Source organism: Ursus americanus, chromosome 22 (genome assembly GCF_024610735.1).
Source record: "Ursus americanus isolate L20-20 chromosome 22, mUrsAme1.1.p, whole genome shotgun sequence".
Lineage (NCBI taxonomy): Eukaryota > Metazoa > Chordata > Mammalia > Carnivora > Ursidae > Ursus > Ursus americanus.
The window spans coordinates 48,340,348-48,397,067 of record NC_142148.1 but is presented as its reverse complement, the minus strand read 5'-3'; the positions used below and the strand labels follow the sequence as shown (position 1 = coordinate 48,397,067).

The following is a 56,720-nucleotide window of genomic DNA, read 5'->3' as shown; positions in this document are numbered from 1 at the left end:
CCCAGTCCCACCTGCCAGAAATAACCACTGGCATTAGGTGAACATCATTTCGGGGGACTTACATGCAAATACACAAACAGAAGGATGGGTGAGGAACAGATAGGTAGAAAGACTTACAAAACCAGAAGAATCATATATTGGTACTATATTTATGTAATTGTACTTGAATTTAACAAAGGAAAAAGAAAGGGAAGCTAATGGAATTGCTGGATTCATATGAATAGTTCTTCTAGACAAGAGAGGTTTTCAATAAAACATCCCTTCAAGTTTAAGAGAAGAGACCGTGGGGACATTAAAAGGTTGACATCATTATGATTTTTCACAAAGACATATGATCATTGTTGTTGTAGAGACTGACTTCTTGCTGTGAAACATGAGCTCCCTGGCCCAGCCACACTGGCACCAGCATGCGGTTTTGAGGATACAGAAGTCCTTTCATACCAGCTGGTAAATATCGGCTGCTGGACTCTGTCCACAGTGCTCTGCTCCCCAGCTACCCCGATCCACAGCCAGGAGCAGCTCCAACCCCATCTCCCCAGGATCCAGGGCTACAGGGAAAATGGGACCCTGGACCTTTCCCCAGGACCGCCTTCCACACCCCCTCTTCAAGCAGAGCGGCCCAGTTTTTATCCGTTGTATAGACTGGGCACCCACACAAGGCGTTGCTGGCAAAACATATTCAGCACCCAAGGGGACTGAACACCACTGCTCAGGGTCAGTCCTCAGAGTCTTGCAGCTTTACAGTCCCCGGCCTCAGAGAATAGAGACCTTTCTGCCCAAGCATGCCTCGCTCATGAAGTCATCAGAGAACACGTCTGCAACCTGCGTGTAATTCCCTTGCACCCTAACTGGCAGCAGACACAGCCCTTCCGCGTGGAAACTCCCCCATGATCCTGCTCCAAATAGGGTGAGGCAGGTGTGGAGCCCGGGCGCACCTGCAGGCAGCGGGAAGGGAGTGAGCTTTGCTCAGGCTCGGCTCCGCACCTGGCCCCGCGCCCAGGTCCTTGTGCTGAAGCTCTTCCCCCATCCCCTGAGGGATGCTTTCTCTCCCCACCCTCCACCCCTGCTTACAGGTGAGGACACTAAGCTTGGAGGAGCACGTGCTTGCCTGAGACCCTCCTGTCCCCTCCAGGTACAGCCTGGACGTGAACTCGGGTCTGTCTCATGCCAAAGTCTGCTCTTTCAGGGTAGCCTCCGAGGACACCCCATGCTGTGTGGAGAGGGAAAGGAAGTCAGGAGCTGCCCCTGGAAGGGGCTGGGAGTGGGAGCTCGGAGGACAGCTTCATGCTCCCTTCTGGAGACAAAGCGCCTGAAACATGACTTGGTACCTTTGTGTCCCTGAGCGCAGCAGGGCCAGACCCTGGAAGCCCCTGAGCACATGAGCAAAGGGAGCACGAGGCCCCAGCCCACGCTGACAGACAGCAGGGGTGGTCTTGGGGTCAGAGTGACCTGGGTTGGAGGCCGGCTCTGCCCCTTATCCCTGGGGCCTCAGGCAGATCACTGTCCTCCCAAGCCTTTAGCTGGATCCTGTCACTCTCACATTTGCAATGACCCCAGCTACAGCAGTGGACACCAACCCCGGGAGTTGGTCAGAACCAGCTGGGAACTTCCCACCGTGGCCTGTGGGTCAGAATCCAGAGCCCAGGGGCGCCTGGGTGGCCCAGCCGGCTAAACGTCTGCCTTCGGCTCAGGTCACGATCCCAAAGTCCTGGGATCGAGTCCCACAGCAGGCTCCTTGCTCCACAGGGAGCCTGCCTCTCCCTCTGCCTCTGCCTGCTGCTCCCCCTGCTTGTGCTCTCTTTCCCTCCGACAAATAAATAAATAAATCTTAGAAAAAAAAATAAATAACCCAAAACCCAAAGCTGTGTCCTTGGTGAGCAAGTTCACAGTCATTGGCCCAAAGGAAAATCTGCAAGCCCCTTGCCCGGCATCTAGGCATTTTGTGATTTTGGTTTCCACACCCATCCAGCCTGATCTCTTGCTAACCACCCTGCCCCACACTCGTGTCCCTTTTGCCCCAGACTCCTCCTGGCACCTCGATCACATCCACATTGGAGCTCACACTCTCCTTGCTGCCTGGAACGTCCTTCCCCTACCCGCTTTCCTTCTGACAAACTCTTACTCGCTCTTCAAGGCCCCATTCAAAGGTCACCTCCTCTGTGAAGCCCTCCTTGACTACTCCCACAGCTATACTTCTACACCACATTCTTCGGTGGCATGGTGGGTATGTGGTCCTCGTACCTGTCTCCCTGTTAGACTGGCAGCTTTCAGGGGACATGGGCCTGACACAGAGTAGTGAAGGAATGAAGAAGCAAATTGATAAAAAATGCATGGCCACCTTTGGGTGAGGGGTCTAGCCCATAGGACATGTTCCCCAGGTGGGTTGAGGGCCAGGGAAGACAGATCTTCTGGGGCTTTGTCACAACTGCCCAGCAGTGTAGAAGTTTCCAGGGAAGGCAGAGGCCTTGGGGTCATCAGATATTTATTTTCTTTTCTTCAACAAATATGTATATAATCTATGCTCTTGGTAAAAATTCAGATAATCATGGAAGTGTGCAAAGCAAGCCATTCACACAGCCAGCCCTCCTCCCTACCCACAGAGGCCTGCTGGGGTATTTATTTTCAGTGGAAAGTTGGACTGGTTTCTCCCCACCTTGGGCCTGGAGCCCAGCGTGCAGGACTCGCCCTCAAGGGGACCGCTCGGGGCCCTCCGCCGCGTGCCCGCCTGCTGTCAGCCAGCCCCCCAGGTGAGGGCTTCTGAGCATAACCTGCTCCTGGTGGCTGGTGCCGGTCAGTCTGCCTGCGGCCGGCAGCCGTGCCCCCTGACCGTGTGCCCTCATCTCTAGCCCCTCAACCTAGCTGCCCGCGTCGTTGTGGGGGCTGCCGAGACCTGGACGAATGTTCATCCTTCCTGCCACCTCCTGCTTACCCTGAGGCTGGCTCAGAGTCAGGGCTGCCGGAGCTCCTGGTCCTGGACGGGTTGGGTGAGACTCCTGAACCCGACCAGAACCTGGGGTCCCTTCCTCCCGCCCGCCTGCCTCCCTTCCTTCCTCCTTCTCCTTCCAGCCCTCCCTTCCTCCCTCTCTTCCTTCCTCCCTCCCTCCCTTCCTTCCTTCCTCCCTCCTACCCTCCCTCCCTTCCTCCCTCTCTTCCTCCCTCCCTCCCTCCTTTCCTTCCTTCCTTCCTTCCTCCCTCCCTCCCTCCCTCTCTTCCTTCCTTCCTCCCTCCCTCCCTTCCTTCCTTCCTTCCTTCCTTCCTTCCTTCCTTCCTTCCTTCCTTCTCTCCTTCCTCCCTCCTTCTCTCCCTCTCTCCCTCCCTCTCTCTCTCCCTCCCTCCTTCCCTCCTTCCTTCCTTCCCACACATTCTCTGAGCACCCACTCTTCTGTGGTGTGGAGAGAGCACCCACTCCCCCAGGAAGGAGACTCTCATAGGCCAGGAAGCTGACAGACCACAAAGGGTGGAGATCTGTGCTGGGAAGCACGAGGACAGCCGGACCCACGTGCTGGGTCCAGTGCGAATGGGGGAGGATAACCAGGGGGACTGACATCTCATCAGCTCCCTCCTTCCTTCCCTTCTTCATCTGGAAGGGGACATTGCAACAATGAAGCAACATCTACTCATTTACTGAGCAGCAGCCTATCCCGGCCCTGGGAACACCGGGTGGAAAGGAGACCTCAGAGCCCCATGAAGACGCAGGGATGGAGGCAGGTGCAGAATGCAGGGGGACGTTTCCCAGTGGGGCTGGACGTGAGGGGTGAGGAAGGGCTGCCCACATGGAGGGAACTGCATAGCCGAAGGCACAGAGGCAAGAGAGCAGCGGCTAATAGGAGAGCTGCTGGAGGCCCTTCCCTGTGGGAAGGAGGGTCTGGAGCCCTCACTCTAGGAAGTCTTGGCCAGGCTGGGGTCCCCTGACTCATTTCCTGGCCCCTTGGGCTCTCTGACCTCCTTTGCTCCCGGCCATGGCCGTAGGGGAGGAAGTGGCACGGGCCTCTGGCTACACAAAGGGCCACTTTGACGTCAGAGAAAGGGAGTGAGGAAGGAGGGGCGGGGGGGGGGGGGCGAGCCTGTCTTTCTGGATGCAGCTCAGGAATCCTCTCCTCTTTCTTCTCCTCCGAAGCCATGGCAACCAGGCCCACAGCTGGGGGGAACTGCCTGCCCCAGAGCTGCTTAGCGGAGGGGGTAGGCTGGGGTGCAGGCCAGGAGAGGCCGCTCTGCTCTAGCCTCGGTTTTGGCGTCTGCAGTGTGGGGAGAGCGATGCAGTGTTGGCAGCACTGAACAGGGCCCCCCAGGGAGCAGATGCCCAGGCAGGATTGTGGGGCAAGTCTGTGCGGTAAGGGAGGGAGCCCGTAAGCATTCCGTGGTCCCTTTCCATTATGCAAGGCCATCGGGGAGTCCTGCAGCCCAGTGGCCCATCAGAGGTGGCCTGCACCTCTCCCGGAGCTCGTGGCCCTCCCCAGCCTCAGTCTCTGCCCTGGAGCACCCAGGGGACACCGGGGCTGCGCCACGAGTGGGAAGCCGGGGTGGTGGCGGCCACCTGTAGCTGGGGGTCTGAGTGGGGGTCTGGGGCCGCCCCACTGCACAAACCCTCCTCTGCCGAGGTACTGGGGCTTTGCTCTTTCCAGAACTCGGTGGAAGTGAGGAGGCGACAGGGAAGGAGGGGGCAGCCCTGTGTCTGGGTCCTGGGGCTGCACCACAAATGACCACCAAGTGGCTTAGAAAACAGGAAATACCCTCCCAGGGTCTGGAGGCTCTGAAGTCAAGGTGTCCCCGAGGCGGGTCCCTGTGAGGCTCTGGGGGAGCATGCTTCCTGCTTCGTCCAGCTTTGGGGCCCCCAGGCCTCCCTGGCTTGTGGCCGCACCCCTCCGTCTCTGCCTCAGTCTCCATGTGGCCTCCTCCCGTGTCTCTGTGAGTCCCCCTTCCTCCTACAAGGACACCAGTCCCTAGAAGTAGGGACCGCCCTGCTCCCACATGACCTCGTGTTAACTAATGCCATCTGCAAACATGCTTTTCCCGAATAAGGCCACATTCCGAGGTTCTGGGGGATCATGAATTTTGGGGGGACACTTCAACCCCCTCCAACCTGTTGGGCAGCCGGGGTGGGGGAGCTGGCAGGGGTGAAGCCAAGGTCCTGGGGAGGAGCACTCCCACGGGGATCCCAGAGGGTAGGGTGGGGCGGGGTTTCAGGGGATGGTGGGTCAGTGCTGGGGGAGAACCAGCAAAAGGAAGATGGGACTGAGCCAGGAGATGAGGGTCCCTGTTCCCCACTCTCCCCCCCAGCCACACTTACACACACACACGTGCATGCATGCAGGACAAGGTCATGTCCCTGTGTTTGCCTGCCATGGCCGAGGGTCCTGCTATCCCTCCAGGCTCCTCCTAGGACCCAGTGCCTGCAGAAAGTCCTGCCCAGCGACCCTGGGCCTTCCTGGGCTTGCTGCGGCCCGGCCCCGTGGCTCCCTCACTGCCACCGGGCAGGAGGTGGGCGATGGGGTGAACCTCCCGTCTCAGCCGCACCCTGCCAGGGCCTCAGTCGCCCTCGTCAGTGAAACGGGTGATGCTCTGCAGGGGGCTGCAGGGGGTGACTTCAGCATTGGGCCCGTGGGGGTGTCCCCTCCAAGGTGGGACAGGCCCTCTCTGTCCCAGGGGAATGGGGATGACGCAGGAGTGGGGGGCCCAGCTCCTGGGCTGAGGGCAGAGCCTTGGGAAAGTCCTGCACAGGGTGGGGGGGGCCTTCCTGGTCCCTGGGCCTCCTGGGCTCTGTTGGCTGTCACCACAGCACCCCTCACACCTGCGCACACACTCACACAGACCCTCGCTTGCTCTCACTCACAAGCACACACTTATTCTTCCACCCTCCTGCTCACATGCTCTGCTCCACACACCCACACTGACCCCTCCTGGCCGCCATTCACGCCAGACACTCCCCCTAGCGAGTGTGCAAACAGCATCTTCCAGGATGCCAGGTCTCCCTTCCCCCTCTCTGGGCTCCTCTCCCCTCCCTTCCACCCCTCTTTCTCCTCCCTCTCCTCCCCTTCTCCTGGCCTTCTCTCCCCTCTCCCCCCTCCCTCTCCCTCCCTTTTGCTCCCCCTCTCCTCTCCTCTCCCCTCCCACTCTCCCCTCCCTTCCTCCTCTCCTTCTCCCCTGCTTTCCCTCCCCTCCCTTCCCCTCCCCTCTTTTTCCTTTCTGTCTGGGCCTCCCTGCCCCAGTTTCTGGGTTGTCCCAGTGGAACTCAGAGAACAGGCAGTTCCCGGCCCATCCCACCACTTCCCTCCTCCTGCCCTTTCCTGGAAGCTTTGGAAACCAGAAGGAGGCCAGGACAGAAGCAGGATGGAAGCCCAATGGAGCTGAGCATGGAGCTGAGCATGGAGCTGGGCAGAGACACAGCCCAGCACACAGTGGGGCCTCAAGGGTCCAGCTTCTGTCCTCCAGACCCTTTCTGGGCCTAGTTCATTTAGGGAGGAGGGGAGCACCCCAGCTTCTAAGCAGGTGTCCCCACCCTCCCCACACACAGCTCCTCCTGCACAGATGGCCCTCCCCTGGTCCAGGCTTACCTTTCAGGGATGATGTGACAACAGCTCCCCCACCATCCATGTCTGCTGTTCAGCCTCTAGGCCCACAGCTGTCCTGTGGTTGGTGGGACAGCTTCCGGGTCCCTGAGACACTCTCTTTTGCTCCTGTGCAGGGATGGGGTGGCCTGGGTGAGGACGGCCTGTGGAAGCCCAGACCCAGGGCCCACTCCCGCACCCACCTCTGAGCCCCACTTTCCTGGCACACGGGGGCTGTGTCTGGATCGCACAAAATAGATGCTTGGCCCCCGGGGGCATTGTTCCTGAGCATACAACTTCATCTGACCGTGGAACCCGGCCCCAAGTCACAGGCAGGGAAGGGTCAGCTGCAAGACCCCATCTCGGCCCCTCCTTCCAGGACCGCGCTGCCCCTGCCACCCCACTGCCTGTCTACACTGTTTTGTTTTGTTTAAGATTTTACTTATTTATTTGTCAGAGGGAGAGAGGGAGAGAGCACAAACAGGGAGAGCAGCAGGCAGAGGGAGAAGCAGGCTCCCCGCTGAGCAGAGAGCCCCATGTGGGGCTGGATCCCAGGACGCTGAGATCATGACCTGAGCCAAAGGCAGACGCTTAACTGACTGAGCCTCCCGGGTGCCCCTGCACTGTCGTTAATACTAGCGCTAGTCACGGAGCACACAGACGTTCCACCCTCGTCATCCTCAGTTCCCAGGACTAGGTTTATTATCTCTCTTTTCCTACACAGGCTGGGGTCAGAGAGGCGAGGTCGGGGCGGGGGTGCCTACCTGGTTGGCCTCTCCCAGTCCCTCCACTGTGCCAAGTGTTCCAACCTCAGGGCCTTTGCACTGCTGTCTCCTCGCTAGAGCTCTGTTCCCCTTGCTATGTGCCTCAGCGACTCCTTGGTGTTCTTCCTATCTCAGCCTGAATGTCACCTCCTTGGAAAGCCCCTCCCCCACCCCCGCCCCCGCAGCCCCCTTACAGAATCCAGTGACCAGCCAGGAGGCACTTATAACAAGGAGCCCAATGTATCCAGGCATTCGCTGGTTTTCTGCCTGTCCCCTCTGCTGCCCGTAACTTCCCTGAGAGCAGGCACGAGGCGTCGCTTGTCACAGGGCCCAGCGCAGCATCTGACACACAGTAGGTGCACACGGAATAGATAGGACCTGCTGGGAGCAGTGCTGAGGGCTTCCAGACCGTGGGTCTCTGGCCCTAGTGGGGCCAAAGGCAGTCTCCAGACTCCATCCCCTGGAGGGGACTGACTGGGTCAGGCCAAATGGCCTGGGCTGGGCTGCAGTGTCTGGGAAGGACAAAGCAGGTCACAGCATGTGGGGCAGAGCCAAGCTGCAAGGCCCAGGAGCTCATGAGCCAGTGGCCGGGGGGGGGGGCGGGAAGGGCCCCAAAAGGGCTTGGTGGTGGGAGGCTGGGGCATGGGGCCCTATGGCACACGAACACTTGGGGTGGGACCCAGGGTCAACCCTATTTGCAGATTGTCCCCTCCCCTGGGCAGCGTATGGCTGGGCTCTGGCCAGCCTAGTCCAAATCCCCACCCCACCTCTTACTGACCATGTGCCTGAACGTCACGCCTCTTTGCTCAGCCTCCCCCAGCCCAGGGCCTGGAGACCGGGGGCTTTGGGGGGACCAAGGGACCCTCTCATGGGCCCAGCGAACACCAGGCCAGTCCTAGATGCTCTCCGTCCTTGCCCAGACGTGTCAACCGAGAAGCAGCAGATCGGGGGCGAAGGAAGGAGCTCGCAGGGACTTAGTTCTGGTGTTTATACGGGGAAATGTAACATTGTGTCCAAATCAGCTGGTTCGGTTCAGACACCCGGGTCACAGAGCTTTTACTCTTATGCAGGGGCAGCCAGCCTCCACGCTGACCTCCAGTGAGCCCGCTCCCTGGGACTCACATCGTGAAGTGGCCTCCCGTCGGGGGCGGGCTGACCCATGTGACCCATGGGGGCGGCGGAAGCCAGCGGCGTGGCCTCCGTCTTGGCCCCGGACCTCTGCTGCAGGGGAGGCGCGCCGGGCCGTGGGGACGCTCGGGCGCGTGTGGAGAGACCCGCGTGGGGAGGACAGCCACGTGAGTGCGACAGCGTGGCCGAGGGCACGTCAGCCCGGTCCAGACTCCAGGTGAGAGACCTGGGGCAGAAGCAGCCGGCGGCTCAGTCCCGGATCCCAGGCCCTCGGAGGGAGGATGGGTGTTCACTGTGGGGGACTCTGTTCCCCAGCAGAGCCGGCTGGCACACACGTTTGGTGGCCTTTTCCTTCCAGGGTCCCCCCGTTCTGAGAAAGCCGTCCCTGAGCCGCTGTCCGGCAGGAGGCCCCCCTCGTGCCCCTGCTCTGAACAGGAGACTGCCGTCCTCCTTCCTTCTGATTGCAAGTGGATCAGAAGGGTGGCTCTGAACCCAGGAGCCAGGAGTAACCGGTTCAGGGGTGGCCACTCTGCAGAGCCCGCAGTCTGACCTCAGGGAGCAGGGTCAGAGGAGGAACTGAGGCGCAGGTGTCATGTTGGGCTCGGCCGGGGCACCCGGGGTCCATCCTGTGTCAGCTCCCGGGGAGCCTGTGGAGGGATCTCAGAACTGTCTTTGGGGCAGCATTTACCCACTGGCTTCTCCCCTGGCTGAGTGGTTAGGGGTGGCTGCACGGGCATGACTGCTCAAGCGTGGAGCTGCCCCCAAGGGCCTCCCACCTGGGGAGAAGCCTTGGGGAGGACGCAGGTGGGATGTATCCCGGGCCCAGGCGAGGGGCCGGCAGGTGACACCCTGAGTGGGCGCCTGCCCGGAGCTGTTCACCCACCCCAGTGTGGCTGGCGTGGGGTGGGGCATAGGAGATGTGGGTTGGCATCAGGACTGGTTCGATCCAGGGACCTGCAGGCCCCGCCCCCACCCTGCTGTGGAACACATCCTGGCAAATGACCCCGCACAAACCGCACAGTTTCTGTGGCACTGGGCAGGTGCACATTCCCTGATCCTCCACGGAAGCGGGCCGTGGCTCCTTGGGCTTCCCCAGTGCTCCCTGCGGTCCCACCGAAGTCCCACACACAGTGGGCCCACCAGCGCTTACGCGGGGCCACGAGCAGCGGGACCGGCACAGGGTCGTTGAGCAGAGAGATGGGCCCCAAGGCTCCGATGTTGTGTCTCACATGTTCCTTTCCTCCCAAACCACAAGGAAGCAGACCAGTCAGTACCGTGAGTCAAGCTCCTTGAGTTTGGGCTTTGAGGGAGAAGAGCAAAGGCCCAGCTGTGCTCCAGGCCAGCCCCGGGCCTGCTGGAGAGTGGATGCAGGAGAAGGGCGGGCAGCAGAGACAGGCTGGCGGCTGAGCCAGGGTTGCACAGGAGGGTGGGGACAGAGGGTCTTCTGGGCACGGGGGGGGGGTACCCACCGGAAGAGCGAGCCATCTCAAGAGCCCTGACAGGTGGGCCCCGCCGTGCCCCCTTCACAGAGGGGTGCTGTGCCCACTGCTGAGTGGCCGAGCTGAGACCCAGCCCTGGGCTGTGGGCTCAGCCCCGCTCCTTGCCCAGGACCCTCCTGTCCTCCTTCTCCCCGGGCCAGCCTCAGTGATGCGGGAATGGGCCCTTCTCCCGCGCCTCTGCCACCGGCAGTAACGTGTATGGGCAACGTCTTGCTTAACCCTGGGAACAGCAGGGCAGGAAAAGGGAAGGAAATGAAGCGCGCCTGATGACACGGTGGGGGCCAAGCCCTGGGACGGCAGCAGTCACTTCTCACACTGGCCGAGGGCTCTGTCGTCAGCCCATTTCACGGGTGGGAAAACCGAGGCCCCTGGAGTGAAGTGAGAGGCTCTGGAGCCGTGTCCCTCGTGCCCCGCAGTCCTGTGTCCCTTCCTGGAATAGACCCATTACCCCAGCAGTGTGATAAGCAGGGGGCATGAGCGAGGGAAGAAAAGCCCCCCAGCTCCCATGGCTTGGTTCCTTCCAGACCCTCTGTGCGTCTCAGCCACATGCAGATGTCACGTTGGCCGTTGTGACCCTTGGGGCCTCACAGAGCTGCTGTTGCCCCAAAGCCCCTTCACTTCCTTGTGGCCACACCAGATGTGCAGTGACGAGGTTTTGAAATCTCTGCGGTTCTTTTTTTCTCACATTAAAAATTCTATGTAATTATTGCCAAAAAAATGTAAAAATAGGCAAAAAGAAAGAAAAACCACCTGTCATCCCACGACCATTCAGCAGCGCCCGTCCTTTGTTGATCTGTTCATTGAGCAGAGATTTACTGAGCACCTACTATGTGCCCAGGGTACAAAAATGAACGAAACAGAGACGTGCATTTACAGAGAGGGCCGCCTCAGTACCTCAGTACCTCTCATCTGTGCCCCGCCCCCAGCATGTCACGGCTGGGGCGCCGGGCAGCTCAGTCTGCGGAGCAACTGACTCTTGGTTTCCTCTCAGGTCTCATGACCTCAGGGTCGTGGGATGGAGCATCGCCTCGGGCCCGTCGCTGAGCAGGGAGTCTGCTCGAGATTCTCTCCCTCCCTCTGCCCCTCCCCTTGCCGGGCGCTCTCACACTCTCTCTCTCTCAAACAGATAAATCAAAATCTTTTTTAAAATAGAAGAATATCTTCTCTTTTTAAAATTATTTATTTATTTATTTTTAAAGATTTATTTATTTATTTTATGGGGGAGGGGCCGTGGAAGAGGGAGAGAGGGAGAATCCCAAGCAGACTCCCTGCTGAGCCTAACACAGGGCTCCCTCTCATGACCCTGGGATCAGAGCCTGAGCCAAAATCAGGAGTTGAATGTTTAACTGACTGAGCCACCCAGGAGCCCTAATAAATCAGTCTTTAAAGAAAACAAAGCGTGTCATGGCGTGGCTGTCTACACCGCGGTATCTCAAACAGTGTGCCTCCAGGCCGCTCCCACACGTGCCATTTAGACGGGTATGCAGGGCATTCCACATCACAGATTTCCCTGCCAAGCCCTTCCAGGTGCAACCCTGTGTCGCCGGAGCGATGGCCCAGCTGCTGGGGTGAGTCTGCGGCGTGGAGGTGACGGGGCCCTGGCTCCCCACCCTGGGGTCTTCCCCGCCGTGCCCTCCTGTGGGGCACACTCTCGCGGCTGGGCTCGCTCTGGAGGAGCCCCTCGTCCTCCCACGGGGCAGACTGCTGGCCCCTCAGACCAGAGCTCCCCTGCGACACTGAGGGCAGGAGGGGAGGGGCATCTCAGGAGGCAGCCTGTGCACTTGGCAGGACGCCAGCCCTGATCTCGCCACGAGGGAGGTGTTAGGACCCTCACTTCTCGGATGCAGAAGCAGAGCTGGAGCGGAGCGTGTCTCCTGCCTCTGGGTTAGCCAGTCCTCGGGGCTCACGGTGCACCGCTGGCCACCTTGTCATGGAGAATGAATGATGGGTGAATGAATGAATGCTCCATCTCTGGGCCCATCTGCCTGGGCTGCAGCAGAAAGGAGACTGGCTTCCAGGCCCGTATGCCCTTGGGCGAGCCACCTCCAGGTCTGGTGGCAGGGGACTCCGGTGTGGGGAGCCTGTTCTCTGGGACCCTGGGCATGAAATGCTACTTCTGCTGGCCTTGGAATCCTCAGCCCTCACGTGGGCATGATGAGGTTTCCCGGTTCGGGAGGGTTCAGGGCGATGCCGCTAAGGCCCCGGCACGGTGCCCAGCGGGCAGCAGGTGCTCCACGGAGGCTCAGTGCTGCTGGCCTCGTCCTCACCACTTCCCTCGCTGCCGGGGCCAAGCTGCCCCCCCTCCAGCCCCAGGCTGATGGAGAGCGGGCGAGGTCTGCGTGGGTCAGCCCCCAGCCAGGCCCGGGTGCAGAGAGGGAGTAAAGACAGGAGACAGAGCTGCCCCACGTGCCTGGGACAGACCCCAGGAACAAGCAAGGTCAAGTGGGAGCTTCCACCGCAGGGCAGGTTTCAGCCATGAGAAGACCGGCCCACCTCCCCCAGCATGCCCGGGTATGCACACGCACACACTCATGCAGACGCGTGTGTACACATATGCACAGTGACACACGTGCCTGCACACCTAGATACAGACGTGCACACACATGCATGCACACAGACACACTCATGCAGATGCGTGCGTGCACATATGCACAGTGACAAACGTGCTGCACACTCAGGTACAGATGTGCACACACACAGGCAGACACGTGTGTGTACATGCACACACGCAGCGATACGCACATCTATACACGGAGACGGGAACAAGCACGCACACACACACACACTCCACCCCTGCTGCTTTACTTTGCTGCCTGCATGTATCCTCACCTAACATACTATTTATTTCACGTGTTTGTCATGAACTTGGGGTTCAGGTTTCCTGGACTCACAGCCGGGCTCGGCCCCCGCTCGGTCAGCTCGGGCTACTGTAACGGGCACCACAGACACTTATCCTCAGTCTGGAGGCAGGGGCCTGAGAGCAGGGAGCCGGCTGGGGGGAGCTCCTGGGGGGCTCCTCCTGGTTCAGTCTTCTCACTGTGTCCCCACATGGTGGAGCGAGGCCGGCTCCGCCCTCACGACCTAACCATCTCCTAACGCCCCACCTCCTAATACTGCCCCAGTGCGGGTTAGGGTGTCACCACGAATTTGGGGTGACACAAGCACGTAGTCCAGGGCAGCGGTGTGCTGGCTGGGGGGCCCTGGGAAGATACCGTCCTGTCCGGCACCTGAGACTCTCCTCCGCAGACAATAACGCGTCTCCGCGCGGAGCCCCGTGGCCTCTGACTCCCAGGCGGCCCCTCAGCTTTGCTCTGGCTGCACCCACCCCACCCAGACTGGCACCCGCCACGCAGGGCGCATGCAGTCCATGCTCGAGGATGCGGGCGCAGCCCCGGGCAGCCTGCCAGGGCTCGGATGTAGAGGGCGCGGGGCCCAGGTAGCCCCCGGCCCAGCTCCTGTCCATCAGGAAGTCAGAGCTGACTCAGGAGGGTGGACAGCTGGGGCCCAGGGCCAGGCCAGACCCTGGGGAACTGGTTTGAGACACTCTTCCTCTTCCCAGCACAGCTCGGCATGTGGAGGGGCTGGGCAGGAGGGAAGGCCTGTAGTGCTGCAGGGGGCAGGCGGTGTCCTTCCCTCCCGAAAACTCTGGGTTGCCGAGCCAGGCCGCACTCACCCAGGCCTCAATTCCACCGCAGCAAGGGCCTGGGACTCCCCGGCCGGACAGGTACCCTCCCTGGCAGCACCTGGCACTTTCTCTTGGCCTCAGGGCCCCTGTGGCCTGTCCAGACCATGTTGCCACATGTGGACCAGCTGGGAGCCAGGGCTCTGGGCTCAGAGAACCCCAGGTCAGACCCTAGCTTTGCCAGTCTTGCTGGGTCACCCGTGCAAGTCCCTCAGCTTCTTCATCTGTGAGACAGAGTACCCTTCTGTTTGTGTTCGTGGGATTTCCAGCTTTGCAAACACTGATCAGCTCCTACCATGTGCCAAATGTGGCACGTGGCTCTGGGGCGGGCTCAGTGCCACATGGGTTTGTGGCCAGCTGGCTCCCAGCTGTGGGCATATTCTTGGTCCCCTAGCGCTGCCCCTCTGTCCTGGGCTCCCGGGGGTGGGGGCCTGGATGTGGGGTCTCTGACCCTCTGAGTCCTCACCTACCTGCCCTGACGTGGCTGAAGTGGCCCCATTTCTGTCACCTTTGGGTGTTGGTCTACGCAGAGAATGGCCGCGTGCTCTGTGCTCAACAGCAAGGCCTCTGTGGGGCGCCCACTGCCGCGCCCATGGGGACCCACACTCTGTCACACTCTGAGGTGCAGAGATGTCCGTGAGGCTGCCTCAGCCCAGTGTGAAGGTGCAGGCCAGGGCTCCAATCCCCTCTGTCCTCAGTTTCCCCGCATTCTCCGGGGTTTCCTCATCCCCACCTCACTGTCACAGGGGACTCAGCCGGGGACGGAAGCTGGCTGGCCTGCACTGTGGGAGGCAGGCCGGGCCGGGGGCAGGCAGGTGCCTCTCACCCATGTGTTTCTGCGGAGCGTGGAGCGCGGAGGTGCGCGGCGGCCTGCAGCCGGCTCTCTCGTTCTCTGTGAACTGCTCCGTCAGCCCTTCCCCGGGCCGGGAGCTTGGAACTCTCCTCCAGGCCGCGGCCAGATCCGGGAAGTGCTGCAGGTGGCAGGAAGTCTAGGGGAAACCCTGAGCGGTTAGCAGCTCATGAGTATCAGCCCGCACACAGCCCTGCTCAGATGTGGCCAGAGAGACAGACATGAGGAAGGCCAAGATGGTCCAGAACGCCCCACCAGGGGGCTGGTCCGGGTCCTTCGGGAGCAGGGAGCCCCAGAGGGCTCTGGCTGTATGGACACTGAACGGGTATGGGGTGAAGGTAGAGACCACACAATATTCTGTCGTCCAGGGAGCAGCGGTGAGGTCCCGCTAGGGGCAGTGGCTGGTCGGCGAGGTGTCTGGGTGGAGAATCAGCAGGTGGTGGGGGCCACAGTCTGGGCTGCCCAGTGGTGAGTTGCCCTCCCCACCCCCATCCTCACGCGGGGTGTGGCACATGGTAGGTGCTCAGCAAGTGAGGGATGCCGGGTGGCTCGCTAGCTGTCAGGTGCGGTGCCAGGTGCTGTCACGGCCCACGATGTCATCTCCCGAGACAAATCCCAGCTGGCCACAGGTCAGGTGAGGGCCCTTGGCCAGGTTGCTTCCCCCTCGGGGCCGGTCACATGGCATGCTGCTCCGGGTTACCGGGAGGAGCAAATGGAACAGGCATAGGAATGGAAGGGCTTGTGAAGCCTCCAGGTGATGGCAGTTTGGAGGGCAGCCTAGCTGTAAATACCCCCGAATCCCCATGTTAAAAAAAAAAAAAAAAGAACAATTGGAGAGCAAAATCAAAGAACAGCATTTATGACAAGACTCAGATAAAGATGTCCCCATGACCCCCAAAATAGAATTAAGTGGAGATAAGCTGACAGTGTTCAGGTTCTCCCCAGAAAAGGGAGCTCAGGTCCCTCTGATCTCAGTTTCCCTAAACCCATCTGGAGTTCCGTCACTCCACCCGTCAGAGGATGGGCCTCAGAGTAGGGGCTTGGCCCCCAAAGGACCCTACATCCATATGGGTGGAAAAGAAGGATGCAGCTGGGCGGCCTGACAACAGGACAGCCCTCAAGCGGCCCCAGGACCCTGCCAGCAGCGTGCACAGCCTCAGAGGACAGCCGCTGGCTGCAGGAGTCTCACTGTCCCAAAGCAGGTGAGCACAAGGGCTGCAGGAGGTGTGGGGGCCGAGCCTCGTGAACCCTCAGAATGACCAGGGAGCCCCGAATGTGAGACACCGAGCCATGTGTCTTGCCCGATGCAGGCAGACGCAGGCTCAGAGAGTTAGAGAAGCAGTCCCAGACCATAGCACCTAAAAGCTCAGAAACCAACTAATCTCACCCAAATGTGAGCAACAGAAAAGCACTGAGATTAAAATTCCATAATGATGTTCTTATGTAAAAAGAGAGAATAAAAGGCAGAATACTACCCCAGGTAGACAAGGAAAGCAGTCCAGAAAGACACACCACAAACCAGACCAAAGTTGTGACCTACCGTTTTCAGGACCAAAAATGATCCACGTGAAATGAAAAAGGAGAAAAGTAACCTGCTCTTCATTCCAAGGTGAGCTGACAGATGTTAAGGACACAGTAAAAGCCAGGAAAAGAGCAGTGTAGACCGGAGATAGAAAACCCAGGATAGGAGGCACCAAAATTCAGGAAAGATTCAAAACAAAGGAATAAACAACTGTGGAAATAAAGACTAAAATAGAAAGAGCACGGTAGATAAAGCCTTGCGAGAAACAAAACAGTGACTAGGAGGAACGCTCTTAAAATCCAAAAAGAAACAAAGGCGCAGGTAAAAAGCATTCCAGAGAAAGCTGACCCTCGCCTACCAGAGGTCCGTTGGCAAAGAAGACCCAACACAGAGGTAGCAGGAGCCCCTGCACGAGGCGGTCACGGACGAGGAATGGACAAACGCTAGCACTGCAATTCCAGACAACTTCCCTGAAATCGGAGCTGGAACTACGTATCAAGAGCACACCGTGTATTTGAGAATACAAACACATTCTAGTAAAATCCTTTAAAGAAAAAGGAGGAAAATCCCTCAGGAATTTAGGTAAACAGAGTGAGGGACTTACAGGGATGAAAATTCGATTGTTTTCAGACTTTCCAATGGCAATGCTTCCTGCCAGAGGAAAGTGGAGAAGCATGTGTAAGATACCCAGCAAAGTAAATGTGAGCCCAGTACCGAGCCTCCAGCAAACCGGACCTTCCGGCAGGAGAGGTGCGCGGGCACGGGCTGCGGGGAGTCAGGGACTGCTCCCGCCAGGGTCTGAGGGTCCCAAACAACCATCTGGAGAATGAGCAACCAGGGAAAGTCTGGAAGGAAGATTGGCTCTAGGACCAAAGCTAAGAGACGTCTGTGAGGATCTAGGACTGCACAGGATCGCACAGGATCGCACAGGATCGCACAGGATCGCGGATCCTACCAACGGCATAGGCACAGGAGAGACATAGAAACCAGAGTGAGACTGGGGAGAGCCTGCGAGACGGTGGGTTGTCTCGGGAATCAGCCCTGTGGCAGTAACGCTGGTATTGTTACTCCAAGCCGGTGGAGTGTGGGATGAGGGAGAGAGCAAATGAGTAATTATGAGATACTGTGATGTGATTATCAGGTTCTTTGAGCCTGAATTCTAAACGTGCAAGGAAAGGGGTAGCAGGTGTGCGACAGACTTTAAGTCAAAATGCTGGAGGCCTGGAGTTTGAGTTGGAAGTATCAGTTTGAACTCATGAAGCACTTTATAGTTAAAAGAAATATTGGTATATTTCCTAGCTCTGTCCACCAAAAAAGCTTCTAATTTTTTAAATTTTCATTATTATTATTTTTAAGATTTTATTTATTTATTTGACATAGACAGCCAGTGAGAGAGGGAACACAAGCAGGGGGAGTGGGAGAAGAAGAAGCAGGCTCCTAGTGGAGAAGCCCGATGTGGGGCTCGATCCCAGAACGCCAGGATCACGCCCTCAGCCGAAGGCAGACGCTTAACGACTGCGCCACCCAGGTGTCCCCAAAAAAGCCTTTTTTAAAAAAAAAGGACTAACTCAGTATAAATGAGCGTCCCTGGAGTCCACACTGTGCTCTTGAAATGCAGTTTCTTACAGAAATAAACCAAGGCTTTTTGGAGAAATGGCTGATTCCGGGTTTGCAGCAGGAAATAGACAAGATGAGCCTGGAGCATCTGGACACACCAGAGAGCAAGAAAGCCGCCACAGACCAGGGTCATATTGAAAGATCTCTGGGTCCAAACTTGCAGACGTGTCCACTGGCCAAAGATGGTCAAGTTCAGCTGGAAAAAGCATCGTACTTGCAACTGATTGAGACTTTCAACTACGTCCACATCCATGTGTCCACGCTGAGTAAACAAAGACCCTGACTGGTCACCTGCATGGGGTGAAAGCAGGTCAGTTCATTACTCCCACACTGGCAACGAAAAGGAAAGACTCTAGTATTTCCAAAGGGCGCAGTTGAACCACCTTGTCTAGCGACGGCAATGGGAGATGACAAGGGGAGACAGAGCCTGCAGGAAAGCCATTTCTGTACGGGGCGGCGTTTGCTTCAGGGCAGGTAAGGCTATGACGTCACGTGGCCCGTCGAGCAGCTGAGGCGGGGCGACAGTTTCCTTTCCTGGCCTGGACGGCAGTTAAAAGGGATCCCGTTGATGACACTTCACTAAGTTGTACATAGGTTATGTGTGTTTCTCTGTAGATGTTTTATCTTACGATACAAACGTGAACAAATAAAGGTGATTTTTAAGGTGGTAGACGCTGTTCCCCTCGTGGGGGAGGCTGGTTACTATTGCTGGAAAACCTGATTAAAGGCCAGTAGGAATAATCAGGGACAGCAGACCAAGGATGGCTTCCTGGAGGAGGTGAAGCTTGGAGAGTGGATGGGATTTGGTTTAGACCAGGGCTTCTCAACCTTGACACTGTTGAAATTTGGGGTGGAGAATTCTTTGTTGTCGGGCTGCCCTATGCATTGCAGGATTTCAGCAGCACCCCGGTCTCTATCCACGAGACACCAGCAACCCCTCCTCCCCCAGTTGGAACATTAAATGTTTCCAGATATTACCAAATGCCCCCTGGGGACAGAATTCCCCAGTTGAGAATCACTGGTTTAGAGAAGCATAAGCAAAGAAGAAATGAACAAGAAACCCAGAACTTTTGGGTGTGTCTGCTTGTAGGTCCTCCTCTCCTTTCTTTGGATTTTGGGCCTGTGAGAGACCAGAGTGGCTGCTGGTCCAGGCCCCATGGGAGTCTGTTTCCCACCCGAACTCCTGCAGGCCTGCCGGGAGTCATGGCTGGGGGCCCCATGACTCCAGCTGTGGCCAGAGTCAGGAGGCAGGATGGTCACAGACACCCCCTGGTGCTAGAACACGTGCTTCCACCCTCGCCAGCCTAGGAAGAACCCGGAGCCGGAGAGGGAAGTGCCAGGCTGTGGCGGAGCAGGGGCCCGCAGGGACAGCGTCCCTGACCCCAACAAGTCCTGTCTGTGCGGCCCGGAGCCATAGCCTGGTGCCATATGGGCTCTTCAGGCACTGAGCTCAGGCCCCTCATTTCACTGGTGGGGAAACTGAGGCACACCAGGGGGATGGAGCCGCCAGAGCAGCACTCAGGTGTTCTGATTCCCGAGGAAGCTGAGACCCCTGAATCATTGTGAAGCACCTATGATGTCGTACGAACGTCCCCTGGTCGGTCATTTCTGAGCAGCTCCCGCACGCTTCGCCCTGGGCTGACTTCTCTCTATACCCCTTCATGGAATTACGTAAAGCCCCCTGAGGCCAATTCCTTGCAGGGGCGGAGGACTGGAGGGGCGGGTGACATGGCCACTCTGTGTCCTGGGGCGTCGAGGACAGACTGCGAACCAGAGGCTGGGTGTGACGCGTGCAGCGAGCCGTCGGCCAGCAAGGCGGCTGCCGCTGCGGTAACGCCCCCTGTTGCTGATCACGTTCTAGTTCCGGACAGACAGAGAGACCCTCCTGTCCACACCAGGGAGGACTGCGCTCCCGGGGCCCCGAGTGCCCAGACCGCCCAGGGGCCGCCGTGCCAGGGGGTGGGGGGCGGCGGCGGGGGAGGGTCACTCAGGCCTCACCACCCCAGTTCCACTTGGATTTGCCTGAGATTTCATTTGAAGCCAAGAATCCTGCCATTTTAAAAACAAGTTCTTGGGGCGCCTGGGTGGCTCAGTCGGTTAAGCGTCTAACTCGTGGTTTCGGCTCAGGTCGTGATCTCAGGGTCGTGGGATCGAGGCCCGAGTCGGGCTCCCTGCTCAGCAGACAGTCTGCTTGTCCCTCTCCCTCCGCCCCGCCCCCGATCCGTGCTCTCTTGCGAGCTCTCTCTCTCTCAAACAAATTAATTAATTAATTAAATCTCTAAAAAACAAGTTCTCAAACCACAAGTTTAGATTATCTATGGTTAGAGACCACAGTGAGGGCTAGAGAAGACAAGACAGGCAGATGTCCTGAGGAGTGAGGACAACGTGGGCCAGGCGGGCGTGGCTGATGTCACGTCAGGGGCGGACTCTCCCCATCCTCTGTGGCTGTGTCCCAGCCCTCAGAACTCGTCACTGTGCTGCTGGGCTCACGGATTCTGGGGGCATGAGTTTGGACGGGGCTCAGGGGAACAGCTTGTCTCTGCTCCATGACACCCAGGGCCCCAGCTGTGACGGAGCTCATTCAGCAGCTGGAGGCTGCAGCCACCTGCAGGCTTCTTCACTCCCATGCCAGGGTGACGGGGCTCAGCTGGGACAGGCCGCGGGAGCCCGCCGTGCGGCCTCACCGTGGGGCCTTGCTTCCTCACCACGTGGCGGCCATGTCTGAGCATCCCAAGGGGAAACATCTGGAGACGAGTTGTCCGAGGAAACCAGACAGACGGTCCAAGGGCTTTCGTGACCCAGCCTCGGGAGGCCGTGCTGCGTGACCTCGGGTGCACAGTGCTAGAGCGCTCACCAAACCGTAGACTCGAGGGGACAGGACACACAGCCCTGCTCTCAGCGGGATGAGTGCCCAAGATTTTGCAGTCATTGTTTTAAAAACCACCACACTGACAGTTACTGAGCACGTCCTCCGTGCTAGGTACCGTGTAAAGGCACGAATAGCCAAAACCATCTGAAGTTGTTGGCAGTGTGGGTGCCATTCTACAGAAGGGGAAACTGAGGCACAGACAGGGTAAGGAGAGCCTGGTGCAGAGCTAGTAAGTGGCAGAGGCCATGTCAGACCCACGTCCCTCCCCTGGTTGAAAACCACCTATTTCTGCCAAGTGCACTTAGAATAAACTCAGCCTCCCCACCCTGACTAGGAAGACCTTGGCTCATCTGGCCCTGCCTCGTCACTGCCTCCTCTCCTGTCCCATTCTTCCCGCTCAGCACACTCTCCAGCCACACCGGACATGACATGTGGGCCCGTTGGGGGCTCTGCCCCAGTCTGCCTCTCTCATCATTAGATTCCAGCTCCCTCGGTCTCTTCTCCCGCATCCTGGCTTCTGATACAGACTGAAAGGCTTTCATTGTTGTATTTGTTTTATGTCCCCCACCTGCTGGAGTGTAAGATCCAAGAGAGGACACTATGCCCTTCTCGTGGGTGGTGGCACCTTCAGCCCCTGCCACGGCCTGGCACATAGTAGGCACTCAGTGGACACAGTGGGGGGTGGTTGGTGAGTGTGTGCGTGTCTGACCCGGCGCCTGCTTCTCCACCACTGTGTAATCGCACACAGTTGTCCGGCACGCTCATTCACTGGTGCCTGCTGCGTGCACAGAGTGGAGGCGTATGTGATCATGGTGGGCTCAGCGAGAGCCTGCTCCGTTGTGGGGGGCCTTTCAAGTCCGTGCTGCCCAGTTTTCTTTCTGGCCTGAACTGCTTCGAGCTGCATTTGACAGATGAAGAGATCAAGGTCTTGACCTGCCCAGGGCTGCGTAGCTGGCCGGCGGTGCCGGGATCCACACGGGGCCCTTGGGGTCATCCGGTTTCCACCTTCCTGGGGAGAAGCGCTGTTACTAGATGCAAGCGACTTGCCCGGGGTCACCTGGCTCCTACATGCAAAGCTGGGGCTGGAACCTGTCCCGTCTGTGGTTCCTGGGCCCTCCGAGGCCTGCCAGACTCACCTGCAGGACCCTCCAGCTGGCCTCCTCCCCTGCACTGAGGGCCACCCCCGTGGGATGTGCTGGTGAACAGGACCTGACTGACCTCAAGGAGCCGTCCTCCCCTAAGGAGACCAGAAAACCCTCTGAACGGATCTCCAGCCCCACACCAGCATTTCCTGTTTCCAGGAGAGCCGGCCCAGGGCTGTGTATGTGCCCTTCCGGAACAGCAACTGAGTGAGGTGCTCCCAGGGGACGGGCGGGCCGCAGACCTGTAGGTTCTGCACAAAGCAAGGAAGCATGATGTCACCAGAGGGAGGTAAACACAAGGACACTTCCTCTTTCGCTTCCACAGGGCTCCTGCCTGATTCAGAAGGTTCTCGAACCACAGAAAAGTTTCCCTCCCAGCCTGGGCAGGGGCTCAGTGAGCTTCTCTGGGGCTGCCCCCTTTGTGGGACAGGGAGGGTTAGAAACAGACAAAGCAGGCAGAAGTCTTCGAGCGCACAGCACCAGAATCCCAGAGCCGGGAGGGGTTTCCATGGCTGACAGCAGCCCCACCCATCCCGCCCCCTTCAAGGGTGGGGAGACTCAGTCCCCAAGGGTTCAAGCCACCACTGCACAGATGACTTGTTACCGCCATGAACAGACAAGGCCTCAATCCTGTGGTTTGGGGCTCAGGATACTCGACTTACCCAAGTCGCTTTCTCGCTGTGTGTCCAGAAGCCCACATCTCCGGCATCACGTGTTTACTCCCTGGGGTGTCTCGGCTGGAGCAGGAGGGACACCCCGATTAGGGGGACTTCAGTTCTGCCGTGGCAAGTCCTCTGTTCTCTCTGGTCTCAGTCTCCTCCCCGATATCAGGGGCCCTGGCAGCTGCCTCACAGAGCCACAGTGAGGACTACTGAGGCAGAGTGTGTGCAGATCTCAGCTTGGGGACCAGCCCAGAGTGGGTGCATGATGCTGCTTTCTGTACAACGGAGATCAGGATTATACCTTCTGTAGCCGTTAAGACTAGGCAACAAGTGACAGAAAACCTCTAATAGTGGCAGTTTATGCAAGATAGAAGTTTGTTTTTTCTCATGTTAGAAAAATCTGGAACTACAGTCGCCAGAGACCCAGGTGCCTCCGATCTTTCTGCACTGCCATCCTATCATCTTGTGGTACAAAATGGCTGCTAGAGATCCAGCCATCACATCCTACCTCTGGGGAACAGGAAGGAGGAATGAGGAAGAGGGTCATGCATTTAAACGTTCCTAGAAGCCTCACATAATGGCTCCTCACTCCTATTTTGAAGAAAGGATGGGAAATGTCATTTTTCAGTTGGGCACATTGCCATCTCCAGCAATATAAAAGTTCTGTTAGAAAGGGAGAAGGGGATAATGGATATTGGGAGACCAACAGTCTCCTACACACCCTCCTCAACCTCATGGTTAAGGAGCTCTATTAACTGTAATCGTTAACCAAATATAAGGAACTGAATGTCAGAAAAAAAAGAACTAAAATAGATTTTTTTAAAATGACCCTCTTTTCACAAGGATGGCACCAAAAGCAAAGAAGGAAGGCCCTGGGGCCCCTGGGTGGCTCAGTTGGTTCAGTGACTGCCTTCAGCTCAGGTCATGATCCTGGAGTCCCGGGATCAAGTCCTACATCAGGCTTGCTCAGCAGGGAGTCTGCTTCTCCCTCTGACCCTGCCCCCATTCATGCTCTCTCTCTCTCATTCTCTCTCTCAAATAATAAATAAAATCTTTAAAAAAAAATGAAAGAAAGAAAGAAAGAGAGAGAGAGAGAGAAAGAAAGAAAGAAAGCAAGCAAGCCCCTGCTCACACTGGACCCTAAGCCAAAGCGAACATGGAGGAGGCCAGAAGGCAGTGCAGAGGGGACATGGGGGAGAGGAGGGGCTGCATGTCACCACCTTCGGCAGCCCAGATGCCCTGAGAGGGAGCCCCCAGGAGCAGCGAGCTAGAGCCCTACTCCCAGGCCACGGAGTGGGCCATGAAGAGAGAAGAGTACCCCATGTCCTTTCTGGGTGTCCGGGCTGGGAAGGTGCTCCGTGGCATCGTGTGGCCAAGGCCAGCTCCCTGTGGTCAGCTGGCTCCAGGCTATGACGCTTTGGAGATTCTGAGCCCAGAACGGCTCTCATCCCATGTCCTCCGTGACCTCTGCCCTGGCTGCTCGCCCCTGGCTGCTCGCCCCTCGCTCCCCTGCATCAGCCACCCTGGCTTTGCCACAATTTATCCCAGGCCACCCGCCGCACTTCCGGTAGGGCCTTTCTTCTTCATGGTGAAAAATAGATACGTGTAGAATTAACCAGCTGGATGCGGTTTCGATGACACCAATGTTGGGAACACTGGGAGTTCTGGGCCAGAGCGCTGCCTTAGGCTTCCCAGAGCGGCTCTGGCTGCTGTCCCGAGAGGGGAGGCAGGGCAAGGACAGGGTCCGATTAAGGGCTGCTTCTGTCAGGGGAGGGGCGGGGGCGAGGCAGGAGCGACCTGGGCTCAGTCCTTGATTTGCAAAGCAGCTTTAAAGAGAAGGGGAGGCCACATACTCACTCGTTCATGTAAGACCACCACCCAGGCCCAAACCTGCTGTCTCACGTGACTCACACCGAAGCCCACCCAGTGGGGCTCTCACTGTCCGATGGGGCCCACGTGTACAGGGTCTGGGAGGGTGTGTAGAATTGTGTGGGGAGCACCCAGCTCTGAGCTCACTGGGAGTTTTCAGTGACCTGGTCAATAACAAGGGCCCATGGCAAGGTCCCCAGCCTGTTCGCCTGATGGTCCTGCCTCTGAGCCACGAAGGGGCCTCCACGAGGACCTTTTGGATGGAGGGGATCCTGGGGAGTGGGGCTCTCAGTGCAGGAACAATCCTGGGCAAGCCAGGCGGCAGGCAGCCCAGCTTCTGCTCACATGCCCCCCCACCCCGCCCACTCCAGGGGGCCCCTCCCTGCCTGGCAACACGCTGGCGACCTCACTTAGCATCTTGTTTTGGGTGAACTGCTTCTGCGTCCGTTTGGTGGGCCAGCAGTTAAGCTGTCTCCCCTTGGTGCCTCCGTGATCTGGCTCCGTCCGTGTCTGAGTGCCTGCCATCCCTAGACCCCGACTTAGCACCCTGTTCTCAGAGTCACTCCTTCTAATTACAAAGTGAGATAGGACACGGGCCGGGGTGCACCTGCTGGGTAAGCCAGGGCACTTCCAAGGAGGAGGCTTGCTGCCTGGGGACGTGGGGAAGGCAAAATGGCATGGACGGGTCTGGAAGGGCCTGGAGAATTAGACGCTGCCGAGCCTCTTCTAGTTGGGAGGCAGTTGGGTGTGTGGGGAGCAGGAGTTGAGACCGCACAGGCCAGCCTTGCATGGGCCACGCCGAGGGCTGCAGGTCATCTTCAGGGCACCAGGGAGCCATGGAGCACCCTAGGCGGGGAGGTATAGGACAATCCGATCATGGGCAGAGCAGCTGGACAGCCTTGCCAGACTCTGGGTGCCACCCCCCAGCCTTCTGCTCAGCTCGGCCTGCACCAAGGGCCACGTCCCATGGCAGGCAGCAGTGAGGACTGGACCCCTCTGCCAGCAAGCAGCTGTCCAGCAGGGCAACTGCTATTAGGGGGCCTGGCGGGCTCCCTATGGCCATAGCGTCTGCTCAGGAGGGCAGTCAAGGTCAAGCCAAGGCCCCAGCTGGGGGCAAAGGGGGCTCCACCAGGCCAGGCTGGGGACCTGAGTGCCAGGCTGGACAAGGAGGGCAGCCCTGTGGCCACCAGTAGCCCTGGCTAGGACGCAGGTGGGGGACGTGCCGGAAGTCCAGGATAACAAAGATGCCCTGAGTTAAGGTGCTGGTGCGTGATGGGGATCAGATTTGGTGGCAAAGGATCGATGCTCCACTCCGCTGTGCCCCGAGGGCTCACCGGGCCTCTGGGGATGGACAGACACGTGGGCCTGGCTCCCATCTCCAGAGCTGCCTCGGGACGCCTCCACGCCTGACTTTTCTGAAGTAGGTCCAACGGGAGTCCTGGCCCAGAGCGTGCTGTGGGGTGGGGGTCAGTGGGAGAGGCTTGACCAGAGACCCTCGAAGAGAGCAGGCATCCAGGAACCCTCGGCTCCAATAATCACCAGCTGCAAGACGCTGGGCAGCTCTAGCCCCCAACGTTCTGTGGTGTGAAATGGGATACTCGTTCTTATCTCAAGAAATGTGGTGAAGATCCGATAATAAAGTCTGTAGATAACGCTACGATTTGACAGATGGCACTATCGTCACCCTGCGGGTCTCTCTGCAAATGCCGAGATTTTAGGAAGAGCTCTGCTAAGGTTTGCAAGCGTAAAGGATCTGAGAGCGTCGCGGCACGTGTCTTTCATGTGTTTCTCTGGGTGGATTTTTTCCCACAGAATCATCAGCTGAGCATTCGTCCAACACGTCAAACACAGATAAACCAGGAAGTTAAGCCAGGGCGCCAATGCGGTGAGGGCAGGTGCTTAGCCTTCGTGCTACGCTGGCAAAACTCAGGGTGAGAACAAACTGCTTTCGGGAAGACTGGACCCCGGAGCCGGCTGCCGCCAGCACGGGGAAGGGGTGAGGCGGCCTCCTGACCCGTCTGGGGGTTGGGAAGACGGATGCAGAGATCAGGGCAGCACTTGGTCTGTTGGAGGAGAGGTTATTTTACATCGATGCACTTTTGACTAAAGAAAGGTTTCACAGTAAGGGAAAGAGCAGAATTACGGGTCGACTCGGCACTTCCATTTATGATTCTTTAAAAAGCATTTCATTAGAACCGGTTCCAAATGGTTGTAGGAAAACCCCCACAGTACCCACGAATCCAGAGTCCTCTTTCTGTTTGGGGCAGGGTGCCATGGCATTGGGGAGGGTCGCCCCGTTTGACTTAGATCCCTGCAGTGGCACGAGACGGTCACTCGGTCACTCAGCTGGGGAGCAGTGCAGGGGGGCCACGCCCTGCTGCTTCCAAGCTCTGTGCTTCTCTGTGCCTGGCACGGGCTGAATGGCTGTCTCTGAGAAGGAAGGACTGACACCAGGCTTAGCAAGCCTCCTAGCACCCCTGGGGGCAAGCATGCAGAGCAGGGGCCCTAGACCCGGGCCTGAGGCCTGCCTCCCCACCGCCTTGGAGCGTGGCCTGGAGCAGGGCCCTGGCACTGTGGGGAGGTCTGGGGGTGCGGGCACCTGCTGACTTGTCTCTGCATCCCTGACACACACAGTGGACGCTCAGTGAACACCATTGTAGGTGCATTGGGGAATCTGTCTCTAGATCCCCTTTCAGAGACTCATTAAATACGGGCCAACACTGTGCACGAAAAACAGAAGGGCAGCTGTCCTCAGGTCGGGTTTAGGGCCTGCCCTAATCCAGGATGACCTCGTCCGACCGTGGCTTCACATCTGCAAAGATGCTATTTCCGAGTAAGGTCACGTTCCGAGGCTCAGGGGATGTGGATTCCGAGGGACCCTTTTCCCTCCGGCCGAGGGTCTGATGGGCGCTCCTGCTTCTTCCCTGTATTATCTCACAGTTGTCCCCTGATACAGTCCCATGTGAGGTCTGCTTCTCAGGGGCACAGGGCTGACACACAGAGCTGTGGGGCGAGAGGCTGGGGCTTGTCCAGGGGTGGGGCGGGTGAGTGGCATCCAGAGTGGCTCCCACAGGCCCAAGACTGGCTGCCAGCTCGACAGGCGTCGGGGGGGGGGCTCTGTGGGGGCAGGTTTGGAGGAAGGAGAGACACCGGGTGGTACTGAGAATGCTCAAGGACAAGTCCTGGGGCCCAGAGGTCATTGCAGGAGGCTGGCCTGGCCCCTGACCTCCTCAGTCCCCAATCTGGTTGCTAGGGTGAGGGACACAGAGGGGCCCTGAGGGTGTGCCATGCCCCCACATGCAGGGGCTGCCTCGGAGGGCAGACCTGGTTCCGTTGTCCAGGGAACCCAGGTCATGGTGCTGACCTGAGGCTGGGCATTGAGGCCCAGGTCAGAACCAAGAATGGCCAGTCCAGGAGGGGATGCGGCCAGAGAGGAGCAGAGGAGGGGTGGGGGTCAGTGTGGGATGCTGCAGGTGAAGGCTGCGGGCAAGTTCTGGGTGGGGGGGCGAGGTGCAAGATGCCCCTAGGTTCCTGTGCCCCCTCTCCTGGGTTTCCAGTCCCTGATTGAAAGGGGAGCAGGTGGACACCATCCTGCCTGCAGCCCCCTGTCTGGCGGGGGAGGAGCTGTCTCCTTCTCCAGAGTCTGATCCCCAGTAGGAGTGGGAACGAGCTCTTAAACCCACTCGCAGGTCAAGGGCTGTGTTTCAGGTAATGAAAATGCCTGGGACCCAAAGCCTGTGTTGCTTTTAACAAAATGCACCTTGGCTGACTCTCCCGGCCAGGCCCTTCCAGACCATTTGATGTCAGCGTCCCCAGTCCTCCCATGCAGGGTGGGGTGTCTCTCCCATGGAGCCCCTGCTCAGTGCCTGCGGCCTCCACCCTCTTAGCAGGAATGTTCCTAGATGCGTGGGGGAAAGTGGAAGGGGCACCTTCCTTCCGTAAAGCCCTGAGCTGAGCTGAGCGTAGGCCTTGGAAGGGCTCCAGTGCTTGATAAGGACTAAGGACGTCTCTGGGTCAGGGGTGAACGGAGGAGGGGGTGACCCGGGTCCCAGGGATAGCTGTCCACCAGCTAGCTCTCGGTCTCCCTCCTCCCAGGTGTGCACGTGCAGAGGCAAACACACAGGTGTAAGTGCACACCTGGAAAGGAGGGTTGGGGCTAGGCAGCAGGGGGGCCTCCAGGCCTCTGCCCCTCCCTGACCCTGGGGTCAGCCTGGCTTTGGCTTTGGAGGTGAAGAGGGACAGAGATGGGACAAGAGAGCCCCACTGCCACTCTGACCTGAGCTGGCCCAAGGGACCCAGCTCCTGGCCGGGGCCCAGGCAAGCCCAGCACTTCCGAGCCTTCTCTGTGGGTAGGAGAAGGACCACCCTCCTGGGCTGGTGAGAGAGAGTGTGACCTGCATGGACTGGCCTCCACAGGCTCCCTCAAGAGCCCTGAGAGAATGAATCCCCTCTCTTTTGGGAAGGTGGTATTTCCAGTCTGGCCTTGGAGGCCCTGCTCTGGGTTCCTGAGGCCCTGTTCTGTCCTCTCTGAGCTTCGTTCAGGACCCAGCTGAAAACACTGCCCTGGGTCGTGGGGAGACAGGGAAGCCACCAGGCCACCCCAGTGTCTATGCCAACATGCACTGTGTGTGCGGAGACAGGTCCCAGTGGATTTACGGAGCACTGTGAGGTGATGGCCTTGAACTCTCACGGTCCTGGAGCTATAGATTTGATCGACTTTGGCCAAATGGTCTGAAAATCCCTACTAATACAGTATTCCAGTGAGGGAGCTATTGTTAACTGCCAAGCGAATGCTAGAACCCCCTGAAGAGGAGCCGAAGGGCCCACGGGGTGAGCCTGTCCAGCCGGGGAAGGCTCCAACCACGCACAGAGAAGCAGGTCGGCCTCAGGCAGGGGCCTGGGCTTTGGGGGCAGACTGACCCAGGTGCGTATCCTCACACTGCCCACCGTTCGCTCCTGGGTCAACAGCTAACCAGATGAGCCTCGGTCCTGATCTACCAGATGGGGTGGCACATTTTCGTCGCGTTGCAGGGACAATCGATAAGAGAAGGCCTGTGTATGCATCAGGCACTGAACAGCGATTGGGCGAGCAGTCCGCAGACTTTGCCGTCATTACCACGCCTGCCCCTCACCTCCGTCGAACCCGGACAGGCTGGGTAGCACTGCAGACGGTCCCAAGGAGGGGTGAGTCCAGGGCAGGGTGGAGCAGGAGCGTCTGACTTTTCCTGAGGGTCCACCTATCACTCATGCCAGCCTCGTGGGGTCTGCCTGGCTCTCCCCCCTTGCAGCTGGTGAAGGGTTGAGGGTGGGCTTGTAGGGGTCATTCTGCCTCTAATGCCCATGCTCTTTGCACCGGACGGGATGTAGGGCAGCACCCTGTCTTCTGAAAAGTGCCGTGTGAGAGGGGCTGAACCGAGGCTCCGGAGCCAGGAGCCAGTGAGGGGGAGGCTGGCCAGTAGGTCGGAAGCCCAGGGGCAGGCACAGAGGACATGAGCCTCATGGTCAGAGGGACGTGATGAGGGACTGAGGGGTGTGTTGGGGTGCAGAGGGTCGCCCTAACTTGGGAATCAGGGAGGCAGGTTCAGGGGGCTTCCTGGAGGAGGTGGTATCTGAACGAATGAAAGGTAGGTCAGAGTTATCAGGGAGGGAAGGGGAAAGAGCGTTCTAGGGCAACAGGAACAGCAGGTGCAGAGGAAAATTACCTTGAGTCACCTTGGGCCTCTCTCAAGGGCAGATTAGCGCCTGACTTCCTCTTTTCTCCCCATTTACTGTTAGCTGTCTATTTTTACTTGTCTTAGTTCCTGGTCTGGATGGGTTAAGATAGTTCTCGCATCTGTCCTCTCCTCCCGCCTGAGCACCCGGCAGCAGCCGACCACAGTGGCAGCCAACGACCCGTTGGGCAGGGCTGGCTTCCCTGTTTCCTGTGGAAGTCACCTTTTGTCCCCATTCTCTCAGCCTGCTCGCTGTCTCGGGGCGTCTGGGACAGGTGCACGGTGTCTGAAGTGGGGAAGTACCCTCCATGCAACTGCATCGTTTCAAACACAATGGTGCTCCAGAAATAGACGAGACCGTTGGCTTTCTCTTTCTTCATATATACAAAGTATTTTTTATTTACAAAGAATATGTCTAATTGTCACTTTTCCAATGAAAACATACAAATGGCTAACAGACACATGGAAAAATGTTCAAAATCATTAGCCATCAAAGAAATTCAAATCAAAACCACACTGAGATACCACCTTACGCCAGTTAGAATGGCAAAAATTGACAAGGCAAGAGACAACAATTGTTGGAGAGGATGTGGAGAAAGGGGATCCCTCCTACATTATTGGTGGGAATGCAAGTTGGTACAGCCACTCTGGAAAACAGTGTGGAGGTCCCTTAAAAAGTTAAAAATTGAGCTACCCTATGATCCAGCCATTGCACTACTGGGTGTTTACCCCAAAGATACAGACGTAGTGAAGAGAAGGGCCATATGCACCCCAATGTTCATAGCAGCATTGTCCACAATAGCTAAATCGTGGAAGGAGCCGAGATGCCCTTCAACAGAGGACTGGATTAAGAAGTTGTGGTCCATAAATACAATGGAATATTACTCAGCTATCAGAAAGAACGAATTCTCAACATTTGCTGCAACATGGATGGCACTGGAGGAGATAATGCTAAGTGAAATAAGTCAAGCAGTGAAAGACAACTATCATATGATTTCTCTCATCTATGGAACATAAGAACTAGGATGATCAGTAGGGGAAGAAAGGGATAAAGAAAGGGGGGTAATCAGAAGGGGGAATGAAACATGAGAGACTATGGACTATGAGAAACAAACTGAGGGCCTCAGAGGGGAGGGGGTGGGGGAATGGGATAGACTGGTGATGGGTAGTAAGGAGGGCACGTATTGCATGGTGCACTGGGTGTTATACGCAACTAATGAATCATCGAGCCTTACATCGGAAACCGGGGATGTACTGTATGGTGACTAACATAATAAAATAAAAAATCATTAAAAAAAAAAAAGAATATGTCTAATTGTAACACGGGCACCGCTGGCCCACCCGCTGAACCCTCAGACGGCCACTGCGCCCGGCCCGCACTCAGCGTCAGCACCCCACTCTGCCTCATACTCTTACCAAGGTGTGTCCTGTCCACGCTTGGACTTTGTTAAATGGTGCCATAGCGGGTGTTCTCCTGTGACTTTATCCTTTTACTCAGTATTAGGCCGGGGAAAATCCCTGCTGAATGGCAGGCACCCTGCAGCCCAGCTGGACCCTAACCAGTGGACAGGGGGACTTTGATCTTCTTTTCATCAAATACTCCTTGAACCCCTATTACTCTGTGCCCGACGCAGAGCCAGGACCCGGGAACTAACGTGCCCGGAGCACAGAGAGCCTGCCTGGGGGCCCCTAGCCTGCTGGAGCCGGGCTGGGTCCATGTCGGGACAGGTCCGATTTCAACCCCACTACGCCCCAGAACAGCCAGGCACAACGGCGGCCCGCACACAGTAGACACTCAATAAATGTTTGTTGTGCAGACCGAATGTTGCTCTTTAGGGGAGGGAAGTACTCTCACTTCATTTCACCACTGACGACATAGAGCATTGACCCTGTGCTCGTGAGGCCTGGCTGGACCCAGGCATGGCCTCGATCCCTGCAGGACCACAGGGCCCGGCCCGACACATGGCCCTCCGCCGCTCGCGGGGGTGCCTGGCGGAGGGCTTGTTGGACCTGAGGCCAGGGTGAAGGGCCGCCCTTTGGACCCGTGCAAACCCTGTGAGATGCTGAGCTCAGAGATTACGCAGTCTCCGAGTGAACCGGCGGTAAGCATTTACCAACACATGGCTTCCTCTCATTTACGAATATTTGAAAGAGAAAACTACTTTCGACAGCGGGGCTCTAGCTGCTTAGGGTGGGCTGTCTGGGCAGGTCGGAGGCATTTGGCAAGGCGGCCCCCCTGAGGCGTGGCGGCCCCGTGGCTTTGCTGCGACCCCATCTCTCCGGAGGGCGCTCGGGCTTCATCGGCTGTGCAGCCGTTCCGCGTCCCCTCTGCTGGAGCTGCGCCCTGGCTCTCTCGCAATCCCCGTCCTTCTGCACCGTGGGAGCGGACGAAAGAGGCCCAGCCCGAGGCACAGGAGTACACGAGTTGCTCACCACGCGTGCACACACATGCACACACACACCCAGCCCCCAGGATGCCCCATTTAGATGCTCACAAGTCCGTCAAGGTCATCGGTCCCTCTGAGGCTCCTCTGCCCCGCTCACCCGCCTGGTCCCGACAAGAGAGATCTTCCTGTGCGATCACTGTGCTGGGCTCCAAGGGAGCGGGCATCTCAGCCACAGTCCCTGCCCTGGGAGCGGACGGACCAGCACGAGGGCAGAACATCAGGCCTCTAGAGGACGGTGTTGTCCACGCTGGGGAGGTGGCACGGGGGCCCGTCATCTGTGGGGCCACAGAGGAGAAGCCTGGACTCACACCTCCCCCCCTCAGCCCCGTCCCTGTCCTGCCATCCTGCCTCCCAAGGGTTCCTCACTCTGGGCCCTCCCCACTCTGCACCCACTGCTCACTCGGACCCCTCGCTCACCAGCCTGATGACTGTAGAGCTCAGATCCCACTTCCGGCCTCTGCCCTGCAGCCTGGGTCAGTCTCCTCAAATACCTCACTGGCCCCATGTTTTTCCTGGGCCGAGTCCTCAGCCTCTTGCCACCATCCCCAGGACAGATGCCAGCCTCCCGAGCATGGCGCCTGAGCCTTCCCAACCTGGCCCCCGCCCCCTCTCCCGCTGTCTTCATCCCTCCCCAATGTGCGCTGGAGCCCATGCACTGGACGCTGTTCCGGGGCCAGGGCAGAGCCAACGGCAGGACAGACCTCCCCACCAGCTCCTCAGCTGCGGGACCCAAGGACTTGCTTGTGGGGCTCTGCACACGTCACACCGTCCCCACTGCCTTGCCTGCCGTGCTCTCCAGGCCTTTTCTCCCTGGAAAATGCCTCTTCACCTTCCTGGCTGGTCTCAGGGCTTTCTCCTCTTGCCCGAGCCCCCCGCCGGAGCCCTGCTCTGATTCCTTAGCGCCTCTGCCCCCCTCTCTTCCCTGGGTATGCACTTGCTGCCCAGGGAGCTCCGGGGGGAGGCCCGGGGAGGGCTTGTATTTTATTCTTTGCGGGCCCAGCTATTATCACAGAACCAGACGTATAGTAGGTGCTCAGTAAACATCCCAATAGAACCGAGCACGCGAAGGCTCAGGAGGGGAAGCGGCTTCCCAGCGAGCGCCTTCGGACAGCTTGGGTCTGGGAGCGGTCACGTCTGACTTCTTCATAGCCAACATTTTCTCCTGATGTGCTGGTCCTCTCGTTCCCCGGAGAAAACTCTTTATTCAGACTCATGTTTTTCTTTGTTTATGGATATGTAAACTTTACCAAGAAAAGTCAAAGCCTGGCTTATATTTTCACGTGGAAAACCAGCTAGCCCTCAGCTCAGGACTTTTGTGAGGAATAAATAATTTAACTGTTTTAGCTGTAGTGCAGTTCCGTGTTGCTGGAGAAGGAAAGAAGTGCCCCGGATCCTTCCAGAACGCTTGTTCTCCTGGGCCCTGGGGGAGGAAAATGCTCTGGATCCCTGCAGGATTAATTTATTCCAAAGAAATAGAAGAATGCTCGGTAGGCGAACATCGGATGAAGTGCCAAAGGCCAAGACAGCCTGTCCTCCGGAAGCTATGCCCTGGGAGCAGAAGGAGGTCACACAGGAAACCTCCGGGGAGGGCGGACCCAGCCTGGCCACGGGTGGAAAGAGGACACGCCCCTGGGGCATTTGGACCCTGGAGAAAGGACAAGAGGAGTAGCTGAGCCCGAAAGGCTTAGGGAAGAGAGAAGAAGAGTCAGAAACAAGTTTGTGTTGGTGCCTCGTAGGCCAAGACACTCCCTCAGCTGTCCTCACCGTGTGTGCTCTAGGCCTTGAGTTCCTGCTTTGCCTCATGTGAAAATCTGGCCCCTGATTTCTTTCTGTTAGCGTTTCTGGGGTACCCCTGACCTTTGTTTTACTTTTAATCATCTGGTGGAATTTCGTGTTAGGTCCTTTCCTTGTTACCAGCATCACACTGGATTTTGTATTTTGACCTGTTCTCCAGGTCTGTTTTTCAACTGGAAGATTTCACACATCTGCGCGAAAGTATATTCATTCTAGACTGTAAAGCAAAACACAACAGATTACACAGCAGTCTGTTTAGTATCAGCTCACAAATGTAGGACTAAATCCCAAACTGTGTGGGCGGAGCATGTGTGTGTATGGACGTACATCAAAAACTTAACTGCTTATCCTGGGTGGTGTGAGCTTTTTCTTTTTGCTTAAATGTATTTTCTCATGAACACGTGTCACACACACACAAAGGATTAAAGTTTCATAGGTTAAGAGTCAAATAATTTGCAACCAGGTTTAAGGGCAATGGGGCACCTCAACTCTTGATGGAAGAAACTCACATTACCTCTGGAGCTCTCGGCCAGAGGTGTAAAAAGGGCAATGATTTGAGGACAATAAACACCGGCTGGAACATGGTGACGAGCACCCGAACGCTGCAGTGGGCATTTCGGCTCTGTCGTGTGTGGATGCTTACGGTTATACATGTCAACATGACCCAGTGTCCACTTACCATTAAGTCAGAGGACGGGCCCTGTAGATGATTCCTATAAACCATGAGAGCAGAAGGTCATGCCGATCGCACCTGACCATCGACCGTGGTGTATGTGACGCTGGACCCTCAGAACAACCCTGCAAAGTAGGTAGTACTATTCCATCTTACAGACAAGAAACCGAGGCCCAGAGAGAGAAAGTCACTTGCCCAAGGTCAAAGACAGCACATATTGGAATCAGGATTTGCAGCAGGGGTATGAGAATGAGGAGGCCGGAACCCTGAGTTCAGGGTTGTAGCTTGGAGGGAAATAGCCCCTCCCACTGGGGGAGGAGGTAGGAGAACACAGGTGCAGCCCTCGGCCGAGGTGTGCTCTGGGCAGCCCTGCAGGGAGGCGGAAAGCACCATGCATTTGGTGGGGGGGCCCTGACCAAGTCTGGGTAGTGCAGGACAGGCTCAGGGAGGGGTGGGGCTGGCAACATGGGGGCCCAGACTTCGAAAGGCCCATATGCCTCCCGGGTCGGACTTGTAAATATTCAAATGTCCCCGCTCTCTGCACGAGGCTCTTCCACAGTCACCGGTAGGTTCAATTTTTCCAACAGCCGGTGAGGTGGGGGTCATCCCTGTTTTACAGATAAGGGAACAGGCAAATATTTGTCCCCTTCGGTGGACTGCCTTTTCATGCTCTTAATAGAATCCTTTGATGCACAAAAAGGTTTTAATTTTGATGAAGTCAGTTTCTCTCTCTTTCATTGGCTGTGTTTTTCTGTCATATGCAAGAAATCATTGCCAAATCCAACGTCATGAAGCTTCCCTCTATTCCCTATATTTCAAAGAATTTTAACACCTAAACCACCGCTAAAACGCACAAGGCGTGCTGCTATATAGCACAGTTTGAGACCGGGTCCTCCTAAACTCCGTTAGAGGGATGCCTGGGTGGTGCAGTCGGTCGGGCGTCAGACTCTTGGTTTTGGCTCAGGTGGGGGTCTTGGGGTTGTGCGATCCAGCCCTACCGGAAATCTGCTGGAGATTCTCTCCTTCTTTTTGCCCCTCCCCCACACTGCACACGCTAAATAATAAACCTTTTAAAAAAATAAACTCCATTAAAAAAAATTTATTGAGATGAAACTCCATAGCGTAAAAGTAACCTTTTCGAAGTCGACAGTTCGGTGTTGTTCAGCATTACTCACAACGGTGTGCCCATCCCCCTATTTTTGCCTCTGTCCTTTACGGTTTACAAACAATTTTCATATCTATTTTCTCCTTTGCTCTTCACAGTAATCCTGAGAGTGAGACAGAGCAGCAAGGCTGCTCCTAGGGATGGGGGTGCCCGCAGCAAGAGCCCCTGTAACAGCGAGCTCTGCAGCCTGTCCGACCTGTCCCTTCCCCGGCTCCAGCGTGGGGCGGTGTTACGCCCTTGCAGGTGGCCCCGTTAGCCAGGCTCTGCGTGCTCCCACTTCTCCCTTGCCTGCATCTTCTGCCTCTAGATGGCCGTTATGTGGCTTTTCCACCTGTGCCTTTGGTGGCTGGTTATCTGCACTTCTGTGTCCAATCCCATCAGCACTCAAGGACAGGGCAGGCGTCTGCAGCACGAGCACTGGGGACTCACCGAAAAGCACAGGGTAAAGAAGGAGCCCTGTGGAGGACCTGTGGCCTTCTCGGGTGTTAAGGGTGAAGCCCAGAGAAGCAGAACCTCACAGGCCCCGTGCACGGCGGGAGCCAGGCCCGGACCCGTTCACACCAGAAGCTCCCTTCCTCAAACCCACCCTTGCAGCTCTTGAAGGAAAAGGGACACTGCTCTCGCCCGAGCCTCACTTAGGTCTTCTTGACAGCCGCCAAGTGTTTACCTCCCCGAGTCCTGACCACACCCAGCAGCATTTGAACAAACAGGAAGCCGCCGAGGCTTAGGGCCAGTGAAGAGCTTGGCTGTCCCACAGCTCGCACAAGAGCCAGGCTCCAGCCCAGGTCCCTAGAGCCCAGGGCTTTGCTGCCTTCCTGGAGTGGCTCATGCCTCCAAGCCGCATCAGTGAGCCTTTCCTGGGCACTGGGGGTTCATGGGTATCTCCACTCTGCCCTGTGCTGAGGCCACCAACAACGAAAACACCACGGAGAGAGCCAGACAAGTATGAGCAAAATCTGTCCTGCTTTGGAAGTCAGCGACTGTAACTACTTGTCTCATTGGTAACTACCAATGAGATCGCGGATGCCAGACCTAAGTGAGAACCAGCAGTGACCCACAGCCAATAAATAGGTGACTTAGTGAGTGAAACTCGGAACCCACGAGTCAGGCTGCGGGCAGTGAGGGCCTCACCAGGCTGGGAAGGTTGGAGGAATACTGCACTCCCAGGTCCAGGCCCACCCATCCCCGTTGTGATTCTGACATTGCTTTGTTCCTTTTCATCTTAGGCTGATGACAGATGTTTGACATTATTATTAAACATTTGTGGTTTTTAAAAAATGAATCATGGATTATTAGAACTAGAAAAGTTCCTTTCATATCATTTCCCGCTTTTTTTTTTTAATATTTTATTTATTTATGTATTTGAGAGAGCTAGAGTGAGAGAGCACAAGCAGGGGGAGCAGTAGAGGGAGAAGCAGGCTCACCTATGAGCAGAGCTCTCAATGTGGGGCTCAATCCCAGGACCCCAGGATCATGACCTGAGCCCAAGGCACACACTTAACCCACTGAGCCACCGAAGTGCCCTACCCGCTCGGTTTTATAGATGCTTATGCTGGCCTGCAGAGAGGGATAGGGATGTGCCAAGGTTGGCGGGCAGGCAGAGCTGGGACTGGGATCAGCCACGAAAGCCAGCCTCCTGGGCCCAGTCTGTGGCTGGGGGAGGCCCACGGTCCCCCGGGATCAGGCCAGTCTGGAGCTGGCCAGGTACGGGCCCTGTCTCCTCTCAGACCCTCCTCATCTCTGTGCTCCCAGGCTCCATCCATTCCAGCCGTGCCCACCCCGCGGGGTTTCCTGCCGAATGTTGCTCAACCTCTCACTAGACAGAGCCAGCAAGGTTAACCGGGTTAACCAGGAATGGATCTTTCTACCCCTTCCCCACCAGCCTTTTCTGCCGTCCACGCCCGACCAACTCCGCAGTCCAGGGCACAGGAGGGCTTCCAGGAGGCAGCGAGAGCCGGGGTCGCGCCAGGCCTAGGTCTCTCCTCGCCCTGTAGAGCCGGCCCGGGGCTCCCCAGAGCAGGTGACTTTCACGCCCTGGGCCCCGGGGGCTGGGCGCCCTCGCCTGCCACTTGGGGACACCGCCCACTTCCCTCCGTTCCCCGGGAAGGGGGCTGCCGGTGGGGCGGGGCCAATGGGGCGAATGCGCGCGAACAGACACGGCGCACGCGCCAGGATCCGCGAGCAGGTAAGGAAATGACGACCTGGCGCGGGGCCCCGCGGCCGCCCCCACCGGACCCCGCGTGCCGCAGCCGGCCACGCCCCCATGGAGGCCCCGCCCCCACCGGACCCCGCGCGCCGCAGCCGGCCACGCCCCCATGGAGGCCCCGACCCCAGGAGGCCCCTCCCCCGGGGAGGTTCCGCTCCACCGACCGCTCATTGCGGGGGCCCGGCGGCTGGCTGTGGGGCGCCTGGGTGCTGTGCAGGCGGCGCTGCGTGGGGCGCGGGGCTGGGGTCGGGGTCGGCGGCCCCAGGCGCCCGAGTGGGGTGCGCCCAGCGGGCCGCAGCAGCCAAGCAGCTATGGCGGAGGCCGCACCGCAGCATCTGGCGCTGTCCTCAGGGCTGTTGGAGTTGTGCCCGCTGCTGGGGCCCTCCCGGGACAGCCTCCGCGGCCCCGAGCAGGTAGGGGCCGGTGGGGAAACGGAGGCGGGGCGCGGCCGGGCGGCGGCTACGATCGGAGCGCGGGTCTGGCCCCGGCATCCCGGGCGTCTGCGGGGTGGGGGCGGTGCTCGGGGCTCCGGCCAGACCCCCCCTCCACCGCAGCCCGCCCGGTGCGGGGACCTTGGCTGTCCTGGCCGCGGAGGAGTCGCGGGGGTCTGCGGACTGGGGAGCCCTCGCCGGAGAAGAGCGCGGGCTCGGAGGACGCGCCTCCAGGTGCTCCGCCTTCGGCCGCTCCGGCTTCGGGAAGCACACCTGGGCAGGGTGAAGGCGGCTGATGGGGGGAGGCGGGGGTGCGCCGGGGCGCCTGGGGTTACGTCGTCGCGGAAGAAAGGATTTCATTCATTATCCCGGACTTACTGTCTCCTCGGTGGTGGGTGCTGTGCCAGGCACAGCATCGTGAGGTTTGGGGTTTTAGATGTAAGGGGCACTTTCAAATGTTCTGCATTTAGTCATTTTGCGATGAAACCTAACTGTTTTTCTCGCTTGCAGAAAAGGCTGCCTACTCCCCCCCCCCCCCCGCCCGGGGCCCTTTTCTCTTTCTCTGTGTGCTAGCAGCCAGAGTGACAAACCCTTTTCCCGGAAAGCAGCAGTTTTGGACACTCATTCTCTGTGTTTCTTTACTGTGCCCCTGCTTTTTCTTGGTTGTGTAACCCAGGCTTTCTTTTGAATTGGTTTGTGGCCCTCTTTTTCTCTTGGTCCAGGATGTCCATATGACTCTATCTGTGGATTTTTCTCTGGTTAGTGGTGATGCCCAGAGTACTCCGAGATTCCGGCTCTACCGCCCAGTTACCTGGGCAAGTCCTCATCTCATTCTGGACAACAGCAGTGAGAGGCACAGGAAGGCACCCGAGTATTTAGGGGTGCAGCGGAAAGGGTTGAGGTCATCAGGAGAAGCTAGATATTGCTCAAATTAACTGGATAAATGTCTCTTAATGTCTTGGTAGTCTCCTTAGCTTTTTTTTTTTTTTTTTTTTAAGATTTATTGAGTGAGGGAGAGAGAGATAGAGCAGGAGAGGGGCTGGGGCAGAGGGAGAAGGAGAAGCAGACTCCCCGCTGAGCAGGGACCCAGGACCCCGGGATCATGACCTGAGCAGAAGGCAGATGCTTAACTGACTGAGCCACCCAGGCGACCTGTCTCCCTTAACCTCATACAGAGCCAACTTCGATGGTTTCTGCATTTCCCTCCTCCTTTCTTACTCCCCAAATCCCAGTGATGTCTGCATCCCCTTTGACCTCTGTCTCCTCTGACCCTCATCGACTGAGTTATCTCCCTGCCTCTAATTTGCCAATGGCATTGCCTCCTTTTTCTTCTGATAGGAAATGACCTGGTTTCAGTTGCTTCTTGGGTGATTTCGGCATGCATGTTGGTTGCCCCAGGGTGAGACGTGTCTCGAGAGCAGGGTGAATGGCACGGTGGTGCTTTCCTGCCCCAAACAGGCCACGGCTTTCCCAGGCAAGTGGCAGTTTGCTACTCTGCATTTTAGCTATTACCCTTTTTATCCTACACGCTGATTCTGTTAGGGGTTCAACAAGAGGTGGAGCGCAAATATTTGGAGTAGGAAAAAGGCAGCCTTTCGGGACGGATCCAACTTCCTGGGCTGAGCCTCCTTTAAGGCCGATGTTGACGTTACAGTTACCTAAACAGGTGACTTCACTTGGCCACTCTGCTGTTATAGCAGTTCTAACGTCTGAGGGTTTTTTTATAACTCTGAAAATCACCATTTCTCTGTCGTTGACGCATTCCTGCTCGGTGACAGATGAAAACAAGCCTGGAGGTATGAGAAACATTCCACTTCCTGGTAGGGTAGTAAGGAGTCCTAACTTTCCATTTCATTTCTTAGATGGGTGGTGTTTTGTGAGGGTAGTGACAAAGACTTGGAGAATACGTCCACCCCATGGGAGGTTCTGGCTTGGTTACATCTCTCTCTACTCCGTGGTTGCCGTGGAGACGAGGCGTGGGGTGTGGAAGGATCTACCACTAACCCTCCGAGTGGGCCGAGAGCTCCGTGCCTCGAGTAGCTCACTGGCGTAATTCTTGGTGTGAAGGCAACATTGTAGCAGTTCTTGGTGGAGAGCGTCCAGGCTTTCGGCTTCTAGAGCAGCACTGTCCACCAGAACTTTCTGAGTGATGACGCCAGTGTTCTTCATCTGTGCCATCCGTGTGTCGGCCACTAGCCACACATGGCTACCAGGTGCTTGAGGCATGGCTAGTGCCACTGAGGAACTGGATTTTACACTTCATTGAATTTTAATTTCAATTTCAATAGCCACGTGGCTATTAACGGTGGTGGACAGCAAGTTCTAGAGCGCTAAACAAATCTGTTTTCTGTTTTATTTCACAGATTATGGCCCATCCTGTGTGAAGATCAGTGCCACTCTATAATCTAACAGAAATAAATCTGTGGGGGCGCCTGGGTGGCTCAGTCATTAAGCGTGTGCCTTCGGCTCAGGGCGTGATCCCGGCGTTCTGGGATCGAGCCCCACATCAGGCTCCTCCGCTGGGAGCCTGCTTACTTCCTCTCCCACTCCCCCTGCCTGTGTTCCCTCTCTCACGGGCTGTCTCTCTCTCTTTCAAATGAATAAATGAAATCTTAAAAAAAAAGAATAAGAAATAAATCTGTGATGCTATCAGTTAGGGTGTGTGTGTCTCACTTTTTAATTAGCTCTGGTTTTTTGGACTGAAATGGTTGTTCCCGGGGAGGGGTTAGTAAATCAGTGTGGGCGAGAGAAGAGCAGGAGTGACTGTCCCCAGGCTGTGAGAACAGACCTTGTCTCGCCCGTAGGGGAGGGGCCGTTGCAATGCTCTGGGATCCAGGACTGTGCGTTCAGGAACTTACTCTGATGACCCAGTCGGACACGTGCACGTATGTATGGCAGACACTGTTCACCGCTGCCTTTGCTCAGGTTGTGTGTGTGACGAAGAAGAGAGCACGCCAGCTGTCCCTCGGTAGGGCTGTTACTGCGTCGTCCCCGTGTGGCACCATACAGCTGTGACAGGGAATCAGCCACCCCATATGCTGAAGTGGAGAAAAAAGCTAGTGGAACCAGTAAAAGGAGATGATTGTATGTAGGGGGACAGATCATATTGATATATACGCACATAAGAAACGGGAAGGCTGTAATCTCCGCTGTGCATAGTATTACCCACCCTTTCGTGGAATTAGGGGGAAGGCCTTTCCTTTCTATTCTTATGTATTTTATTCTTCCTGTATTGTCGTTAGCTTTTAACATGAGACTGTATTGCTTATCCAACCAGAAAAGACGCAAGGACATACGTTCAGTGGAAAAACAGATGTGTGATGTATGGCCAAATGCCAAGTTGGCTGAATTTAGGCCATCTTACTTTAAGGGACTAGATAAATGGCGGGGCAAGAGGTAGTCTCCTGCCGTTAGCATGATGACCGCATTCCCTTCAGCATCCGGACTGCTGCGCTCTAAGAGGTCGCGGAGCGCGAGGATGTGAATGGATGAGCAACCTCCGCTGAGAGCCGTCGGCTGGCTGAATGTGGGGACACAGAGAGACCACACAGTCCCCGGCCCAGCCCACCAACAGCTCTGAAGGTGATAGAGTACAACGTGGAAGGCATCAGTGCTCTAGGTGCTGAGCCAGGGCAGGGGGAGGCGGAAGGAGGTGCTCTAGGAGGTGAGGAGGGAGGAGGTGCAGGGGAGGTGGAAGGAGGTGCTGTAGGAGGTGAGGAGGGGAGGTGGAGGTGATGGAAGGAGGTGCTGTAGGAGGTGAGGAGGGGAGGTGGAGGTGATGGAAGGAGGTGCTGTAGGAGGTGAGGAGGGGAGGTGGAGGTGATGGAAGGAGGTGCTGTAGGAGGTGAGGAGGGAGGAGGTGAAGGGGAGGTGGAAGGAGGTGCTGAAGGAGGTGAGGAGGGGAGGTGGAGGTGGTGGAACGAGGTCCTGTAGGAGGTGACGAGGGAGGAGGTGCAGGGGAGGTGGAAGGAGGTGCTGTAGGTGGTGAGGAGGGGAGGTGGAGGTGATGGAAGGAGGTGCTGGAGGAGGTGAGGAGGTGAGGTGGAGGTGATGGAAGGAGGTGCTGTAGGAGGTGAGGACGAGAGGTGAAGGTGATGGAAGGAGGTGCTGTAGGAGGTGAGGAGGGGAGGTGGAGGTGGTGGAAGAAGGTGAGGAGCCAGGGGCTTGATGGTCTAGAAGAGGCGCCTTGTCCTGGCTGCAGGTGAGGAAAGTCTCCCTCCAGTGGGGGTGGAGGGGGCATCCCTGGTGAAGAGGAGGAGCGGGGAGGGGGTGAGCACGAGTCCAGCGGAGTGGAGAGCAGGGAAAAAGCACAGCGTTGGACCATGGGCGCTTGTGTCTGGAGACCGAGAGGTTCAGCGGGGCACGGCTTTGGGGGCACCCTGGCTTTGGAAGCAGGCTGGCCTGCTGCTCAGGCGTACGATGCAGGTCGTCGTCCTGCCCTGTGACGTAGCACACGTGTGCCACATACATGGAATACGTGGTAATAACGGTAATGTATGGAAACAGATTCCATTTTCATGCTGGTGGAGGGACAGGGATGGTGTGTGAGGCTGGTTTGGATCCATCGAAGGGTCTGCAGGGGTAAAAAGCTGGTGCCAGTGGCAGGAGCCACCGCCCGTTGGGGCAGGTGATGAGGTCACATGTGTTCTGTTTTTTAAGATTTTTATTTATTTATTTATTTATTTATTTATTTATTTATTTATTTATTTATTTGAGAGAGAGTGAACACAGCGGGGAGGGGAGAGGCACAGAGGGAGAGGGAGAAGCAGGCTCCCCGCTGAGCAGGGAGCCGGACCTGGGGCTCCATCCCAGGACCCTGAGATCATGACCTGAGCCGAAGGCAGACGCTTCACCGACTGAGCCACCCAGGTGCCCCCCCTTTGTGAGAGTGGACAGTGCGGGTGGGGCGTCCTGGGCCGGGCGGGAGGAGGCGATGCCATTCTCATGGCAGAACCCTTGAAGGATTAGTTTGTGGAGTCTGTAGCTGCTCTAAGTCCCGGGGTGGGTGGCTGCTTGGTCTGCAGGTGCGCAGCTGGGCTGGCACTGGGGCTGCTTTCAGAGACCTTTCTGCGGTTGGTGGCTCCGAAGACCCGAGGGTCACTGTCTTTATCACAGGCAAGCATATGGGCGGAAGCTTGGGTTTTAGGGAAATCAGCAGGAGCTTAATTTTTGAAGCTGTGAGTTTAAGGGACCCGCCTTATGTCTGGAGGCAGCTGGGTGCGGTCTGGGACTGGCAAGAGGCCTGAGCTGGCAGTGGGACTCTGGGCGCCGTCCCTAGGTGAGGACACCATGTGAGTGTGGAGACTGCCAGCCAGGCGGGGCACTTGAGGAGGGGCAAGGAGTCAGCCCTGGGGGGGTCACAGCCTGGAAGGAGGGGTCTGCCGGGGCCCTACCCAGGAGCGTCAGGGCAGAGGGGAAGAGCAGAGGGGGGTTTGCAGGCAAGGGGCCGGCTCCACGCTGTGACCACCTGTGCCCAGTGCTCACCGATGTGATGTTTGACGTGAGGAAGGAGCGGACGTGCATACTTTCATAGTTAAGTAGGTCCGAACTGCTGGATGGTGATAAGGAAAGTTTTAGAAAGGTTTTATAGAACTCAAGACGTGGTTTCCTTTCATGCCTGATACACAAAGATGTAAACATTATCCAGTACTATGGATTTCCCATGTTTGGTCTTTGTTCCCACTGGTACTAAACTTTTTTCCAAATATAAAGAAATTATTGCCTGAATTTAAATTATACAGAATAAAAATAAGCTTTTTGAGTTTAGAGAGTGTATTTACTGATGGGAGTTCCTTGTATGAATCCTCTCAAGGGTAAGAGTTCCCCTTTGGCTCCACGATTCTTACTGAAACGGTGATGCTGGCTGTCCCTTCCCTGCCGGTGACAATTCCATTTCTCCTGGTGACAACGATGTCCTTCCTCATGCCCTCTCTGAGTCCCTCAGAGATCTTTGATTCCGCGCGGCCCACCCCACCCCGGCGTCCTCCCACCTTCCCACATGCTTGCCACCCAGCGAATCCTGCCCCTGACTTCTGTTTCTCCACTAGCTTGGAGCTGACCTGCCCGTTTCTCTGTCACGGCCTGTTGACCTCTTCTGGGAGCTCGGGGAGCAGTCCGGCAACTGCCTCTGCGGAGTGGCCCGTCTCAGGCATCGTAGCTAGACAGAACGGAGGTCGGAGGCAGAGCCCGTGCTCTTCATATTATCTGGGGGAAGACTGAAAAGACAAAAGGTTTTGTAAAAATCGGGTACCAAGTTAAAGTTCGAAAGTGTTCAGGCTGAATGACCCTGTTGTGTAGACCTGGGGTGACCGTTTGGTTGCTGGAGGAAGGGTGTGTCTCTTCTCTCTGAGGCCGGCAGTCCTTCTTCTCACCCCTCGGTCCGTGTCCCCAGGTCAGTGGCAACAGGACCACTGGCATGGGGCATGACGCCGGCACCCCATCTGTACTGGGCTGGACAGTATGCGGCCCCCCCAACCTGGGAGGGAACTGGGGCCTCTGGTGTGGGGGCTGGGGTTGAGCCTTTGACCTGCGACCTTGCCCCCTTGAGAGGGAAGCTCAGGGATGCGGCGTTCGCTGCTGCAGTCCAAGCAGAGCTGGATGTGAACTGAGGTCTGCCTGTCAGTCCTGGGCTGGCAACTGCCGGGCTGTGTGCCCAGGGGCAGCCGGAGAGCCAGACCCTGTGCTGTGGGTGACTTGCCTGAACGCATGGCCTGATGGGTCCCTAAAAGCAGCTTCTTTGCCGTCCTTCCTGTCCTGGGCCACTGGTGGGTGAGGCCACACACACACGTGGGTGCGGAACCGGCACTCTGGCGGGTCGAAGGGGAACAGAGCGACAGTGGGTGCTTGGACAGAAGGCGCACAGCGGAGCAAGGGTAAGCGCTGTTGGCTTACTCGTATTACTCCCTTTAGGTGTCCCTGAAGCAGGGGGTCAGCAGCCCCTCTTCTCTCGATCTGGAGGTCCTGTCGGTTTTTGTGCCTCCTTTCGTCAGTAAGGATGACAGTCAGATGGCTGGCGCCCCCTCCGCGACTCTGAGCAAGACCAGAAGGCGCTCCTTCAGAAAGAAGAGGGACAAGCCCAAAACGGAGCCCTGGAAGGGCCTCCCTCCTGAAGACATTAGTGTCCCCAACGGTGTGGACCTGCTTGGCCTGCCTCAGCTCTGCTTCCCAGGTATCCCCCGCCCTGCTTTCCCAACTCCCCCATGGTGCTTTCTAGAAACCAAGTCAAGAAAGGGTGACAGACGGGGGGCTGGTTACCCCTGGCAGCCCCGAGGCCAAACTGCAGGTCTCAGTTCTCTTAATCTTGGGGGTTTGGGAGCTGAAGGACGTGCAGCCCAATAGTGCAGCCCCCATGTTTTGGAGAGCGAATCCCAGACGAAGGGCTGTCGGGATCGCCAGCACGGTTGGTAGAGGTGCTTTCCAAGGATTTTCACTTCTGATTGACAGGCCCGTCTTCCAGAGGTCCGGCCGGTGGGTCAGGATGAGTCCAGTTAGCCTGCAGCATCTCCCCCCAGAGTGCACTTCCGCCGGGCTCTCTGGCCCCTGTTTTCTGGGGACCCCGGGGCCTGTAGCCCGGGCTCACATGCTTTCCCCACCTGGCCTGTTCCCGGCAGTGGGTGGCCCTCATGTTTTCCACTGGTCTTTGAGAAACGCTGAGTGGCTGGTGTAGAAGACTCAGACTAGGGACTTCCCGTCCGTCATTCCCTGTCTGGGAGGTTCCATCGGGAATGGCTGCTGTCTCCCGGTCTCAGGGATTACAACCCGGGGACAGCTAGGACAACCCCTGCACCTGCCATGCTCAGAAATGGTCGCCTCCCCCAGGCACACCCCAGAGGGTTTGTCTGCGGTTGTTCTTATGTTCCTTCGCTAAATTCTGCAGAGCACAGAGGGTGGCTGAGAAATGGGCACCCACGGAGGGACGGAGGGGGCCACGGCTGGCTGGCGGCCCGACCCCCCAAGTGCCACAGCTGGCAGGGCGAGGACAGGTTCTGTAGGCCGCAAAGTGGGCTCACGGAGAGCCCAGCCTCGGAGGTGGATGCCACGGGGCCGTGCCGAGATTTCCTCTTCTTTCTCTACCCGCAGGGGGCGTGTACGTGGCCTCCGAACCGAAGGAGGACTGTGTCCACTTCCTGGTGCTGACCGATGTCTGTGGGAACAGAAGTATGCCGTGGTTGCCCAGTACTCCCGACCCCTGCACGTACGTGACTGCCGTGAATTCCCTCTGAAATCTGCTGGTGTTTATTTTTGCTGAAACACGCTTCCCGCAATCACCACGATTGTAATCATTTTAGCATGTGTGGGTCAGTGGTACTAAGTACACTCCCGCTGGCGGGCAGCCCCTGCCACGCCTGGTTGCAAAAGACATTCATCACCCCGGAAGTCCCACCCCCGGCCCCCGGCCCCCCGTTCTGCCCACATGGGTTTGCCTGCTTCGGACACCTGGTGTCAGTGGACTCAGGCTGCATGTGGCTTCTGTGTCTGGCTTCGTGCACTCAGTGAATGGGGTCAGAGTTCATCCACGTTGGGGCAGCAGCACCTCTGTCCTTACGGCCGAGTCCTACCGCCCAGTGTATGTGAGCCACAGCTTGTTTCCCACATGTCCGTGGAGGGACATTTGTGTTCTTGTATGTGGGGTGACAGCTTTGGGCCTCCAGAGCATGACTTGGCCCTCCCCCGCCCGGCAGGGCCACGAGTGCGAGCCAGCCGGCCCCTGGAGGTCGCAGGGGCCGCTGTGCACCTGAAGAGGCGGGGTGACCCACGGCCTGTGTCCAGAGGGTTTCCAGAAGCAGCAGTGCTTTACCCTGGGGAAGTCCAGGAATCCCACACTGAGGGGGCGGTGGCTGCCCGGTTGTTCCTTCCCACTCTGCCGTCAGAGGCTGGGCCAGGTGTGCTGGGAGAATTATCCCTAAGTGTCACGGCATAAGGCTCAACTCGATGGGCTCTGTCCCTTCACGCCTGTGGATGTGCCTCGGAAACCTGTGGGAGTCCAGCATTCTGCTGATGTCTGAGTGCGCGACCTCCGTGTCTGGACTAGGCGTCCCCTGGACCCCTGGACTAGGGTGGGCAGTGGGCAGCGCGGGGAGGCCACCCCTCATGGCCGTGTGTGCGGGCTGCTGGGCCTGCGGCGTTGGCAGCCTGCCTGCTTGCCTGGGTTAGGTAGGGGTGGGAGACGAGCCGGGGGCCGAGTTCCTGCCCCTCCCTGGCCAGCGCTTCCGGCAGAGACAGGATGGGAGGCTGGATTATTCAGGAAGGTGCTTGGGAGCCTGTCTGTGAAGTGATCGCTATGAGAAGTACATGTTATTTCTCTTATCCTTAAATACATTTTAAAAAGGTCACAGCCTCTGCTTTGCCTGTGACTCCCCCACTACACCTGGCTGCTGGGGTGTGCGTGACCCCTCGCCCATCCTCTCAGTGCCTGCGTGGTTTCGGGGTGACTCTGGGCCCTACATGCTGGCCTCCCCACCTCCCCTCGTGCCCAGTGACCAGCCACGCCCTGTCCTGCGCTCCTGTCTTTCCGTGGACTGCACGCGCAGCCCCGCCCGGAGTGCAGACGGCACTGTGGTCCTCATATGCCAGCTGCCCGTGTGCTCAGCCCGGTGCCGACGACCCTCCTGCACAGTCGTTCATTTAATCCACAGCGAAGGGGGCTGGGAACTCTCAGCATCATCCCCATTTTACCGCTGAGGGAGCAGGCAGTCGCACAGGGAGGTGAGGGGACTTGCCTGGGGGCCCAGCACACTGACTTGAGGGCCTTGGTTCAATGTTGGTGGGTAGACGAATGGCGTGCCCACTGCTTGCCGGGCTCTCCCCCTGTCTTGCAAGACCCTCGCGTTCACACCATCCCCAGGTGGAGCTGTTATCACGGTCCGCCGTCCCTACTGAAAAACCCCAAACAACCCTCCACGGGGGCCAGACTGTGGCCCTCAGTGATGCGCCACTCGTAAGCTCTGCAGTGGTCTGTGCCTTCTGGAATCTCGGTGCCGGTACTTTTCTCCAGCTGAGAACCCCCCCTCTCCCCCACCGACACACACACATATGGCCCAGTGCTGGAGGTTTTTTCCTGTGTAAGCAGAGCCCATGGCCCCTTCTGTGTCTTACTGTGTTCTCACTGTGTTCCCATCTGGGGTCGGGACGTGTCATTGTCTCTGCCACCTCAGCACATCACACACTGGGGGAGGGGGGCATCTGCGAGGACTGGGACTCCCAGTGACACAGGGGGGGCATCCACGCTGACTGGGACTTGCGGTGACACCGGAGGGGGCGCCAGCCGGGTGGCGGGGGAGCAGGATGCTGTCTGGGCCCCTGCCCTCTCGCTTCTGTCTGCAGAGGCCCACACTGCTGAGGATAGAAGCTGGGACCAGCTGGATCGGAGGGTGACACGGGCCTGTTGCTTTCTCTCCAGGACGAGTCGTGTTTCTACAACGGCAAGGCGCACTGGGAGCCATCCTGGCCGACCGCGGGCGTGGCTGGCTGCTTCGGACCGTTCGCGGTGTGCGTGGTCTCCAAGCTCCCCTACTACAACGCCCTCAAGGACTGCCTGTCCTGGTGAGCCCGTGCGGTGCCCGCGTGTCTGCGAGGCCACGCCTGGCGCTGGCGGTGGTGGGAGGGCTCTGGTTTGGTGACGGGAGCTCCCGTGAAGGCCCAGAGGCTTCCCGAGGCGGTAGCCTGTGGGGAAGGTCTGCCAGACAAGGGAAGATGAAACCAAACTGTGGGAAGTAAAATTAGTATGGAGGATTTTATGTTGTTTGGTTTTTTAAAAAAGACGTCCATCAGAAATAGCTCTTCTCCTGTTATCTGAGAAAATCAGGCTGCCGCTGCTGTCAGTCCTGTTAAGTTCATGACAGTTAACGAATTATCTTTTCTTGGGGTGGAATCTTGAAGTGCCTTAATGCTGATGATATTGAGTAGAAAGCCTGAGGACGTAGAGAAGTTTTGAAAACTCTAGAGAGAATCGCGTCGGGCGCACTTGCCGCCTGTCGTCGGGGGATGATTGTGGCGTGTGGACACGGTCCATCCCCCGGCCACACGCGCCCTGGCCGCCTGGTTTTCGTTCTCACCAAGTTCTAGTCTTGGAATTCTCAGTGGTTTGGTTAACGACAGAGGCGGCCAACGGAGGTTTGCCTTAATGCTGTAATACCCACCCTCCACCCCTGGCAAGTCGCAGACTTCTGGAAAGACCATCATTTTGGTTCTCACACTGTGGTCAGAGGGACGAGCAGGAATCCTTCCTGACCAAACTCACCACCTTCGGAGCTCAAGTTCCAGCACCTTAATGTTTTAGTTTTCAAAATGTGGCTGGTGTTTGCCCATAGTTTGGGTCTAGCCCGCGTTTTATTGCCCCCGACACAGAACAGAGCGCTCGCCGGGTCTCCCTCCGGGACTGCGTGCTCAGTAGGGCATGTCTGCCCGGGCGTGGGCAGTGATAGGATGATAAATTAGGACAGGGTCCCTTTTCGTTAATTAACTGGTAATCTTCAGCACCTGAGGGTAGGTGGCTTGTGCACCCATCTCGTTTCCTCTTCTGTGAATTGGGGGTGGTGTTGCCACCCTTTCTCGAACGGAACGGGTTCGGGCCTGCGGGGAGGACAGCACCTGCTTCACTTTCTCGGCCTTTGTACGCGTGATCATTCACGTGTGACTGGCAACAAATACCATCCTGCTAGACGTTAATGCAAAGGAACATTTAACTCGAAAAACGTGTTCAGTTTCCCTGCTCCTCGAGTTTTCTGTCTCCTGATGGTCGTTGCTAAATGACCCGAACTAGAAAACAGAAAAACAGATGACAGAAATGCAAAAGGCAGTTTATAAATACAGATTTATAGATTTTTAAAATCTGTTTTTCTGCTATAATGGTGGCGTGTAAACTAGGCCTCTGTGTGGACAGAAATTGGGAGAGAATGCTTAGTTGTATTTGGGGAATTAGATTATGGAGAGTCTGTTTTTTTTTTTTTAACTCGATACTATTCTTTGACAATAATTAAAATATGGAAGAATATTGAATTATCTCCATTTCCTGACACTAACTTCAGGAAGAGCTATTATTATTTTTAAAGATTTATTCATTTATTATTTTTAGAGAGAGAGAGAGCAGGGAGGAGGGACAGAGGGAGAGAGAGAGAGAATCCCAAGCAGGATCCATGCTGAGTGCAGAGCCTGACACGGGCTTGATCTCATGACCCTAAGACTGCGACCTGAGCTCCAATCAAGAGTCAGATGCTTAACCGACTGCGCCACCTAGGCGCCCTGACTGACCCCAGGCGGACTTATGATTTGTTACTTAAAGTAACAGCGTAAGCGCTTGGCTTGCGGGACACGCGTGGGCCCTGCTGTGGCCCTGCTGTGGCGAGTGAGGCCGGGGACCGCCCCAGGGCACAGAGGTGGGGTTTCCAGGGCAGTTGGCTGAATTTTGCCTAATGTAGACACCATGTCACCACCACTGCCATTAAGACAGAGAACATTTTCACCACGCCCCAAAGTTCCCTTACACCCTGTGGTCACTTCCCAGCCGCCTGCCCCCAGGCACCTGCTGGTCCGTCATGCGTTTCAGTCACTTGCCGCTGTGCCTTGAACAACGCGGTTTGAACTGTGCGCGTCCACGTACACCTGGATTTTTTTCAACAAATACAGTACAGTCCTATATATGTATTTTCTCTTCCTCAGGATTTTCTTAAAAACATTTCCTCTTTTCTAGCTTACTTTATTCTAAGAATACAGGATATAATGCATATTACATGCAGAATACCTGTTAATCGATCGTTCGTGTCGTCGGTAAGGCTTTAGGTCAGCAGCGGGCTATCAGCAATTAAGTTTTTTGGGGGTTGAGAAGTTCTATGCAGGTTTTCAACTGCGTGGGGGAGAGCACCTTTAACCCCTCACATTGTTCAAGGGCCAACCGTACTTCAAAAGTCAGAATGCATTTGGGAAACAAACGTGGCCAAGCACTTTCCTTTGAGATGTTTACTCGCTGCTGAAGTATGACCCAGACAGAAAATTGCATGAATTCCAGCTGTGTAACCAGCACTCACAGCAAGAAACAGAACATGACCAGCCCCCATCCCCCCACGCTCCACCTCTCCTGTGCCCCCCTGCAGGCAGGTCCTGACCCTGGGCAGCCTCACCTTGCTGTCTGAGGCCTAGGGTTGTCGTCAGTGTCCTCCCGCCACCTCCCCCGCCCCCAGCCTGGAAGGCCCTGGGGCTGCCGGCACTGGCAGACAGGTCAGCGCTGATTAGAAATGCTAAGATGTCCTCCAGTCCCCTTCATGTCACTGCAATGTTGTGTAATCGTTCTTTCTGATGGCTGAGTAATATTCCATTGTGACGGGTAGTAAGGAGGGCACGTATTGCATGGAGCACTGGGTGTTACACGCAAGTAATGAATCATGGAACTTTACATCAAAAACTAAGGATATACTGTATGGTGACTAACATAATAAAAAATTATTATAAAAAAAGAAATGCTAAGATGACAATTGGATACTCATACTTATTTTGTGATTTGATTTTTTTTTATTTTAGTTTATTGACTCATCTGAAGCTCTGTAAAGATTTTGAAGTTGACAATCACATAAAAGATTTTGCTGCAAAACTGTCTTTGACACCTAGCCCGCCGCCTGGACCGCTTCATTTGGTCATTAAATCTGGAATTTTGTCTTTTCTTTATGAATAGTAAAAGTCCTATGTCGACGATGGGTTTAATGTTTTAAACTGTTTCTTACGTTCCAGGGTGTTTAAATTACGCTTCTCAGGTTCCTTACAGAATCATCTATTTACGCTGTTTCTAGAGATGCGTTTGCCGGGCGGCCCGTGATACGTGGTGTGGAGCTGGTGATGGGCCCCCTTAGTGCTTAACACACCGGCTCATTTGGTTTATTTGTCTGGAATATTGGGTATTGTATTAAACTGATTCATGTTTTCTCCTGTCCGGGGTGATTAATGAAAAGTACCTGGCTTCCTATTTTTTGGTTTTTCCCAGTGCCACCGTGTTGTTGAATAAGTGGCCAAGCGTTTCCGTGGGTCTGGGTTCCCTGGCACGCTCGTCCTGAGATGTTGTTGGCTCTTTCACCACTTGAGGGTTTCGGGCTAAGGACAGTTGCAGAAAGGCAGCCCACGTTCCCCCTTTGCCGAGTAATGGGCCAAGACGGCTGAGCTGTGATGACACCTGTCTGGCCTGGCATCTTCCAGACTGACGCAACCACCGGGCATTTCCTCGTTCTCAAACAAGCACCTGCCAGATTAGTGTCTGGAAGAAAGTCATAGATGTCGACTCTGCTTCACTCAGTCCTTTCTGGAAGCTTAGACATAGAGATCTCGGTTCTCTACGTATTGATTATTATTCACAGTTGAAAAATTAATTTTATTTCGCAGGAGACATGTGATCATGAACTTAAAATGTATATTTTTAATATCACACTACAGTGTGTGGGATGGGGGAGGGAACCCTGCCAGATGCATTCCAGGCCCAGAGACAGAGCAAGTTGCCCCAGGACCTTGGTTCCGCTCCCAGAAACCTTTGTAGGGACGTTTATTGGGTTCTTGTTTTGTGCAAGGCTCTCATCTTTATTATGTGGATAATTGGTATTTTTTTATGGTTCAGTGAAGTCATCAAAGTTTCTGTTCTTGCTCTAATCACTCAACAAGTGTTCCCTGAGGACCGGCTAAGCAGTGAACAAAGCCGAGTTCAGGGCAGTTTGAGGGTTAACCGTATGTACTATGTTCCGCCTTTGAGCATGAGTAATGCACGAACCGCGCCCATACCCATCTTCTGTACCTCGGAGTCTTGGATGAGCTCACATTTGGTTCTCCGACTTTTACCACCCCCGTGAGAAAGTTTCCTGGGGGTCGTTCTTGATGCCTCTTCTCTTCACCCCTGCATTCCATCCATGGCTCATCCCTGACCGGCCAGCTCCCGGCGTTTGCCTCTAGTTGGCCACGGCCACCACCCCACGCAGGGTCACTGGGTCCCACCTGCGTGACTTGGGGAGCCATTGGTCTGGCCACGTCCATTCTTGACCCTTCATTCAGTTCATCCTTTGCATAGTGGCTGCAGGGCCACTGGGTCCCACCTGCGTGACTTGGGGAGCCATTGGTCTGGTCACGTCCATTCTTGACCCTTCATTCAGTTCATCCTTTGCATAGTGGCTGCAGGGACTGTTAACATCTATCCATTGGACTCTCCTCTTGTGCGTAAAACCCCACAATGGCTTCTCGCTGCGTAGCTGCCGCAGTCCTGCATCCCTAGCCCCTGTATCAGTGTCCTGCTCTGTCTCATGTCCTCACTCCCTTGCTGACTGTTGTCCAGCCACACTGGATTTCCCTCAGTCCCTCGCAGGTGCTGCCCCCAGGCCCTTGCATATGCTGTTCCTGGAAGTCAGGTTCTTCGGGACGGCCTCTGTGTGACCTCCCACCCGTCTCTCTGTGCCCTGCTCCCTTCCTGCAGAGCCCAGCATGGTCTGCAGTTAGGGCCCGCACACGTGTGTGTTTTGTTCAATGTCCATCTTCTCCATCGGCCTCCAAGCTGCATGAGGAAAAGGCCCTGTTCAGAGCTGCGTTTGCGACGCTGTTACCATGCCTGCTGCTCCCACAGCTGTCGAGTGAATGAATGAACGGATGGGTCGTGTTTCGGCGTTAGCCTGTCCTGTTCACAGAGCAGGGCCTGCGTCTTGGTTCTTGCGCATTTGTCCGAATGAGCCGAGTCTGGCTCAGACTAGCCGCTGTGATCCCCCTCGTGCGGCCTCACCAGCTCTGGGGTCCTCATTGATACGTGGCCCTGACCCATCTTTGGGAGTGTTGAACCACTGTGGCTGTTCCTTGTTTTGGAAAAACCCAAGGCCAAGGTTCTTCTCTAACCCCGGAGCCGATTCAGCATGGAATTCCAGAACCCACTACAAGCAAACATTGATGGAGATGCTGTGTAGCTAGTGGTCAGGAGCTGTGGTTCCTGTGAATCAAGCGTGTGGGCGCCGGGTGGGGCATCTCCTGTCTGCGTCAGGGGCGGTGGCGCCCAGCCTCCACCAGGCCTGGCTCGGTGCCCTTTCGCGGACGGCGCCTGGACCACCGGCCCGAGAGCAGCAGACACCCCGCGTCCCTGGGCCCGCTCTGCCGCTTCTCTGCCCACCAGCGGGTCTGATTTTACGTGCTTTCAGAGCACGGCCAAGTCGCTGGGTGTGCACGTGAAATGCGCCTTTTCCGTCTCACTCTACCGGACTCACTTCCTGTGTTGCTTTGTGCGTGGATCCTATTGTCTGCGTGGGGCTACAGTCAAAGCTGAACTTTGGAAAGTGTTTCCCCGAAATCTCTCTCCCTCCTCAGTCTCTTCACCTGAGAGGTGGGGTGGACAGCAGAGCCCAGCTCAGAGGGTGTGGGTCTCACGCACGTGAGGTTGCTGGCATCCCGGGGGCCCAACAGCGTCCCTGGTAGAATGACTGGTGTTTGTATTAGTTTCTACCTGTAGTTGGGAAGCTGGTCGATATGTTTATTTTTTGAAATATTGAGGGGAATTTTTCATATAAACTTTACAATGATTCATAGTTCATCACCGCTGGGAGCATGTAACTCTGCTCTACCGTGTTTTGTTTTAAATAAAAAGGATGTTACTGTCCACACAGCGCGTCCGCCTTGATTCTGATGTGTCTTGCTTCTGTGGGCCAGTGGGTGACAAGACGGTGCCGTCGGGGAGCCCTTGCAGAAAGAAGGCTTCTCCTGCCCTCAGGTTCTTTGCACAAGCGTTCACGCAGAGCCGTGGTGATGCAGGTGTGAGCACGTGTGGAAGGCGAACATTTGTTCTCCAGCCAGTGCTCCGCATCTCTCCATGTGTCCTCCTTCCACACTTTTCCTGGCGGGAGCTTCTCTGTGCTCAGATTCGAATCTTCTCTGTGCTTGTGGCCCGGTGCTCCTCACACTTGGGTCACTCCGTTCTGCTGGTCCCCAGGGCTCCAGGGACGCTCCTGGGTGCCCCCCAAAAGGCTGACACCCACGGTCAGGAACGAACTTGCCAATGAGCTGGAAGGCTTCTCGGTGGAGGGGCCCCTACCGTCCCCCTCCATCTACCGCGTCCTTTTACACAGAAGGGGCATTCTGCAGATACTGAATTTGAATCAAAGTGTAATTTTGAGATACCATCATTGAGAAAAATAAAGTCTTTCTCAGCGATTTCTTAAAGTGCACGTCTTTAAAGAGCTTTGAAAATTACGTTGAAAATACTAAGAGAATTTGTAATATGCAGTAAGTGTTCTAAGAGTAACCCGATCGTGTTTGACTTAGAACCTGTGCTGATCGGGACAGATGTCCAGGTGTCAGTTTATCTTTGCCGATGGGCAGTCTGCTAATGAAGTAAAGAGTTTAGGGAAGTTTGGCCGAAAAAGACATTCAGTACTTGATTCACGTCTGAGCCTTGCTCAGCAATTCTGTGTGTCTCTGGACTGTTTGGTTCTGTGACATATACGGGGATAGCGTGAGTCTTCAAACACGTATCCTAGGTCAGACACCCTCGGTGCCAGAACGGAGAGTCTCAGTGCATTTTGGCCTCTGCTGGGAGTGGCTCTCTGAACTAATTACGGAACTTGGTCGTCACAGATATTTAACATGAAGCCACTACAGATCGTGTTTCCCTCCCGCGTGGACCCTGAGAGCCCGGTCATCGACTTGGACCTTCACCTGCCCTTGCTGTGCTTCAGGCTCGAGAAAGTGCAGCAGGTAAGCGTCCCTCCAGACCTGGGGAGTCCGTGCTGGTTGGCTTGGTGGGGCATCTAAGCTGTCATCGTCTGGAGGGTGATTCCAGGGCACGTGTGTTCCAGAACATTCCAGAATGTTCCAAATGTTCCACAACACACTGGGAATAGTTGCTTTTTGGCTTCAAGCAGACATTCAGGACTGTGCACACCATTTACAAGCAGTGCTTTTGGGGGTTAAAGGGGCTTTCGTTTTGGCAAACAGCAGGGAAACCGGGTGAGACCTAGGCTCCACGTGGTTTTGGTGGCGCATTCACACGCATGTTCAGTGCATGGCGCGTGGTCAGAGGTGTGTACACGGTGTCGTTGATCTCCCCCAGATTCTAACGTGCCTCCTCATGGAGCAGCGGATGGTGTTCTTCTCCTCCAGCTGGGCGCTGCTACCGCTGGTCGCCGAGTGCTTCCTGGCCTACCTGCACCC

The 56,720-nt window shown here is 56.7% G+C and overlaps 1 protein-coding gene and 1 long non-coding RNA gene across 2 annotated transcripts; both read left to right on the top strand.

The window, feature by feature from the left end:
- The first annotated feature begins 38,131 nt into the window (after positions 1 to 38,131).
- LOC148108087 (uncharacterized) lies at positions 38,132 to 56,253 on the top strand. The gene is made up of 5 exons (XM_087853789.1): positions 38,132 to 38,558; positions 45,486 to 45,744; positions 46,656 to 46,770; positions 48,976 to 49,118; positions 56,145 to 56,253. The coding sequence occupies exons 1-5, from the start codon at positions 38,133 to 38,135 to the stop codon at positions 56,150 to 56,152; spliced, it is 951 nt and encodes a 316-aa protein (XP_087709915.1). The 5' UTR covers position 38,132; the 3' UTR covers positions 56,153 to 56,253.
- On the top strand, positions 38,565 to 41,228 carry LOC148108088 (uncharacterized). The gene is made up of 3 exons (XR_015720998.1): positions 38,565 to 38,810; positions 39,915 to 40,050; positions 40,940 to 41,228. It is a non-coding gene; the product is annotated as an uncharacterized LOC148108088 (long non-coding RNA).
- Positions 56,254 to 56,720: the final 467 nt, after the last annotated feature.

Coding starts and splice junctions, on each gene's coding strand:
- LOC148108087 (XM_087853789.1), top strand. CDS start 38,133: ATGACGACCTGGCGCGGGGCCCCGCGGCCGCCCCCACCGGACCCCGCG. Junction 45,745..46,655: donor GCCTCAGCTCTGCTTCCCAG/GTATCCCCCGCC, acceptor CTCTACCCGCAG/GGGGCGTGTACGTGGCCTCC. Junction 46,771..48,975: donor AGTACTCCCGACCCCTGCAC/GTACGTGACTGC, acceptor CTTTCTCTCCAG/GACGAGTCGTGTTTCTACAA.